Here is a 70,963-nt window from a genome sequence, read left to right as displayed (position 1 = left end):
TCTGCCACAAAACCATCCAGGAAGACAGACGGCCTGGTCTGCCTTTGAGTCTCTTGTGCCCTGCTTCAGTGTCTGCCTCCAAAGAAAATCTTAGACACGAAGTGAAGTGTAGAGGGGTAGAGCCAAGGGAGCAGAGGTTCAAGTTCTTACTGTCCATCTAGTGAACACGCGATCAACTGACACCAACAAGTCAATATTGTCTCGTAGAGTATATTAAAGAAAGAAAGAAAGAAAGAAAGAAAGAGAGAGAGAGAGAGAGAGAGAGAGAGAGAGAGAAAGAAAGAAAGAAAGAAAGAAAGAAAGAAAGAAAGAAAGAAAGAAAGAAAGAAAGGAGAAAGCACTGTCTCATGTGTCCTGGAGCCTCCCCTCCCCAGAGCCCTGCCCCACGAGGGACAGACAGACACAGGCTGGGGTGTGGAGCCACCTGCCAACACCCATGTCCAGTGGAGAAGCAATGACAGAAGCCAGAACTCCCACCTTCTGCTCCCCATAGAGAATCTGGGTCCAGGCTCCCAGAGGGATAAAGAGCAGGGAAGCTTCCAGTGGAGGGGAGGGGACACGGGAATCTAGTGGTGGGAGCTGTGTGGGATTGTGCCCTCTTATCCCACAATCTTGTCAGTCATTATTAAATCACAGATATTTTTTATTATTTTCTGTTATTACTAACGATCATCTTTAAAAGCATTGTTTCGAAGAACAGAGACACGGCTTCCACTTGCTGGCCTTGCACAGCTGCTGTCGTGACGCTGTCCCTGTGCTTCTCTGACCATCGCCTCCTGGCCGGAGCGGACCCTGGTCAGACTCATGGCGGGTTCTAGAGCCTGTGAAACAGTCAGAGTGAGAGCCTGGGCAGTGCCCAGATGATGCCTTTATCTCTGCATCTGCGCCAGAACTCTCTGTCTCTCTGTCTGTCTCTACCTCTCTCTCCCCCTCTCCCTCCCTCCCTCCTCGTTCTCCTCTCTCTCTCTTAATCTCTATCTCTCTCAATTTCTCTCTTGATCTCTCTCTCTCCTCTCTCTCTCTCTCCCTCTGTCCCTCTCTCTCCATCCTTCCCTCTCTCCTCTCTCTCCTCTCTATCTCTCCTCTCTCTCTCCCTCCCTCCCTCTCTTCTCTCTCTCTTTCTCTCTCTTCTCTCTCTCCCTCCCTCTCTCTTCTCTCTCACTCCCTTCTCTCTCTCCTCTTTCTCTCTCTCCTTTATCTCTCTCTTAATCTCCCTCTCCCTCCCTCTCTCTGTCCTCTCTCTCCTTCCCTCTCTCTCCTCTCTCTCTCTCCCTCTCTCCTCTCTTTCTCCTTCCCTCTCTCTCTCCTCTCTCTCCTCTCTCTACCTCTCTCCCTCACTCCCTCTCTCCTCTCTCCCTCCCTCTCTTTCTTTCTCCCTTCCTCCCTCTCTCTCTCCTCTCTCTTTCTCTCTCTCTCCTCTCTCTACCTCTTTATCTCTCTTAATCTCTATGTCTCTCAATTTTCTCTCTCGATCTCTCTTTCATTTATCTTGGATGGGGAAGCCCAAATATTTTTGTGCAGAGATAGGGGAATGTTCTTTTTTATTTTATTTATTTTCCTTCTTGTTGCTCTTGTAGTTTTTTATTGTTGTTGTAGTTATTATTATTGTTGTTATTATTGCTGTCATTGTTGGACAAGACAGAGAGAAATGGAGGAGGAGAGACTGAGAGGGGGAGAGAAAGACAGACACCTGCAGACCTGCTTCACCGCCTGTGAAGCGACTCCTGTGCAGGTGGGGAGCCGGGGGCTCGAACCGGGATCCTTAACGCCGGTCCTTGCGCTGAATGCCACATGCGCTTAACCCGCTGTGCTACCGCCCGACTCCCAGGAAAGCTCTAAAGATCTTCAATTCACTTCAAAATACCCTGGAATGTCTTGCAGTTGTGTATAAACTAATAGCCAGTTTAAATTTCAGTTTCAGATGCAGAGAGATTTCCTTTTTTATAATTTTTTATTAGTGATCTAATATTGATTTGCGAATCACAAGATAACAGGTGCACTGCTCCCACCCCCAGAGTTCCGTGTCCCCACCCTCCGCTGGAAGCCACAGCTGTCCTCCCAAGGCTGCAGACATGGGCTGACTGTCATTTCTACAACTATCTGTCTATATCTGTATAGATTAGCCCTTTTTTAAAAAAATGTCTTTATTGGGGGAATAACTTTTTACAGTTGACAGTAAATACAGTAGTTTATACATATGTAACATTTCTCAGTTTTCCACACAACAATACAATCCCCACTAGGTCCTCTGCCATCATGTTCCAGGACCTGAACACCACACACACACACACACACACACACACACACACACACACACCAGAGTCTTTTACTTTGGTGCAATACACCAATTCTAGTTCAGGTTCTACTTGTGTTTTCTCTTCTGATCTTGTTTTTCAACTTCTGCCTGAGAGTGAGATCATCCCATATTCATCCTTCTCTTTCTGACTTATTTCACTTCACAGGATTTCTTGAAGCTCCATCCAAGATCGGCTGAAAATGGTAAAGTCACCATTTTTTATAGCTGAGTAGTATTCCATTGTGTATCCAGACCACAACTTGCTCAGCCACTCATCTGTTGGTGGACACCTGGGTTGCTTCCAGGTTTTTGGCTATTACACATTGTGCTGTTATGAACACAGATGCACACAGATCTTTTTGGATGGCTGTGTTTATTTCCTGAGGATCTATCCCCAGGAGAGGAATTGCAGGGTCACAGGGCAGGTCCACTTCTACTTGCCCCTATTTTTTTTGCCTCCAGAATTATTGCTGGGGCTCAGAGCATGTACCATGAATCCACTGCTTCTGGACGCCATTTTTCCCCCTTTGCTGCCCTTATTGTTGTAGCCTTGTTGAGGTTATTGTTATTGTTGTTGATGATGTTGTTCGTTGTTGGATAGGACAGAGAGAAATGGAGAGAGGAGGGGAAGACAGAGAGGGGGAGAGAAAGACAGACACCTGCAGACCTGCTTCACCACCTGTGAACTGACTCCCCTGCAGGTGGGGAGCTGGGGTCTCAAACCAGAATCTTTACCCCAGTCCTTGTGCTTTGCATCACATGCGCTTAACCCGCTACGCTACCGCCTTGCCCTTTCTTTTTAAGGTCCCATCCTCTTCCTTTCCAAGTCACAACTACACCTGTTACTACATCCAAATGTCCCTCCTTTTTTCCTCTTCTCTCTCCGGGTCCTGATGGAGTTGGGGCTCAGAGCCCTCTGGGCATCTTCCCCTGACATTTCTCCCCTCTGGGAGTCTGGACCCAGATTCTCTATGGGGAGCAGAAGGTGGGAGTTCTGGCTTCTGTCATTGCTTCTCCTCTGGACATGGATGTTGGCAGGTGGCTCCACACCCCCAGCCTGTGTCTGTCTGTCTCTAGTGGAGCAGGGCTCTGGGGAGGGGAGGCTCCAGGACACACGGGCGAGGCATCTACCCAGGGAGGTAATTGTGGAACCATGGTAGTGGCAGGCAGATTTCCCTATCTCCATTCTAAGGCATTCCAGCAGCTACACCTCTCTTAATAGCTGATATTTTATGAGTGTCTTGATTTCCTTGTGAAATGAGCAAATTACTAATGAGTTTGGTCGATGCCATGAATCATCTCACTGTTGCATGTCTATGTATTGTGATTACAGAGAGAGAGATCTGCACAAAGAATACGCCAGGTTGAAGAAGCTCTCAAGAAATGTGGGTTTGCCTCTCTACAGAGCAGCAGTCTTTATTCCCATAGGCCCCTGCGCCTGTTGCAGATAATTCTAGTTACCTAATAACTCTTGAAGGGTAACAACTTCCTGTCTGTGGTTTCTGACATTTGCCTCTAGAAAAGTTTTTCTGGAAGTTGGTGAGAAGTGTACTAGCAGGAGAGAAAGTGTAGGTGCGCTGATTTTCATGACAGACCCTGAGGAATGCATTTATGCCTTCTTGGTAACCCGTGCTCACCTGACACGGGTTTCTGTGCATGTGGAAGCAGGGGATCTGAGACTGATTTTTAAAAGCTTTTTAATCTTTGTTTATTGGATAGACACAGACAGAAATTGAGAGGGAAGGGGGTGATAGAAATGGAGCGAGACAGACAGACAAGACTGCTTTCACTATAGCATAGCAGAAAGTGTCTGTCTATCAAAAAAGAAGCTGAAAACTGTGTATGATGAGGTTGTCCAGAGACAGTTTGTATCATTCTTACTCTGTGGCAAACGTATCGTTATTATTATATTGATGGTTTATAATAAATCAGTTGCTGACACATGTGCGACATTTCTCAGTTTTCTACAAAACACTCTCCCACAGCCCAGGGCCTCCTCCACCATCAGCACCAGATTTGAGAATGCCCCCCCACCCCCAGAGTCCTTGACTTTGGGGCAAGACACCAAACCCAGTCCACGTCCTGTCTGGCGTTTCCCCTTCTCTCCCTCCGGAGTAGGCCATCCTCACAGGGATCAGGTGGTGTCTCATTGCTGTCTTGATTGACATTTCTCTGATGTTCAATCAGTGACCGTGAGCATTTTTTCACGTGTCTTTCGGTCATCTGAATGTCAAGACACCTGTTCAGATTCCCTCCCCAGATTTTAATAAGATTCCTGGTTGGTCTGTGTGTGTATGTGTTGGTGAAGTCTGTGAGTTCTTTATATGGAGGGGATGTTCCAGAAAAGATAGCTTAGCATGCAGAGGCCTGTATTCAGCCCATGGCCTCATTATTCTGCGTGGCCAGCAGATAGCTCCTCAGACAGCTGTGGATGGGGCCAGAGCTCAGGCCACAGCCGGTCTGACATCTGATGTGACTAAGGTGACACTGCAGCCATGGGTCTGCTGAGCTTCCTCGGGTGCTGCTTGGAGAGAACTCACAAGCAAAGAGTGTCTGCTGGAAGAGAGCTATCAGGGGTCAGGAGGAGATAGCACAATGGTTATGCAAAGAGACTCTCGTGCCTGAGACTCCAAGGTCCCAGGTTCAGCACCCTGCACCATCAGCCACAGCTGAGAAGATAGATATCCAAGTTGCTGTATGCAGCAGATATTTCTGTTCCATGAGCTCCCCTCCAGCACCATCACCATTCATCCTCTTGAACAAACCATTGTACCTTCTGCTAATTTCAATTCCTTTGATGTGCCTTGTAGCTAACTAATGAAAGACGAGAGACCCCGTGGCCAGGCTGCACCACACAGGGCTTCTTCAGGCTGTGGGTCAGCTTAAGCTTCTCCGGACTCCTCAAGACCATACGTCTTAAGTCATTGTCTCTTAAGTCATTATCTCTTGTCCCTGCACTTACACGTGTGTGTATTTCAGTCATTCTCCCTTCACCTGATCTGTGGCGTGTAAATATCTTCTCCCACTCCATAGGATGGCTTTCTGTTTTGGCGATGGGATGGCCTTCTGTTCTTTTTCACTGTGCAAAGCTGTAAAATCCGATGCAGTTCCACCGACTTCTCTGTCCACTTTGCTTGTGACGCTGTGCCAGGGACTTGCACTCGTGCGATGCCAGTGGGCAGCTCCCTGCCCCAGTCTTCATTCTGTGAACGAGAGAGAGAGAGACATCACAGCACCACTCCAACACCCACAGACCCCAGCATAGTCCGTGGTGCTCCATTGTGGTACCAGGCCTCGAACCCAGGACACAGAGGACAAGTGCTCTACCACTCAGCCACAAACAGGGACCAGACTTCTCCCTCCTAAACCAGGAGTTTTTGTTCATTTGTTTTGTTTCTTGAGATATTTCACCGTTATGGGGAGAAGCCGCCTCAGCAGCCACCATGGTCTGAGGTGGTGAGCCCAGAGAGCACCCTGGGGGGGGGGGGTGCAGCTTTCTCTCCTTTTTTTAATTCTATATGTGAATTTTAATTTAGTAATCAAAAGGAAAAAAAGAACAAGACTGAACGTATTACATTTCACCATTATTTAAGCAAAGTTATTTTAATAACTTCTTTAGATAAATTTTTACCTTCTCTTGTATGAATAACTGGTCTGGAGAAGCATGGTGACTATCTTGTCCAGGAAGATAAACCACAACTATTTGTGTCTGTGATGATGTGTGTTTCCCTCTTGCTGATAACCTGTGAGTCTTTGTGTCCGCAGAATAAGGTGCTCTTTTCATTTTTTTTGGAAACCAGTCAGTGTTTATTTATTTACTGTTCAGATGATTACTCAACCAGCCCATATCTGTGACCTTAGGAGAACCACTGCAGTTGCCAGTGGAGACGATGGGAACACAGACCTCTGGTGGCGGGAACGGGGGTGATCGTATACCCCTGGGGTCCGGGTGGTCACACACCTGGCTGAAAGCACATGTCACAATGTGCAAGGACCTGGGTTTGGGCCTCCACTCCCCACCTCCAGGGGTAAAACTTCATGAAGCAGGGCTGCAGGTGTTTCTCTGTTTCTCTCCCTTTCTATCTCCCCCTTTCCTCTTGATTTCTGGCTGTCTCTATTCAATCAATAAATAAAAATAATTTAAAATTTTTCTCTTAAAAATAATTATACCCCAGCTATCCTACAATTTTGTGAATCAATATTAAACCACTAATAAAAAGTTAATTAAAAAATAAAATAAATGTTTAATTAATCAATTAATAAAAACTGTTTTCTTAGTAATTCTGGGAGAGGAGCTGGAGGAGGTTGGTGCTGTGTTGGTGAGGGGCAGACAGCGTTTTCTCTGTTTCTCTGCACATCCTTGAAACAGCGGGCCCAGGTGTGTAAGTAATTGCACCTGTGAGAGGTTATTTCAGGAAAGAAAAAAAAAAAAAAAAACATCTGTTCTATCTGGGGTCAATGTACAGACAAAAAGTTGATTAACATCCTGGTGTTAATACGAAGCAGGGAGTGAGAACTCTTAAGGCAAGAGAAGTAACACAGTACTGGTGTGGCAGACATGTGTCACTAAAAATCTCAGAGGGCCCACGTTCAATCCCCAACACCAACCCAGATATCTCTCCTCTCTCTTCTCTCTCTCTCTCTGTCCCTCGCTCTCTCTCTCTCATAAATAAATAGATAAATATTTTTCTAATATATTTATTTTGATGCAGACAGAGAAGTTGAGAGCGAAGGGAGAGACAGAGAGGGGGAGAGACAGACACCTGCAGCCCTGCTTCACTAGTTGTGAAGCTTCCCCCACTGCAGATGGGGAGTGGGGCTTGAACCTGGGTCCTTGTGCACTGTGATAGGTGAGTTCTACAGGATGCACCACACACACCCCCAGTCCCAGACAAATATTCTTCAGTGACTGGAGTACTAACTTTTTTATTGGGGAATTAATGTTTTACAGTCAACAGTAAATACAATAGTTTGTACACGCATAACATTCCCCAGTTTCCCACATAACAATACAACCCCCACTAGGTCCTCTGTTATCCTTCTTGGACCTGAATTCTCCCCACCCACCCACCTACCCCAGAGTCTTTTACTTTGGTGCAATACGCCAATTCCAGTTCAGGTTCTACTTGTGTTTTCTTTCCTGATCTTGTTTTTCAACTTCTGCCTCTGAGAGTGAGATCATCCCATATTCATCCTTCTGTTTCTGACTTATTTCACTTCACATGATTTTTTCAAGGTCCATCCAAGATTGGCTGAAAACGGTGAAGTCACCATTGTTTATAGCTGAGTAGTATTCCATTGTGTATATATACCGCAACTTGCTCAGCCACTCATCTGTTGTTGGACACCTGGGTTGCTTCCAGGTTTTGGCTTTTACAAATTGTGCTGCCAAGGAGAACTACCTTTTTAAAGTACCCTTTTCAAAAATAATGTATAGCCGAAATATTTCATTGATCATCAATTCTTTCTCGCTGTAGTTTTTCAAATTAATCAGTCTTGCTCCTACTTATGATGGAGAAACTGAGGCTTGGAGCCTGCTCAAAGTCTTGCAGACAAGGACTTCTCTGCCTCTCTGAAAGAAAAGGTGAACTTAACTGAGAAAATGTGAAAGAAAATATAAATAAATGGAAAATCATTTTCATGGGCTGTCAGTGTTTTAAATCTGCCATTTTCACAAAATGAAACAATGGATTCCATAAATCCCAATCAATACCCTAGAAGAATTTCAATGAAATGTGTTTAGCTGATTCTAAAAGGGTTTTTAAGTGGAGGAAATATGCAAGATGCTATTGAATTTGAAATGACCAATAAGGAAAACTATAATAAAAAATAATAATAATAATAAAAGCAACAGATAATAAAAAAGACAGATAATAAAAAAGCAACAGAGAGCTAAGTAACTGAAAAAATATCGGGATAACAGTGGTAGGTTGGGGCCCCAACGGAGACACTCTAGCTGAAGCCCTGAAATGCAACATCAATGTATTTGAAATTAATAGGGAAGGATGAACTGCTCAGTGAATGACTAGAACAATTGACTGTTGTCATAGGGCCAAATCAGATTATGCCTCACTGTAGTTACGGCAGAAAATCAAGACGGCCTTTCTATATAAATGTGGAATGAAAAAGATAAAGCACTCTAAGAAAACATGGTATTTCGATAGTTCCAGCTGGGGTGTTTTAAATAAATTGAGAGATCATGAGGAAAAAGACTATAAAGGGTTGTATTGGTTTGTTTGGTTTCATGGAGGAAGGACATCCAGAATCAACTAGGTCACTTACATTTGTCTGTGTGAGCCTGAAGGTACCCAGAAACGGGATGATTTTGTGAAAATCATAAATAAAAAGGCAAATCACCGATAAAAACAAGCAGAATAAAAGCAGATGCCGGACCCTGAGGGAAAAATAATGGTGAGAAAAGAAAATGTGTGTGCGCCAAAGACAAAGACCCACTTCAGATCCATGTGAGTGTTATGGTAGAAGGTCATGAGCATAAATACATTTTCCACAATGCAAAGGGCACAGATCTTATGAAAATGTGCTCAATCCCGAAAGAGAATCAAATACCAGACAAAATGAGGGCACTTCCGGGAGGCGTGTCCATGGAGTAACCTTAACAGACCACAGCTGCAGACTGGCCTCCCCGGGGACACGGAGCCTCCTCAGGTCACCTGCAGCCTCGGGCCTGACAGGTGGGTGTCACTGGGCCCCGCAGGGTCTACGGCTATGCGATTAATAGGGCCCTGAGACACCATGAAGCTGGTCGGAGCAGGTGTGCTGTGGGAAATTCTAAACCCTGGCTTCTCAAAGGGAAATAAGAGTCTATCCGCCGTGACTACAATAAGAACTAACTAGCGTCATTTCACACTCCTTAAAAGACTTCAAGGAACCATTCCCATCTTTTATTTTTAAATCCCTATTTCTCCTTGACCTGGAATCGCTAAGACTTTGTATTCCCTGATGTCTCTCCCCCCGGACCTCTTCCCCCATTCTACTGCCACTGCTGGTTTCAAAACGCAGGACTGGCTGCCCCTGCCATGTCCCTAGAGTCCTGCCCGCCACCCCTTTCTGCAGAGCTGGCTAAGCCATGGGGCTCCGGGGCAGAGGGTGTGGCCCAGGTCTGCGGTCACTCCTCTTGCTACGTCCTCCCTCAAGTCCAAGGCCTGAGCCCACGCCCTGAGTCACCATGGGTCCCCTGCCTTTGGGACAGGCTGACCTCTCTGTTTCCGAGGTGCAAGAAGTCCCCATCTGGGGCAGGTCACACAAGCCTGCATCCCCTGATCAAAGACAGCTGTTCTCAGCCAACCGCCGCTTTACCACCAAACCCCTTTAACTCTGAGCACCGCGGGAGCCGGGCCGGAAAGCCGTCCTGCCTCTCTGAATGGAATCAGCGTTCCCCCTGATGCTGGGGTATCCTGAGTAAGATGCTAATGGCCAGACGCGTGGCCACTGAGCAAGCTGTGCTGCATTTTGCACATGTGATAGAGAGACGGAGAGCGTCCAGTCTCACTGGATCCAGACACGATTCTGAGGGAGGGAAGGCTTAGGGCAAGCATGTATCTCAGACATCTACTGTCTTCAGTTACTAATTTCATCCTAAGAAAATAAATCACATGAATGTGTTTCTTATGGAAGAATAAGGGAAACCCAGTAAAACAAATATCAACAGAGGAGGATAAATAGATTATTTGAGTGGGATAATGTCAAATTCCTCATGCAAAAAGAATTCACCACACCCATATATTGGATCAATTCATGGATTCTGCAAATAGTTAGGCAGATGTGTGCGCAGAGGCCCAAATTATTTGCGCTAAGATTGTGTCAGGCTGACTCTGCAGTACATTGGCATCAGCCTTCAGTCTGGCTCAGGCTCTGGTGAAGCCAGCTCCCTCTATCATGACAAAAAAGCCCTTGACGATGCCAAACACCACAGCTCAGGCTGACAGAAATAGGGGGCCTGAGACAGTCTACTCACAAGCAGGTAAAATCCTGACCCAGTTTCTTTTCTTTTCTCTGCTTGTCTTTTCATTTTATCAATTTTTTAATTACCTTTATTTATTGGGTAGAGAGCCAGACTGAAAGGGGAGGGGGTGACGGAGAGGGAGAGAGACTGAGAGGCGCCTGCAGTCCTGCTGCACCACTTGCAAAGCTCCCCCTGCAGGTGGGGACTAGGGGCTCGAACCCGGGTCTTTGTGCATTGTAATATGTGCCCTCAACCAGGTGCACCCCCACCCAGGCCCCTCCCCCAATTTCTTTTTCTTTATTTTTTTAAATATTTTATTTTGCCTTTTGTTGCCCTTTTTATTGTTGTTATTGATGTTGTTGTTGGATAGGACAGAGAGAAATGGAGAGACGAGGGGAAGACAGAGAGGGGGAGAGAAAGACAGACACCTGCAGACCTGCTTCACCGCCTGGGAAGTGACTCCCCTGCAGGTGGGGAGCCGGGGGCTCGAACCGGGATCCTGACGCGGGTCCTTGCGCTTCGCACCATGTGTGCTTAACCCGCCAATTTCTTTTCTAACAAAAACTCTCACATTGAGCGGTGTCTTGGAATGTTAGAATATGAAGGGGGGTCATCACCTTGCTCTTCTTCCAGTTAATTCATGGAAATTGGAACAAACCATGTAACAGTGTGTCCGGGGAGATAGCTCAGCCAGTGGAGTGCACAACTTGTGTGCCTGTGGTCCTCAGCTCAGTCTCTGCTGACACAAACACTAAAGTGGGGCTCTGCCTTCTCCCTCTCTTTCATGTCATGCTTTCTGTTTCTTGTGTAAAAGGGATAAAATAAACCTTTTTTAATTTAAAAAATATATTTATTTATTTATTAGATAGAGACAGAGAAATTGAGAGAGGATGAGGATAGAGAGAGACTCCTGCAGCCCTGCTTCACCACTCATAAGGCTTCCCCCTGCAGGTGGGAACCGGGGGCTTGAACCCGGGACTTTGTCAACTGTGATGTGTGTGTTCAACCAAGTGCACCAGCACCTAGGCTCTAAAATAAACCTTAAGATAATAAAAATTGGGGTAGAACAAATGACGTCCAAGTTCACTCACATGTGAAGAATGAAGGCATGGGAACCAGGAGGTAGTGCAGCAGGTTAAGCACAGGTGGCACAAAGCACAAGGACCAGCATAAGGATCCCAGTTCGAGCCCCTGGCTCCCCACCTACAGGGGAGTCACTTCACAGGCGGTGAGGCAGGTCTGCAGGTGTCTGTCTTTCTCTCCCCCGTCTGTCTTCCCCTCCTCTCTCCACTTCTCTCTGTCCTATCCAAAAACAAAGACATTAATAACAACAACAATAACTACAACAACAATTTAAAAAACAAAGGCAACAAAAGGGAAAATAAACAAATATTTAAAAATTTTAAAGGAAAAAAAAGGCAGTCAGCGTGTGGAGAGGTACTCAGCGTGATGAGGGCCGGGGGCTGTTTCTCTCCTCTCTCGGTCCCAGGCGCAGAAGCCAGTCCACCGCCACACCTGCACAGAGCCTGGCCTGCAGCCAGCAGGGCTGAAATCACTCCATCAGGGCCTTGAGTCAAAGCACAGCTCAGATGCAGTGTTCTGAGCCTGCACAGAAGACCAGGACCCCATGTCCCCACAGGACAGGGATTGTGAAGGCTGGGAGGCAGTGTGGACAGGGGTCTTCACCCAAATATGACAGACAAGACCTACATACGGCTGGGAGGTGGTGCACTGGTTGAGCGCACATGTTATCATGCTCATGTACCTGGATTTGAGCCCCTGGTCCTCACCTGCAGGGGGGAAGCTTTTTGAATAGTGAAGTAGGCGGGAATGTGTGGTGGGAGCCTTTCCATGTTGTTCTCCTGATGAGAACATGGTGAATAAATTCCCCATAACATACAGACTATAAACGTGAGTTGTTTAGAAACTCACAGGACCCAGCAGTGCTGCCCAGTTTGATAGAGAAGCTGACTTGAACCCAGAGCTTTGGATCCTAGGGGAGTTAGAGTCTCTTTGCATAACCACTGTGCTATCTCTTCCCTAACCTGCTTAATCTCTTGGTCAGGAGTCAGTGATTAAGCTAAGAAGCCTACTTATAATTTAAAAAACCCTCAGGCTCCCATAGCCTACAGGGAAGAAAAAGAACAAAAGAGGCTTTAACAGCCTCAGTGCTCCAACTCAAGGATTGAAATAATATTGAAACAACTGTCAATTTACACAACTGTGAACTCTTTAAATACCTTACATAGACACAAGTCAATCCAGGCAAGAGTGATCAGTAATTTGAAAATTACTGAGACAGGAACATCATAACATACTATATAGAATGGTTAAACCAACAAGAAGAAATATTGGAGAAATGAACCAGGACAAAAGTCCAGCTAAAATCCCCCCAAATGTTGAAGCACAGAATAATGAGGTCCACAACCAAACACTACTTAAGGAAATAGTAACAGGAGTGACTAAAGAGTTTGAAATAATTGTCATCAGAAATGCAGAAACAACAAATGAGAATTTGGAAAAAAAAACACTAATTATCTCAAGGTCATTATAGAGCTAAAAGCTGAAATAGCTGAGCTAAGAACAAACTAGCTGAACAAGCTAAAACAGTATCAGAACAGGATAACAAATCGATGGACTACAGAAAACAGTAGAGGGGAAAGAGAACAGAATAAAGGAGGCAGAAAACAGAATTATTAGCAATATTGAGGACAAATTAAAGACAAAAAAGAAGAGATCTCAAAGGGATATTAAGAGATACTGAAAACAACAACAGAGATATATGGGATGACTTCAGGATAAATAATATACGCATTATTGGCTTACCAGAGGAAGAAAGAGAGGGAGGGGAAGAAAGCATTCTTCAGGCCATAATAGCTGAGAACTTCTCTAGTCTAGACAAGACAAGTCTATAAAAGACATAAAGGTTGAAGAAGCCCAGAGAGTCCCAAACAGAATTAACCCAGACTTAAAGACACCAAGACATATCATATTTAGAATGGAAAGGAATAAGGATAAAGAACAGCTCATGAAGGCTGCAAGAGAAAAACAAGGAGTCACCTACAGAGGAGAGACCATCAGATTAGCAGAAGACTTATCCACACAAACACTACAGGCCAGAAAATAATGGCAAGATATCTATCGAGTACTCAATGAGAAAGGCTTTCAATCAAGACTACGGTGTCCTGCTAGACTATCATTCAGACTAGATGGAGGCATCAAAACCTTCTCAGACAAGCAACAGTTGAAAGAATCAACTATCACCAAGCCTGCCCTGAAAGAAGTTCTGAAAGGTCTGCTATAAACAGTCAGACCACCATAAATGGGCCATATATCAGAACACTCTAAAACTCTAGAATTATGTTAAAATATCTTCAATCTTTGATATCAGTAGATGTCAATGGCCTGAATTCACCTATTAAAAGGCACAGAGTTGGAAGATGGATCAAAAAACACAACCAACAATATGCTGTCTACAAGAAACACACCTAACTCAACAAGACAAACACAGACTCAAAGTGAAAGCATGGAAAACTATCATACAAGCTAATGAGCCACAAGAAAAGTCAGGAGCAGCTATTCTCATGTCTGACCCAATAGACTTGAAAATCAAAAAAATTAAAAAGGATAAGGATGGGCATTACCTAATGCTCAGAGGATCAGTCTATCAAGAGGACTTAACAATCATTAATATCTACACACCCAATGAGAAGCCATCTAAATACATCAAACATCTACTGAAAGAGCCACAGCAATATATTAACAGCAACACAGTCAGAGTAGGGGACTTCAACACCCCACTCTCTCAACTTGACAGAGCATCCAGGCAGAAAATCAATAAACACATGAGGGAGCTAAATGAGAAGATAGATAAACTACAACTATTGGACATTTTCAAAGTCATTCACCTCAAGAAACTGTAATACACATTTTATTCAAGTTCACATGAGTCATTCTCAAGGATACACCATATGTTAGCCACAAAGACAGCATCAGCAAATTCAAAAGCATTGCAATCATCCCAAGCATCTTCTCAGATCACAGTGGAATTGAACTAACACTTAACAATACACAAATGATTAGTAATAGTCCCAAAATGAGGAAGCTCAACAGTACACTACTTAACAACTACTAAATCAAAGAGGAAATAAAGGAAGAAATCAAAATATTTCAAGAGTTCAGTGAAAATGAAGACACAAGCTATCAAAATATTTGGGACACAGCTAAGGCAGTACTGAGAGGGAAGTTCATAGCCACACAAACACATTAGGAAACAAGAAAAAGCACAGAAAAACAGCCTGATTGCACATCTTAAAGACCTAGAGGAAAAAGAACAAAGGAATCCTAAAGCAACCAGAAGGACAGAAATCACTAAAGTTAGGGCAGAAATCAATAACATTGAAAATAAGACAACCATACAAAAGATCAATGAAAGTAAATGTTGGTTCTTCGAAAGGGTGAACAAGGGAGTCAGGCGGTAGCGCAGCGGGTTAAGTGCACGTGGCTCAAAGCACAAGGACCGGAGTAAGGATCCCAGTTCGAGCCCCCGGCTCCCCACCTGCAGGAGAGTCACTTCACAGGTGGTGCAGCAGGTGTGCAGGTGTCTGTCTTTCTCTCCCCCCTCTGTCTTTCCCTTCTCTCTCCATTTCTCTCTGTCCTATCCAATAGCGACAACAATAACAACAACAGTAATAACTACAACAACAGTAAAAACAAGGGCAGCAAAAAGGAAATAAATGTTTACAAAAAAGAAAGCGTGAACAAAATCTACAAACCTTTAGCCAGACTCATAAATAAATCGGATCATAAAGGAAGTAGGACATATCACAACAGACACTACAAAAATTCAACATATCATGCAAGACTTCTATGAACCTGGAAGCTAGAGAAGCTAGAGAACCTGGAAGAAATGGATGGTTTCCTAGATACCTACAAACTTCCAAAATTAAATAAAGAGGAACTAGGTAATATGAACAGGCCCATCACAGCTAACAAAATTGGAACAGTTATCAAAATCCTTCCTGAGAATAAAAGTCCTGGACCAGATGGTTTTACAAATGAATTCTTCAAAACCTCTAAGGAAGAACTAATACCTCTGCTTTTAAAAGTCTTCCAGAAGATTGAAGACACTGGAATACTCCCTGCCAGCTTCTATGAAGCCAACATCACTCTGATACCAAAAGCAGACAGGGACACAACCACAAAAGAAGACTACAGACCAATATCTCTGATGAACATAGATGCTAAAATATTGAACAAAAGTCTAGCCAACTGGATACAGCAGTATATTAAAAAGATTGTTCATCATGACCAAGTGGGGTTTATCCCAGGCATGCAAGGTCAGTCTAATATATGTAAATCAATCAATGTGATCCACCACATCAACAAAAGCAAGACCAAAAACCACATGGTCATATCAATAGATGCAGAGAAAGCCTTTGACAAAATACAACATCCCTTTATGATCAAAACACTACAAAAAAATGGGAACAGATGGAAAATTCCTGAAGATAGTGGAGTCTCTATATAGCAAACCTACAGCCAACATCATACTCAATGGGGAAAAACTGGAAGCATTTCCCCTCAGATCAGGTACTAGATAGGGATGCCCACTATCACCATTACTATTCAACATAGTGTTGGAAGTTCTTGCCATAGCAATCAGGCAGGAGCAAGGAATTAAAGGCATACAGATTGGAAGAGAAGAAGTCAAACTCTCCTTATTTGCAGATGACATGATAGTATACATAGAAAAACCTAAGGAATCCAGCAAGAAGCTTTTGGAAATCATCAGGCAATACAGTAAGGTGTCAGGCTACAGAATTAACATTCAAAATTCAGTGGCATTCCTCTATGCAAACACCAAGTTAGAAGAAGCTGAAATCCAGAAATCAATTCATTTTACTATAGCAACAAAAACAATAAAATATCTAGGAATAAACCTAACCAAAGAAGTGAAAGGCTTATATACTGAAAATTATGAGTCACTACTCAAGGAAATTGAAAAAGACACAAAGAAGTGGAAAGATATTCCATGTTCATGGGTTGGAAGAATTAACATCATCAAAATGAATATATTACCCAGAGCCATATACAAATTTAAAGCTATCCCATCAAGATCCCAACCATATTTTTAGGAGAATAGAACAAATGCTACAAATGTTTATCTGAAGCCAGAAAAGACCTAGAATTGCCAAAACAATCTTGAGAAAAAAGAACAGACCTGGGGAGTTGGGCTATAGCGCAGTGGGTTAAACGCACGTGGCGCAAAGCACAAGGACCAGCATAAGGATCCGGGCTCTAGCCCCTGGCTCCCCACCTGCAGGGGAGTCGCTTCACAAGCGGTGAAGCAAATCTGCAGGTGTCTGTCTTTCTCTCCCCCTCTCTATCTTCCCCTCCTCTCTCCATTTCTCTCTGTCCTATCCAACAACAACGACATCAATAACAACAACAATAATAACTACAACAATAAAATAACAAGGGCAACAAAAGGGAATAAATAAATAAATATTAAAAAAAGAAAGAAAAAACAGAACTAGAGGCATCACACTCCCAGATCTCAAACTGTATTATAGGGCCATTGTCATCAAAACTGCTTGGTACTTGAACATGAACAGACACACTGACCAGTGGAATAGAATTGAGAGCCCAGAAGTGAGCCCCCACACCTATGGACATCTAATCTTTGACAAAGGGGCCCAGACTATTCAATGGGGAAAGCAGAGTCTCTTCAACAAATAGTGTTGGAAACAATGGATTGAAACATGCAGAAGAATGAAACTGAACCACTGTATTTCACCAAATACAAAAGTAAATTCCAAGTGGATCAAGGACTTGGATGTTAGACCACAAACTATCAGATACTTAGAGGAAAATATTGGCAGAACTCTTTTCCGCATAAATTTTAAAGACATCTTCAATTAAACAAATCCAATTACAAAGAAGACTAAAGCAAGCATAAACCTATGGGGCTACATCAAATTAAAAAGCTTCTGCACAGCAAAAGAAACCACGACCCAAACCAAGAGACCCCTCACAGAATGGGAGAAGATCTTTACATGCCATACATCAGACAAGAGGCTAATAACCAGAATATATAAAGAGCTTGCCTAACTCAACAACAAGAAAACAAATGTACAAACTATTGTATTTACTGTCAAATGTAAAACATTAATCCCTCAATAAAAAAAAAATTAAGAAAAAGAAAGAAATTGAGATGGGGAGATAGAGGAGAGAGACAGACAGACACCTGCAGCCCTGCTTTGCCACTCACAAAGTTTTCCACTGCAGGTGGGGACTGGGGGTTTGAACCCAGGTCCTTGTGCACTGTAACATGTGCTCTCAACCAGGTGCCCACCACCCGGCCCCTCCCTGAATACTCCTCCGACCCAGCTGGGTTGTCAGGCCTCAGCCTGAGGGCAGCCAAAGCTCCGGGATGTCTGATGTTCTGGCCTTTGTCGTGGAAGGGGCTGCAGTGAGACGCCCTCCCAGGGAAAGCAGTATTCAGAAAACGGAACGCCCATTGTAACAACTCCGCAGGTGTTTGTATTTCTTTCCTTTTCATTTGGAGCCATCCTTAAGCCCCCACACCTGAGAAAAAGGAAGGAAAGGAAAGGAAAAAAGGAAGGAAGGGAGGGAAAGAGAGAGGGAGGGAGGGAGGGAGGGAGGGGGGAGGAAGAAAGAAAGAGAAAAAAAAAGAGAGAAGGAAAGGGAAAGGAAGGGAGGTAGAGAGAGAAAGAGAGGGGAGGAAGGGGAAAAGAGAAGAAATGGAAGGAAGGAAGGAAGGAAGGAAGGAAGGAAGGAAGGAAGGAAGGAAGGAAGGAAGGGAGGGAGGGAGGGAAGAAGGACTGTGATGCATTTTCTCTTCCTCCTTTGGAGTGGAAGGAAGCCAGCTTGCAGAGCAGACTCTCATCTCCGTGGGTCTAAATCGCACGGCTGTGTCAAGCTCGGCCCCTCTCGTCACTGTCACATCTGAAAAGGAATAAGCAGGGGTCATTCATCAGTGGCCGCTGTTCACCCAGATCACCCCGCGCTGGCTGTCCCTCACAGCCGTCCACACCCACCTCCGCATTAGCAGGGCAGAGGGTCAGGGCCTTCTGGCATTTGGAATCCCAGAACCTCTGATTAGCACGATATTTGCATGTCCCTCTGTTCAAGGGTCGCCCCAGAGGCAGGAGGTGCTGTACAGTGCTTGGCCTGTGGTCTAGATGGTGACCCCTGAATTCAGAGCAGGGTGCATTGCGTCCCTGCTCTGCCTGGTGCTGATGCAGGGTCTCTTCAGTGACTCGGGCGAGCGCACTAACCCTTTGGAGAAGGGAAGCCTTTGACACAGGAGCACCATCCAGAGAGTTCTCTCCAGGAGATGAACAGTGGCCACTGAGACAGACACAGGCTGGGGGTGTGGATCCACCTGCCAACACCCATGTCCAGCGGAGAAGCCATGACAGAAGCCAGAACTCCCACCTTCTGCTCCCCATAGAGAATCTGGGTCCAGGCTCCCAGAGGGGGAGAAATGTCAGGGGAAGGTGACCAGAGGGCTCTGAACCCCAATTCCACCAGGACCCAGAGAGAGAAGAGGAAAAAAGGGAGGGACACTCAGAAGTAGTAACAGGTGTAGGGGTGACTTAGGAAGAGAAGGGGAGTCCAGCAGTAGCGCAGCAGGTTAAGCGCAGGTGGCGCAAAGCACAAGGACCGGCATAAGGATCCCGGTTTGAGCCCCCAGCTCCCCACCTGCAGGGAAGTGGCTTCACAGGCAGTGAAGCAGGTCTGCAGGTGTCTGTCTTTCTCTCCCCTTCTCTGTCTCCCCTCCTCTCTCCATTTCTCTCTGTCCTATCCAACAATGACATCAACAACAATAATAATAATCACAACAAGGCTACAACAACAAGGGCAACAAAAGGGGGGGAAATAGCCTCCAGGAGCAGTGGACTCATGATGCAGGCACTGAGCCCCAGCAATAACCCTGGAGGCAAAAAAAAAAAAAAGGAAGAGAAGGCAGGACCTTAGAAAAAATGGGCAAAATAGATATGAATACAGACAGTTACAGAAACAGTGCTCAAATAGTCACCCTGTATCCGTGCCCTTGGGAGAACCATTGTAGTCTCCAGTGGAGGGAAAGGGGGCCCAGAACTCTGGGGGTGGGAACGGTGTGGAGTTAGACTCATTTCTCTTTGTTTTCAAGTTTTATTTATGAAATGGAGATATTGAGAAGACCATAGGATAAGAGGGGTACAGTTCCCCACAATTCCCACCACCAGAGCTCCGCATCCCATCCCTCCCCTGATAGCTTTCCTATTCTTTATCCCTCTGGGAGCATGGACCCAGGGTCACTGTGGGATGCAGAAGGTGGAAGGTCTGGCTTCTGTCATTGCTTCCCCCGCTGAACATGGGTGTTGACAGGTGGATCCACACTCCCAGTCTGCCTCTCTCTTTCCCTAGTGGGGAAGGGCTCTGGGGAAGCGGGGTCCCAGGATATGTGGTGGGGTCGTCTGCCCAGGGAAGTCCAGTTGGCATCATAGTCACATCTGAAACCTGGTGGCTGAAAAGAGTTAAGATATAAAGCAGAATAAATTGTTGACTAGTCATAAACATAAAGGCAAGAATATTGCAGATGAAGACTTTGGGTCTCTGTTTTGGAAAAAGCTAGTAGATCTATTTTAGGTCTATTCCAAGGCGCCCATGACTTTACTAGTTTTTGCCTGAGCCTGACATCTGATATGCAGGTGACCTATGCTATTGTCTGGGGGAATGGTGTCATATTTGGAAAAAGGACTAGAGAGCTGGATCAGGGAAGACAGTAGCTCCCAAATTTAGGAAAAGTATATAAATATTGTTAACTGTAAACCACATCGATTTGATCTGGGGCCCATAGTCAGCACAGGAGCCTGTGTAACCTCTGCATCCCTGTAGAGCTGGGCTCACAGTCTGTGTTCACAGCTGGGAACATTCCAGGCTGAACTCATTTCAGGACCCATCTTCCTCGGGTGGTAGGTAGAGTATGTTGTCCAACCTCCCTTCAGAGAGTGGAACATTCCCTATCACTATTGATCCACATAGGGGCCCACAAAGGGGTCCATTATGTTGTTCCTGATGGAGGTGACCAGTGACAGTGGATAGAGTATCTGTTAGAGGTCTAGGCCCATCATGTCTGTGTGGGAATCCCAGGATCCCCTGACCAGGGCCCCAGGTGATAAGGTGGCCTGGTAGTGACCAAGGAGTCATTGTTAAAGTATGCCAGTCTCTGGCCCTTACTCAACTTTTATAGTCCTTACTTTGTCTGACACGGTGAGTTTTGGAGTGAGTGAGGGATGTGGAATCGGAGGTAGGTGAGGAGGGTGTCTAGGTCTACGTAGAAACTATTTTACTAGGTACTTTATGGTGTCTTCTTAGGTCTTTCTACTTGCTTGCTGCATTTACTGATTCACTGCAAAGTATTGTGCACATTTGCTTTAAGGTATATGTTTTCCCCTAACTTATGGACACATGTGCATATGCCCTGTCTCATGGGCCCTGGTCTATATCTGGTTTTTGAGGTTTGTTAAGAGGTGCACCACCCAAAATGGAATTAAGGGGTCCTATGAGCTAGGAAAGGTCTCACCAGAGTAATGAGCTGAAGGGTTGACATTCCACGCCTGACATCTCTGAACACAGTCCAAAGCGAAGCATGCCGAGGTGGTACTGGCTGCATTGATTAGGTTGGGATCAGCAGATGCAGTGTCAGTTGGTGTGACTTGAGAGAAGCACGCAGGATAGTGAGCCCCACACTAGAGGTTCCAGGACTGGGAGACAGATGGGCTTTATAGAGAAAGGAGAAGTTTCATGTTGTCTTGGGTTTAAGAAGGCAATAGATAGATATTTCTATAACCAAATTATTTGTCAAGTGGGTTAATTTTGGAAATCCAATTGTTGGGATTTGCTGTATCATGCAAGACCTCACCATATTTTATGTCCTTTTATGCTATTTATATATAGCTGTATCTTATAAAGCACCAGTTGCTTCTGTTCTCGCTAGTCTAAGCTTTTAAGAGATTTAATATTTCAAAGAACAAGTCATTACTAGAAATGTATTAAAAATTTGAGCCCACTGTAAAAATTCAATCTGATTACCAATTTGACGTTTTAAGTGTGTAGATTGAAAGAACATATACTCAGAGCAATGGTCTGTGCATCAAAAACTTTGAAACACTTGCTCCATTTTCCCCTCTCATGTTAATTAGTGATTTGTGAGACTATAACTTAAGAGGAGTGTATATTAACACCATTCCCACCTCCAAAGATCTGTGTCCCTCTCTCCCCCCAACCCGCAGTGAAGTTGAACACCCACCCTCACCCTCCACCCAGAGATGCTTACTTTGCTGCCCTACTCCAAACTCAGTCAGATCCTGCCTGGAGTTTCCCTTTCTGTTCTTCTTTCTCAACTTCTGTTGATGAGTGGGACCATCCCATACTCGTCTTTGTCTTTCTGACTTAGCTCACTTAACATAACTCCTTCTAGCTCTGTCCAAGACGGGTCAGAGAAGGTGGGTTCATTGTTCTTGATAGTTGCATAGTATTCCACTGTGTATCTAGACCACAGCTTTCTCAGCCACTCATCTGTTGTTGGGCACCTGGGTTGCTTCCAGATTTTGGCTGTTACAAATTGTGCTGCTGTGAACACAGGTGCACACAGACCTTTTTGGTTGGGTGTTATGGAGTCCTTGCGATATATCCCCAGGAGAGAAATTACTGGGTCTTAGGGCAGGTCCATTTCTAGCCTTCTGAGAGTTCTCCAGACTGTTCTCCACAGAGGTTGGACCAATTTACATTCCCACCAGCAGTGCAGGAGGGTTCCTTTGTCCCCACACCCTCTCCAGCATTTGCTGCTGTTACCTTTTCTGATGACTGACATTCTCACAGGAGTGAAGTGATATCTCAATGTTGTCTTTATTTGCATTTCTCTGACAATCAGTGACTTAGAGCATTTTTTCATGTGTTTCTCAGCCTTTTGGATCTCTTCTGTAGTGAATACTCTGTTCATATCCTCTACCTATTTTGGGGTGGGATCATTTGCTTTTTATTGCTAAGTTTGGTGAGTTCTTTATATATGTTCGTTATTAGCCTCTAGCCTGATGTGTGGCATGTGAGGGGTCTCTTTGTTTGTGTGATAATTTCTTTGGCTGTGCAGAAGCTTTTCAATTTAATGTAGTCCCATTGATTTGTTTCTGCTTTAGTCTTCCTTGCAGTTGGGTTTGTTTCATCAAAGATGTCCTTGAGGTTTAGGTGGGAAAGTATTTCACCAATGATCTCCTCTAAGTATTTGATAGTTTCTGGTCAAACATCCAGGTCCCTGATCCATGCAGAGTTGACTTTTGTTTCTGGTGAGATAAAGTGGTTCAGTTTCATTCTTCTGTATGTTTCAACCCAGTTTTTTCAGCACCATTTATTGAAAAGAGCCTCCTTCCTTCATTTAATACTTTGGGCCCCTTTATCAAAAATTAGATGTTCATAGGTGTGGGGGTTAGTTCTGGGCTTTCATTTCTGTTCCACTGGTCTGTGTGCCTATTTTTATTCCAGTACCAGGCTGTTTTGATGATGATGGCCTTATAATATAGTTTGAGATCTGGGAGTGTGATGCCTCTACTTCTGTTTCTCTTCCTCAAGATTGTTTTGGTGATTCTAAGTGTTTTCTGGTTTCACATAAATGATTGTAATTTTTGTTCTATTCTCTTAAAGGAACTTGGTGGGACTTTGATGGGTATCACATTGAATTTGTATATGGCTCTGGGTAGAATATTTATATTGATGATATTAATTCTTCCAATCCATGAGCATGAGATATGTTTCCATTTCTTGGTATAATTTTCTATTTCTTTGAATAGTGACTCATAGTTTTCGGTATACAAGTCTTTCACTTCTTTGGTCTGGTTTATTCCTAGGCATTCTGTTGATTTTGCTACAATATTAATGGGAGTGATTTCTGGATATCCTCTTCTTTAGACTTACTTTTTGCATAAAGAAATGCCACTGATTTTTGTACATTGATTTTGTAGCCTGACATCTTGCTATATTGCCTAATAACTTCCAATAGTTTTCTGCTGGATTCTTTAGGTTTTTCTATGTATACTATCACATCATCTGCAAATAGTGAGACTCTGACTTCTTTCCTTCCAGTCTGTATTTCTTTGATTCCTTTCTCTTGCCTGATCGCTATGACAAGAACTTCCAGCACTGTGTTGCAGAGTAATGGTGACAGTGGGCAACCCTGTCTAGTCCCCAATCTGAGGAGGAATGCTTTCATTCTGTCCATTGAGTAGGATGTTGGCTGTAGGTTTGCTGTTTCTTTAGATGGACAGATTTATTATCTTGAGGAATTCCCCATCTATTCACATTTTTGTAGTGTTTTGAGCATGAATTTGTGTTGGGTTTTGTCAAAAGATTTCTCTGCATCTATTGAGATAATCATGTGGTTTTTGGTTTTTCTTTTATTGATGTGGTGAATAACATTGATTAGCTTACGTATATTGAACCAGCTTTGCATTCCTAGGATAAATCCTACTTGGTTGTGATGAACAATCTTTTTGATATGCTACTGTATCCAGTTGGCCAGAATCTTGTTCAATATTTTGGCATCTAGGCTCTTCAGAGATATTGGTCTGTAGTTTTCCTTTTTTGTTGTGCCCCTATCTGCTTTTGGTATCAGGGTGATGTTGGCTTCATAGAAGGTGGAAGAGAGTATTCCTGTTTCTTTGAAGAGCTTTAGAAGTACAGGTGTTGGGGGAGTTGGGCGGTAGCACAGCAGGTTAAGCACAGGTGGCGCGAAAGACAAGGACTGGCGGATCCAGTTTGAGCCCCCAGCTCCCCACCTGCAGGGGAGTCGCTTCACAAGCGATGAAGCAGGTCTGCAGGTGTCTGTCTTTCTCTCCCCCTCTCTGTCTTCCGCTCCTCTCTCCATTTCTCTCTGTCCTATCCAACAATGGTGACATCAATTATTACAACAACAATAAAAAAAACAACAAAGGCAACAAAAGGAAAAATAAATAAAATTTTTAAAAAGAAGTATAGGTGTTGACTGTTTCCTGAAGGTTTTGTAGAATTCATTTGTAAAGCCATCTGGTCCTGGACTTTTGTTGTTGGAAAGATTCTTAATAACTGTTTCAATTTCTTTGTCTGTGATTGGTGCATTTAGGTTTTGTAGTTCTTCCTTGTTCAGTTTTGAAAGGGCATATGTTTCTAGGAATTCTCCCATTTCTTCCAGATTCTCTAGCTTGGTGGCATGTAGTTGTTCGTAGAAACTTTGAATGATTTCTTGGATTTCTGTGGTGTCTGTTGTGACATCTCCTCTATCATTTATAATTCTATTTATTTGAGTCTTCTCCCGTTTTTTTTAGTGAGTCTGGCTAAGGGTTTATCAATTTTGTGTAATTTTTCAAAGAACCAACATTTGGCTTCACTGCCCTTTTGTATGGTTCTGTTATTTTTTTATGTTGTTTATTTCTGCTCTAATTTTAGTGATTTCTGTCCTTCTGGTTGCTTTAGCGTCCCTTTGTTCCTCTTCCTCTAAGTCCTTGAGGTGTGCAGTAAGATCCTTTATTTGAGCTTTTTCTTGTTCTCTAATGTGTGTGACTTTATGGCTATGAGTTTCCCTCTCAGTACTGCTTTAGCTGTGTCCCAAATATTGTGATAGCTTGTGTCTTCATTTTCATTTGTTTCCAGGAACATTCGAATTTCTTGCTTGAGTGTCTCTCTGACCCAGAGGTTCTTAAGAAGTATATTGTTGAGTTTCCAATTTTTGTGACTTTTAGTAATTTTCTGTTTGTTGTTGGATGTTAGCTTTACTCCACTGTGGACAGAGAAGATGCCTGGGATTATTTCAATGCTCTTGAGTTTGTTGATACTGTCTTTGTGGCCTAACATGTGGTCTATCTTTGAGGATGTGCTGTGTGGATTTGAAAAGCGTGTGTATTCCAGTTTCTTGGGGTGAAGAACTCTGAAAATGTCCAGGAGGTCTAGTCTGTCCATCTCTTTGGTAAATTCTCCTGTTTTTTTTTGTTGACTCTCTGCTTAGTTGATCTAAGTGTGAGAGTGGCGTGTTGAAGTCTCCTACTGTTACCATATTATTATTGATGTATTTTGTAGCTTTTTCAGTAAGTGTTTGATATATTTAGATGGGCCCTCATTGAGTGCATAGATGTTAATAATCGCTAATTCTCCCTAATTGATACTCTGATCAGAGGGGGTGGGGATGGTGCCAAGGAGGGACTGGAACTCACGGCTTTGCAGCTCAGCATCTGCTAAGTGCTCTGTCCTTTCTGTCCCCCTTCCAGCTTACTTGTTGCACTTTCCTCCTTGGCTCAGCTCTGATCCTTCTCTTCCTCAAGCACTGACCTGGAAATCCTGCCCTCACTCTGTACCCCCAGCATGTAAGCAGCTGCTCTGCAGATAGAAGCTCAGGTGTTGGGAGTTAGGCGGTAGCAAGTTAAGAGCAGGGGGCACCTGGCGCAAAGCACAAGGACCGGCGTGAGGATCCCAGTACAAGCCCCCGGCTCCCCACCTGCAGGGGAGTCACTTCACAGGTAGTGAAGCAGGTCTGCAGGTGTCTGTCTTTCTCTCCCCCTCTCTGTCTTCCCCTCCTTTCTCCATGTCTCTCTGTCCTGTCCAACAATGACGACATCAATAACTACAATAATAAAACAAGAAGTGCAACAAAAGGAAATAAATAAATATAAGAAATATTTTTTAAAAAAGAAAGTCTAAAAGAAAATCAGATGTTGTCATGCCTCCATCTTGGCTCCACCCCCTAGACCCATTTTTTATCATTTTATAAATAAGTGTTAAATCACTAATTTAAAAAAAATTTTAATGGGGCCAGGCAGTGGCACACCTGATTAAGCTTCACATTACACTCTGCAAGAACCCAGGCTCAAGCCCCAGGCCCTTCACCTTCACAAGTGGTGAAGCAGGGCTGCAGGTGTCTCTCTGTCTCTCTCGTCTCTATCTCCTCCTCCCCTCTCAATTTCTCTGTTTCTGTCCAATAGTGAGTAAATGATAATAAAATAAAAAATAAACAGCACAGTATGACAGCCCTCTCCCCACCGTGAACCGTCTGAGTGAAATATTCCGTGAGTGCTGCTGAGGGAGGAGGGCGGAGACTTCCAGAGGAATGTCTCCCCTCCATCCATACCCCGTGAGGGAACCCAAGCCTCCTCTGTCCTCTGTATTGACCCAGTCACCACAGGCAGGTGACACTCGGAGCTGGTGACACTCGGAGCTGGGGACACTCAGAGATGGTGACACTCAGAGATGGTGACATTCGGAGATGGTGACACTCGGAGATGGTGACACTCAGAGATGGTGAAACTCGCAGATGGTGACACCCGGAGATGGTGACACTCGGAACTGGGGACACTCGGAGCTGGTGACACTCGGAGCTAGTGACACTCAGAGATGGTGACACTTGGAGCTGGGGACACTCAGAGCTGGGGACACTCGGAGATGGGGACACTCAGAGATGGTGACGCTCAGAGCTGGTGACGATCAGAGATGGTGATGCTCGGAGCTGGTGACACTCGGAGCTGGTGACACTCAGAGCTGGTGACACTCAGAGATGGTGGCACTCTGAGGTGGGAACACTCGGAGCTGGGGACACTCAGAGCTGGTGACACTCAAAGCTGGGGACACTCAGAGCTGGGGACACTCAGAGCTGGGGACACTCAGAGCTGGTGACACTTGGAGCTGGTGACACTCAGAGCTGGTGACACTCGGAGCTGGGGACACTCGGAGATGGTGACACTCAGAGCTGGGGACACTCAGAGCTGGTGACACTCAGAACTGGGGACACTCGGAGATGGTGACACTCGGAGCTGGGGACACTCGGAGATGGTGACACTCAGAGCTGGTGACACTCGGAGATGGTGATACTCGGAGCTGGTGACACTCGGAGCTAGTGACACTCGGAGATGGTGACACTCGGAGCTGGGGACACTCGAAAATGGTGACACTCAGAGATGGTGACACTCGGAGCTGGTGACACTCAGAGATGGTGATGCTCGGAGCTGGTGACACTCGGAGGGCCAGGCTGCATCCCTTTGATTCCCGGCTCCTGCCTGATAGCTGTGGCGAGAGCTCCCAGCACTGTGTTGACAGTCACGGTGGCAGCCTTTCAAGCACCTGACCTGAGGGGAACTGCTCCCAGTTTCTCCCCCTTGAGCCTGAGCTTGGCTGAGTTTGGCTCAGAAGGACTCCATTAGGTCCAGGAAGACGCTTCTGCCTGGCAGTGCCCTGGAGACCCCATCTGGCAAACCGAGGACAGATCCTATGTCCCGAGACTCCCACAGTCCTCCCCCATCTCACCTGGGGAGAACAGGAAGGGACCCCCGCCCCCGGGAAGCCCCCCAGGCCCAGGCTGAGCAGAGCGGCCAAACAGCCGTGACCACACAGCCCACCCACACCAAGCCCTCCTGGGCAAGGGCAAGTGTGTACTCACTCCTGCTCCCGGCCCAGAAAAACTGAGCTGCCTAACAGAGACCGTGGTCGGGCTGGCTGCAAGCGTCCCCTTTCCTCTTCACGGGGGCTGAGGGGCGCAAAGCGAGTGGGGTGATGTGAGTGCAGTCTCCACTGTCTGCAGACACAGGCCCGGGGCCAGCTCCCGGCAGGCAGGGCCAGAGGACAGCAAGCCCCCAGAGGCTGTGGCCGCGGCCTGTGCTCCTGTGCCCGCCCGTGCTCCCGTGCTCGACTGTGCTCCCGTGCCCGCCTGTGCTCCCGTGCCCACCTGTGCTCCCGTGCCCATCTGTGCTCCCATGCCCGCCTGCGCTCTCGTGCCCATCTGTGCTCCTGTGCCCGCCTGTGCTCCCGTGCCCGCCTGTGCTCCCGTGCCCACCTGTGCTCCCGTGCCCATCTGTGCTCCCATGCCCGCCTGTGCTCCCGTGCCCGCCTGCGCTCCAGTGCCCATCTGTGCTCCCGTGCCCGCCTGTGCTCCCGTGCCCATCTGTGCTCCTGTGCCCACCCGTGCTCCCGTGCCCACCTGTGCTCCCGTGCCCGCCTGCGCTCCCGTGCCCACCTGTGCTCCTGTGCCCACCTGTGCTCCCGTGTCCACCTGTGCTCCCGTGTCCACCTGTGCTCCCGTGTCCACCTGTGCTCCCGTGCCCGCCTGCGCTCCCGTGTCCACCTATGCTCCCATGCCCACCTGTGCTCCCGTGCCCACCTGTGCTCCCGTGCCCGTCTGTGCTCCCGTGCCCGTCTGCGCTCCCGTGTCCACCTGTGCTCCTGTGTCCACCTGTGCTCCCGTGTCCATCTGCGCTCCCGTGCCCGTCTGTGCTCCCGTGCCCGTCTGTGCTCCCGTGCCCGCCTGTGCTCCCATGCCCGCCTGTGCTCCCGTGTCCGTCTGCGCTCCCGTGTTCATCTGCACTCCCGTGCCCGTCTGTGCTCCCGTGTCCATCTGTGCTCCTGTGCCCACCTGTGCTCCCATGCCCTCCTGTGCTCCTGTGTCCATCTGTGCTCCTGTGAACACCTGTGCTCCCGTGTCCATTTGCACTCCCGTGCCCGCCTGTGCTCCCGTGTCCGTCTGCGCTCCCGTGTCCATCTGTGCTCCCGTGCCCGCCTGTGCTCCCGTGTCCGTCTGCGCTCCCGTGTCCATCTGTGCTCCCGTGCCCGCCTGTGCTCCCGTGTCCGTCTGCGCTCCCGTGTCCATCTGTGCTCCCGTGCCCGCCTGTGCTCCCGTGTCCGTCTGCGCTCCCGTGTCCATCTGTGCTCCCATGCCCGCCTGTGCTCCCGTGCCCGCCTGTGCTCCCATGCCCGCCTGCGCCCGCAGCCCACCAGGCAGGCCGCTTTGCATTTACCAAGACCACACGAGGGCCCAGGGTGGGGGGGCTGCCCTGCCGTCTGCGTGTCCCAGGTTCAAGCCCCAGCCCAGCCGAGAGGACTAAGTGGGCGCAGTGGAAAGTGTGTGCTTGAGGTGAGGAGAACCGAGCAAAACTGAGACAAGGAACCGTCGTGATGAAAGCGCCAGTCAGGTCTGGACATCCTCAGTCCAGGTGCTCTGTTTCTCTTTTATTTTAGAAGGATTTGTCAAGGGGCTGATTTGTACAGGAAAGCTGAAGAAAGACTGGCACGTGGCTGAGTAAACCAAACTCCTAGGAAGAGTAGGAGCAATGAGCTTTGATGACCGCGTGTCAGCAGATAAAAACAAGACTTCGCAGCTGAGAAAACAACTTGCAAAGCGGTTAATCTGTGTGTCCACCTGCCCTGGACATTGCGCAGGAGAAGTGCGGACGCTCCTCCTTCTTTCCTTGTTTTTAGTTTGTTACTGCTATTCATGTGGCGCGTCTGCCACCTGGTGGCCTGACAGCACAGCTGCAGGGGTGTCCTGGGCACAAGGAGGGGGGGGTCTTCAGCTCACGGCCAGTCCTGGCAGGTGTGGCCTCTGGGCCTTGGGGCTCAGCCCTGCCCCTCTGAGGGGGAGAAACCTGCAGCAGGTGAGGCCCAGGCACTGGTGCTCTGCGTTCTTGCTCTCTCTCCTTTTTCTTTCTTAAAAAAACAATGCTAAATGGGAATCTGGGGAATGTTATGCATGTAAAAAAAAAAGAAGTAGAAACACAAAGCAGAAATTGACTGAGTTTGGAGTATGGCACCAAAGTAAGAAAGCAGAAGTACACTAGAGTTTGCAGTGAGTACCTCCCTAATACTTCCTCTCCACTTTTCCAAGCTTTGGGTCCATGATTGCTCAACAATTTGTTTGGCTTTGTATGTTAACTCTCTTTTTAGTCACCAGGTTCCAGGTGTCATCAGGATGCCGGCCAGACTTCCCTGGATTGAAGACACCACCAATGTGTCCTGGAGCTCAGCTTCCCAGAGACCCATCCTACTAGGGAAAGAGAGAGGCAGACTGGGAGTATGGACCGACCAGTCAACGCCCATGTTCAGCGAGGAAGCAATTACAGAAGCCAGACCTTCTACCTTCTGCAACCCTCAATGACCCTGGGTCCATGCTCCCAGAGGGATAGAGAATGGGAAAGCTATCGGGGGAGGGGGTGGGATATGGAGATTGGGCGGTGGGAATTGTGTGGAGTTGTACCCCTCCTACCCTATGGTTTTGTTAATTAATCCTTTCTTAAATAAAAAAAAATAAATTAATTAAAAAAAAAAAAAACAATGAGGGCTGGGGCTGGGGGAACTGCACAGTTCTGCAAGGACTTTCCTGCCTGAGGCCCTGACGTCTCCGGTTCAGTTCCCAGCACCACCATCAGCCAGAGCTGAGCAGGGCTCTGGTCTGTCTCCGTGTGTGTGTGTGTGTGTGTGTGTGTGTGTGTGTGTGTGTGTGTGTGTGTGTGTGTTTAAAATAAAAATAAATAACCTGGGGCCGGGTGGTGGCGCACCTGGCTGAGTACATGTCACAGTGCACAAGGACCTGAGTTCAAGCCCCTGATCTCCACCTGCAAGAGGAAAGCTTTGCAAGTGGTGAAGTAGGGCTGCGGGTATCTCTCTGTCTCTCTCCCGTTTTGTTTCCCCTTCTGTCTCAATTTCTGGTTATCTCTACCTAATTAAAAATAAAGGTAATAAATGTTTTTAAATAAAAACTAAATTAAATTAATACCCATCCAACACCTGTGTTCATAGTAGCACAATGTGTAACAGCCAAAACCTGGAAGAAACCCTGGTGTCCAACATTACATGAGTGGCTGAGACAGCTGTGGTCTAGATACACCATGGAATACTACTCAGCTGTGAAGAAGGATGAAGTCACCTTCTTCCCCTCCTCTTGGATGGAGCCTGGAGGAATCCTGGGAAGTGAGATCAGCCAGAGAGAGGAGGATGAAGATGGGATGGTCTCACTCAGGGGCAGAAGTGGAGACATGAGAATAGAAGGGGAAACACCAAGCAGGACATTTGGCGTTTGGTGTCTTGCCCCAAAGTCAAGGACTCTGGGGGTGGGTATTGAGATCCTGGTGCTGATGGTGGAGGAGGCCCTGGGCTGGGGGAGAGTGTTTGGCAGGAAACTGAGAAACGTCACACACGGACCAACAGCTATATTTACAGCTGTAAGCCATTTCCTTCCAACAGGATTTTTAAAGTGGGCCACGTGGTGGTGCGCCTGGCTAACTGCTCATAGTACAGTGAGCAAGGACTCAGGTTCAAGCCCCTAGTCCCCACCTGCAGGGGGAAAGCTTCATGAAGGTGAAGCAGGGCTGCAGGTATCTGCCTCTCTTCCTGTCTTCCCCTCCTCTCTCGATTTCTCTCTGTCCTATCCAATAACAACATCAAGGGCAACAAAAAGGGAAAAATAGCCTCCAGGAGCAGTGGATTCATAGTGAAGGCACCAAGCCCCAGTGATAACCCTGGAGGCAAAAAAAAACCAAAAATAATAAAATAAATAAAATAAAATTATAAGTACTAATATAAGGGCTGGAGAGATAACTGGCCAGGAAGGCCACGTGTCTTGTCATGCACACACGGCCCAGTCAGGAGCCCAGCCGCCCTGGGAGCCCTCCCACCCCAACATGGCAGGAATCTCTGGTGCTGCCCGCCCCCACCCCATTTCTGTCTCTCTGTCTGAATGAAAAGGTTGGCCAGGAGTGGTCAAAGCACACAGGGGCAAAGTCCCGAGGCTGGCAATAAAAAGCTGACTGTCTGCAAGATTGTGAGGCTTCTGCTGGAGGTCGTAGGGAGGTGGGAAAGTGGAGACAGTTGGTGGTTGGTGTGGTGTGGGACGCTCCCCAGTTATCACAATCATACAGCCTATTTTATTTATTTTTAATTGTTATAATATTTATTTCCCCTTTGTTGCCCTTGTTTATTGTTGTTGTGGTTATTATTGTTGTTATTATTGTCCTTGTTGTTGGATAGGACAGAGAGAAATGGAGAGGGGGGAAAGACAGAGAGGGGGAGAGAAAGACAGACACCTGCAGACCTGTTTCACCGCCTACAGGTGGGGAGCCGGGGGTTCAAACCGAGATCCTTACACTGGTCCTTGTGCTTCGCACCAAGTATGTTTAACCCACTGCACTACGACCCAACTCCCTTTATTATTTTTAATTAGAGATAGATGATAGATGATAGATAGATAGATAGATAGATAGATAGATAGATAGATAGATAGATAGACAGCCCTGCTGAGCTCTGGCTGATGCTGGTGCTGGGGCTTGAACCTGGGGCCTCAAAGCCTCTGGCAGAAGAGTCTCGGGCAGAACCACCGTGCTGTCTGCCAGCCCTAGGAAACCTGCTTAGCCCCCAGCCCCTGATCACAGTGGGCAGGACGCCGAGTGGGGGCTGCCCCCTGGACGTCACGCCCTTCTCTCCGTGGCCCGCCCCTCTCCCACTGGCGCGAGCGGTGAGGCCTGGTGTCAGTGTGACAGGGTGTTGAGTGACAGGCTTCGCATCCCCGAGGGCGTTGATTCCCGAAGGACAAGCCCAGAGCAGCCTGTGGGCAGTGGAGGCAGGGAGGTCCAGCGTGTGTCCAGGTGGGTGCGGGGACTCCCCACGGCCTGGGCCTCTGCTGTCACCGTCTCTCCTGTCTACCTGGGCCTTCTGTCTCAGTGGGAGGCAGGACGGTCCCCTGAGGCCTCGTCCCAGACCCCCTCGTCCCAGACCCCACAGCCCAGGACAGACCACGAAGACGGCCACCAGCACAGCCGGCCTCGGCACACGGGCAGGTGTGGACAGACCACCGTCCTGCTCCGGAGCTCAGGCCAGCATGACTGGAGGCAGTGCGGCTGGGAGGGGTCAGTGCCCGGCCCCTGAGCCTCTCCCCCTGCCTCCGAGACCCCAGCCGGGCGGCTCCCACACGGGCGGGCTCTGCCCCCACGCGGAGCCCGTCAGGAAAGGCCACGTCCAGCTGTGGTGCCTGCTTAGCCGCCCAGCTCTGGCCCGTGCTGTTCACAGGGCTGCGGTCAGCCGGGGTCCTGGCCACGGTCACCCCTGCACAGCCCCGAGCCAGAGCAGCAGGGCTCACAGCAGGGAGGGTCCCAGCAGCTACAACACGGGTAATGGCTTCCGGATCAATTCCCAGCGCCACCTCAGCTCCCAGAACCATGGTCTGATTCATCCCCTCCCCTTTCATCAGATGAATAAATGCAGGAGCTGGCACCTGCAGGTAAAGCTCTGGGCTCTGGAGCACGGGGCCAGGAGCCTGGTTCCCAGCGTGGCACGGGCCAGGGTGACGTCCTGGTTCACTCTCCCATTTGTCACCACCTCCAGGGTTATCACTACAACTCAATGTCTGAGCGACAAATCCACAGTTCCTGGTGGTAACTTTTTCCTTTCCTTTTTTTTTTCTTTTATTTGATGACAGAGAGAAATTGAGAGGGAAGGGGAGATAGAGAGGGAGAGAGACAGAGAGACACCTGCAGCCCTGCTTCACTGCTTGTGAAGCTTTCCCCCTTGCAGGTGGGGACTAGGGGCTCGAACCCAGGTCCTTATGCATAGGAACATGTGAGTTCAACTGGGTGCACCCCACCCAGCCCCCAGTACCTGCTTTTTAAACTCTGGGTCTGGGGGCAGGGAGCACTGGGCAGAGTCCCCAGCTCAGCATCAGAAAGAGGGGTCTGGTCTGCGAGGTAGCCCACTGGGCAGAGTGCCTGTCTGCTGATGCACACGGCTCAGGGTCAGACACCAGCGCCACAGGCAGCTGCTATGGCACCAGAGGAGACTCCAGGACTGCGGGGTCGGCTCTGTTGAAAGGCAGAGAGAGTGTGCGTGGTGTCCAGCTCTGCCACCAGGGGCCAGGGGGCGGTCACCTGGCTGGGCAGCCCAGGGCCTGACACACCCAGCTCAGTCACCTGGCACCAAGGCAAAGTCACCTGCACAATTCACCCATTGGGATGAGAGAGAGAGGGAGGGAGAACAAGACAGGAGAGAATAGAGAGAGAGGAGAGGAAACAGAGAAAGGAGAGGAGAGAGTGGAGACAGAAGAGACACAGAGAGGAGAGAGACAGAGAAAGCAAGAGGAAACACAAAGAGGACACATCAAGAGTGAAGACAGAGAGAGAGAAAAGATAGAGGAGAAGGGAGAGAGAGAGAGGGAAGAGAGGAGAGAGGGAGAGAGAGGGAGAGAGAGATTGCAGGCCCTGGGCCCAAACCCCAGCGCCACCTGTGAAGGAGCAGGGCTCTGGCCTCTCGCTCATGAGAAATGGAGGTTGAAACCCGGTCTTGGCCCCTCGAGCCCTCAGGGTGAGGGCTCCTCAGCCTGTGAGGCAGCCAGGCCTGGGACCCTCGCCGCGCTCGCTGCACAGGGCCTGTCCCCACCTGACAGAGCGGAGTGTCTGGCAGGAGAGCCAGCTGTGCTAGGTCTGTGCACTCCCAGTAAAAGGAAAGAAAACAGTCACCAACTCCAGCAAATGAAAAGATAAGGGAGGCAGTCGGCTGCAGGCACCCTCGGTTAAGCACACATAATACAAAGCACAAGGACCCAGGTTTGAGCCTTCAGTCCCCACCTGCAGAGGGGAAGCTTCACAAGCGGTAAAGCAGGGCTGTAGGTGTCTCTCTCTCTCTCTTTCTCTCTCTCTCCCTATCTTCCCCTCCTCTCTCAATTTCTTTCTGTCCTATCCAATAAAATGGAAAAAACAGCCTCCAGGAACAGTGGATTTGTAGTGTGGGCACGGAACCCCAGTGACCCTGGAGAAAAAAAAACAAACAGGTGGGCCAGGTGGGCCAGGTGGGATTGTGAGCTGGGTGGTGTTAAAAAGCAATAACTCTAGAATTGCTTTAAGTAAAATTTTAAGCATGAGTTATAAGTATAGTTGCTTTTCTGCCTGCAGTGGAAAAGTCCTGTACCTCTCATTTATGAAAAAAGGGGCTAGACAAAACCCACAAACCAAGATGTAAGCCACCTGTTGTTTGTCTTAAAGAGAATAGCTCGCCTAACCAAGTCCTTGAAACCCAACCACTTGCTCAAGGTCGAGGGAGCTGATAGCCCGGTGGTCTTAGCTGACAACGAGAAAGTGTGGTGACCCTATTTTGCATCAAGGCTTGAAATTAGACAATTCTTATAGGCTGGTTAGGGTATTGCAATGTCTGAAATGATTGGATCCTGTGTTTTCTGTAAAATGCTATTGAGTGTGTGATAGAATTCTAGTTTTGCATATTCCCCACCCAGAATGTACTCTGGAATCCTATAACTTGTGTGGTTTGAGCCTTGTTCAGGGTTGAGCTGGTGGACTGCTGTCAGTCACCTCTCGGCCCGGATTCAAATTCGTGAATAAACATCTTTTGCTTCCTTGCAGTGGATGGTGGTTTGATTTTGCTCGCTAACAGGTGGGGTATGGGCCTCACAGGTGAGGGAGCCAGGACAGAGCCCCTGGTTCCACACAGGACCCCTACAGTGCCGGGGGGGAGACTGACTGGGGAGGAGGCAGCTCTTCTCTCCTGCCATCTGTATCTTTTTTTAAAAAAGGGGCTGTTACACATCGTGCTGCTGTGAACACAGGTGCACACAGATGTCTCTGGATGGGTGTGTTGGGTTCCTCAGGGTCTGTCCCCAGTAGAGGAATTGCAGGGTCACAGGGCAGGTCCCCTTCCAGCCTTCTGAGAGTCTCCAGGCTGCTCTCCACAGGGGCTGGACCCAGTGACATTCCCACCAGCAGTGAGGAGGCTCCTCTGTCCCCACAGCCTCTCCAGCCTGTGTTGTCACTGTCCTTTCTGATGTGTGACCTTCTCTCATGAATGAAGTGGTGTCTCGTTGTCTTTATTTGTATTTCTCTGACCGCCAGTGACTTGGAGCATTTTGTTATGTCTGTTGGCCTTTTGGAACTCTTCTTTGTCAACTCAGGTGTCCAACAACAGATGAGTGGCTGAGAAAGCTGTGGTCTAGATACACCATGGAATACTACTCAGCTGTGAAGAAGGATGGAGGCACCTTCTTCACCGCCTCTTGGATGGAGCCTGAAGGAATCCTGGGAAGTGAGATCAGCCAGAAAGAGGAGGATGAAGATGGGCTGGTCTCACTCAGGGGCAGAAGTGGAGACATGAGAAGGGGAAACTCCAAGCAGAACGTGGACTGGGTTTGGTGTCTTGCCCCAAAGTCAAGGACTCTGGGGGTGGGGGGCTTTCAGGTCCTGGTGCTGATGGAGGAGGAGGCCCTGGGCTGGGGGAGAGTGTTTGGCAGATGCCTGACTTGGTGAGATGAGAAACGGTGCCTAGGTGCCAACCACTGGGCTGAAAACCATTAACCCCACAATAACAAAATAAAGAAAGAAGTTGCCCTGAAGCAGTCACACTGCAGACACATGAGACCCCAGAGGCAGAAATAATTTCAGGGTCCTGGTGTCCACAACAGACTTGAAAACAATCGGCCACCAACCCCCCATCTGTGGAGCCCAGCTGGACTTTGCTCAAGAGCCACACCAAGCTCCCAATGGCTCGAGAAATTCCAAGATGCCTTTTATTTCCAATTCCAACAGAATGAATATGCTTTATCTAAATATCTTCACACCACTGAAACATTATTTTTTCCAGAAATAGAGTTAAATACATTGATCTAGTTACAAATTCTAATATAAAGAGTACAAAATATAATGTTATAAATTGTATTTTTAAAAAAAAAAAAAAAAGAAATACAAATTCTATGGTCTTTTGCATTTTACGGCCTCAAAGCATAGTCAGCAAAGGAGTCGGTAAGGAATGGACCTGCACTCGGCCCCCACCCGGGAGACGCCCGCTCACGGGGCCAATGCAGTGGAACCCAGGCCCGCTCTCGCCATGCAGGGAAGCAGTGAGTGAGAAAGGGCCCGTGCGGCCCTCCTGAGTCCATCCAGGGCTGACCATCAGGGCTGACCCTCCAGGGCGGGGAACAGCCACTTGTCAGGAATGTCGGAGAAGTGGCAGGAGTTCCCGTAGCATAGCTACTCTGTGACCAGAGACAGGCCGCCGCCCACAGGCAGTGGGCAGAGGCCCAAGGAAGGTTCTAGAAAGACAAAGCCAGTCCCCTGCCGCGGTTCCCCCAGGCCACTGCACCCTACGGGGACACTGGCTCTGGCCACCCCGGGACCCATCCCTGCACCCATCTGTAAACCACAGCCATTCTTGGTTTAAAAAAATAAGCATCATCCGTACAAGGCTCCGGGGACAAAGCAGCAGGGCGCAGGGGGCTTAAAGCATTGGCTACGTTCCTAGACCCCAAAGATAAAAGGCACCGAGCTGGGCACCTGTGCCCCACCCCCCCAGCCTCCTTCACCTGAGACACAGTCTGGCCTCCCTGGGACTGGCCGCCAGCAGAGGACAGACAGACGGCCAGCAGGCACCCGCCCCAGGGGTGGGCAGAGTGCAGTGCTGAGTTGAGGAGTAGGAGTGCAGAACCTGAAGGAGCCTGAGGACCCTCAGGACCTCGGGGACGCAGGCTGGGGGGCTGGGGCAGGGCAGGGCAGACAGAAGTGGTGGTGCCTGTGTGGACAGGCCCTTCCCAGTCAGCAGACGGCAGGTGGCAGAGGTAGTAAGTAGAGTCTGACAGTGGGGGGGGGGGGTCATGCACAAGTGACCCCCCCAAAGCTGAGGGAAACCATCTGACAGGGGCAGGGGCAGGGGGGACGTATCAGCTAAATAAATAAGAGAACACTCATCTCGTTAAATACTAGGGTCAAAGCGGTGTGGAGCCACAAAGGAAGCCGGACAATACCGCATCCTGTCAGGCCGGGGAGCCGCAGGGCTGGGGGGTGGTGTTCCCAGGGGCCCGGGGAGCAGGGTCCACCAAGCTCACAAGAGGGTGGGCCGGACGTTGGTGGACAGGTGCCTCTGCAAGCCCGTGCACAGGCAATGTGGCTCAGGTGACTTTGTCCTTCAGGACAGTAAAGCAGAGTCCCGGCCACAGGCCCCAAACAGAGCACGTCTGGCTTCAGGGTCTCAGGAAACGTGCGTGAGAGGTGGCACCAACATCCCCGCTCACGTATGCGTTCTCACAGCACACGCGTGACACGGGAGCCTACGGAGTCACCAACTGCAAGTGCTACAAAGTGCCTGGACCCCTCGAGTAATTCAGCCCAGTCACAGGAAGCCAGAATAGACATGAACTAAAAGTTACAACAGCAACGGGGACCATGCAGCCTATCACGGCCACAGGAGAAGCACACTGGGGTGTGTGTGCGTGTGCGTGTGTGCGTGTGTGCGTGTCTGTGTGTACTCCCACACCCGCCTTGATATCAGAAGCCCCTGGTGTAGTAAATGGCACGAAGCCATCGGGGTCTCACGTAAACTGTGCTCTCACAAGGACAAAAGGTTAGGACGTTGTCTGTCTGTGTAAGATTATTGCTTTCTCTCTCTCCCTCTCAGAAAAAATACGCAGCATGCCCCTCTCTATCCCTTGCCCACCTTTATGAAAGTGTCACCCTCCCCCAAAAAAATAATAAAACAAGAGGGGCTGGGCGGTGGCGCAGCGGGTTAAGCACACACAGTACGAAGCACAAGGACCCACACCAGGATCCTTGTTCGAGCCCCCGGCTCCCCACCTGCAGGCGGAAAGCTTCAGAAGCAGTGAAGCAGGGCTGCAGGTGTCTCTCTCTTTCTCTCTCCCTCTCTGTCTCCCCCTCCTCGCTCAACTTCTCTCTGTCCTGTCCAATAAAATGGAAAAAATGGCTGCTGTGCCAGCACTGAGTCCCAGGGATGACCCTGGAGACAAAAGAAAAGAAAGAAAGAAAGGAAGGAAGAAGGAAGGAAGGAAGAAGGAAGGAAGGAAGGAAAGAAGGAAGGAAGGAAGCCTAGTAAAGCTTTTAAAAGCAGAAACTTCCACAGAATGTTTTCCATTCTCGCAGCAGTTCACGGTGGACAACGCATGAATCACGTGCAAACATCTGGAACGCTCTGAGAGATCCTCGCACAGTGTCCCGGTGGGTGGCAGAGACGGGGAGGAAGGACGCGGCTCCCGTAGGTGGGGGCTGGGGTGGGGGCACGAGAGCCTTCTCTGAGGACACTGCGCAGGGTAAGGGCTCTTGTCCCGGCCTCTCCCCGTCGCCAAAGAGGTATATCAGGCACCCACTCACAGCCCTGGGGAGCCCAGGACCCAAGGCATCCCCCACCTCGGGAACACCAGGCCCCGGAAGAGAAAGAAGCACCTCCTTTCTGGGGGTGGGGAACACGGGAGCAGGAACCCCGAGCACCAGTGCCCAGTGCCCGGCTGGCCTGGGCCCCTCACGCCTGCTCCGGAGTGCTTTCTGCTCTCTAACCCGGGTCCGCGCGGCGAGGGGCCATGGCTAGATGGGTGTCAAGATGGGCCCGGGGTGCAGCCGGTACAGAAAGGTCCTGAGAATCCGCAAGGAAACTGCTTAGTGTTCAGCCACCGGGGGGCTGGGCCCCGCTCCCACAGCCCCTTTACAGAGGTGGGAGAGAGGATGCGGGGGGGGGGGCCTAGGGAGACCCCAGAATGGAGCACCCTCAAAACACAGACTCTCCGGCTCTGGTCCCTGGCCCCCGCCCCACCCCTGGGCCTCAAGCACCCGCCCCCACCCACCCACACTCTGAGACACCCAAGGAGCCAGGGGCTTATAGGGTGTCATGGTCGGGTCCTCTGCCATGTGACTTTGCTCATGGTGGGGCCGGGGCCCGGCACCTCCCCGGACGAGGAGCTTGTCCAGTGTCTGAACCCACTTTGCACACAGCGGGCACGGGGTGGGGGCACCGGGCCAGACGCCAGCAGGCGTCTGCTCCAGGAGGCAGGGAGTGAGCCCGCCAGGCTCCGGGGTCCTTCCTCGGGTGGCCGGCCAGCGAGCAGGCAGGGACATCCGTGAGGAGACGGCAGGGTCGCAGGGCTCCGGGCGTCCGGGCGCAAGGCTCTGGCTCCCTTCACAAGCGGCACGGGCTGGGTGCCACCTGCTCAGAATGGTCTCTCCCCTGCAGGAGACAAGAGACAGAGAGGAGGGCTTACTTCAGCCCCCTGGGCTCTGCTGCCTCCTTGCCCTGGCCCACTGTGTCCCGCCCGCTGGGAGGAAGGGGCACTCTGAACCAGTGACGTCACTCCCCTGGGTGGTGAGCCTCTCTGCCCTGTGTGACCGGCTTGCACTGGCCTGTCAGGCTGTAAGGTCTTGGGTCCCCCCTCTGCCAGTCTGTACATATCTAAAAATAAATCAAATGGCTAAATAAATGCATAAGTAGCAGATGAAAGCGAACTGCAGGGCTGGAGGCCCGGGAGAAGGCGCAGTAGATAAAACTGTGGACTCCCCAGCATGAGGCACTGAGTTCTATTCCCAGAACCCCACAAGCCAGAGTGATGCTCTGGCCCTCCCCCTCCTCCTCCTCCTCTCCCCCACCTCTCATCAATTATGTTCAAAAAAACACCTGAACATTCTTTACAAACACCTTTAAGAAGGACTGAGATGTCTCAGTACCCAGCAGTTCAGCTGTCGCATAGCCAGTGCAAGTGCAGAAACAGACACGCCATGTTCTCTCTGGCTGGAGGACTGCTTCCAAGTGGGGCCTCGTTCTACAAAAGCGCCCTTCTGACTGGTCGGTTCATGGGGACCAGCAGCTCGTTATTTATTACAGCAACTCCACAAGGGGGTTGGAATGAACACAACCCATCTGAGAGGTCTGAGGGCAGGGGCAGCACCCAGCAAAGTGTGGGGGTCCAGTGGGCCGCAGCACAGGAGCTGGTGGCAGGGAGGGTGAGGGTGATGATACATTTTAGAGAGAGGTACACAGCCACAGTCTTGCAAAACAACATTTCCTCCCAGTAAGAAAGAGAAAGACAGTAGCCCTCAAAGAGAGAGAAAAACTTCTGTCTTGTGGCCCAGCAGCACCACTCTCGGCACTTATCCAGTGGACACTCAGACTCTCACTAGAAGGGACACTGTCCCCCGTGTCCACAGCCACTCTGTCCACAGCAGCCCGAGAGGGGACGCAGCCCAGACGCCATCCACAGATGACGGGATGGAGGAGTCACGGGATCCAGACTCCGTGGAATACTACTCTGCCGTCAAAACAGATGAGAGTGTGTCCTTGGGGACAAGCTGGATGGGACTGGAGGTGATGCTGCTTAGGGACATAAGTAAAGATGGAAGACGGCTGCCAGACGGTTTCACTCGTGTGTGGACTCTAGAGACCTGAGACACAGGAACTTGAAAGAAAAAATAAATAACTGAAGGAAGTGAACTGTTCCTAAGACTTGCACACAGTGCCCAGGGACATGGGTTCAAGCCTCCGGTCCCCACCTACAGGGGGGAAGCTTCACAAGTGGTGAAGCAGGTCTGCAGGTGTCTCTCTGTCTCTCTTCCTATCTCCCCTCCCCTCTCAATGTCTGCCCGTCTCTATAGAGTAAATAAATGAATAAAATAAAGCCTTGTGGGAAGCCTGCTGGCTCTCTGGGAGGGGAGGGTGGGGACACAGAGCTCTGGTGGGGCTGTGGTGTGGAGCTGGTCCCTGCCAGCTGACCGTCTTGTCACCCACTGTTAGTCACAAATGAAAAATGGGAAAATGAAAATAAATTAGAACTCCCTCTGAAAGCGCTGGGAATCCACTGTGGGAGTTTAGGCTGTGATACAAGCTATAAGCCGTTTCTGTCTCTGAAGAGACAGGCAGGAAGCCTCAACAGGAGCTGGAGATTGTTGTTCCAAAAAAGTAATAAACACAATAACAGGGCATCACGAGCAGGTCACAGCAGCCACAGAGGCTCAGAGCAGAACTCTGGACTCGCAAGCAGGACCCCAAGTCCCGCCCGGCACCACTGCACGGAGGGGAGTTGCGTGTCCTCGCCTCCATCTACCTGGGAAACGAATAAAAGGGCTTTTTTTGCCATTGATTTTCTTTTAATTTTATTACTGAGTCAATATGTATTAACAAAATGACAAGACAGCTGTCCCCACGCCCAGAGTTCTGTGTCTCCAGTCCCTCCACTGGGAGCCCCAGCAGTCCCCCAAGGTTGTAGCTATGGATAGGCTCACTGTCGTGTCTACAGCTGTCTGTCTGTATCTGTACATATTCACCCCCCTTCTTTTTCTGCAAGGGGGAAAACTTCAAGCCAGTGAAGTTGTTCTCCTGAGATGTTCAGGTCTCTCTTTCGCTCTTAATATTTTGTTTTTTATTTTAATGAGATAGAGAGGGATATACAGAGAGACCAGAGCCCTGGAGATTAAACCTGAGACCTAGGAGCCTCAGGCATGAGAGCTTCTTACAAAGCCATTATGCTATCTGCCCAGGCCCCCCCATTTTTCCTAAGGCCCCATCTCTCTTCCTTGCCAAGTCACACGTACACCTGTTACTACTTCTGAATGTCCTCCCTTTTTTCCTCGTTTCCTGGGTCCTGATGGAGTTGGAGCTCAGAGCCCTCTGGTCACCTTCCCCTGACATTTCTCCCCCCTCTGGGAGCCTGGACCCAAATTCTCTATGGGGAGCAGAAGGTGGGAGCTCTGGCTTCTGTCATTGCTTCTCCGCTGGACATGGGCGCTGTATTTCTTACAGAAGAATTGTGTCGGGGCCTGCATGATCCCTGCACCTTCTGTACACAGCCGCCCCCCTGACGAACGAGGCAGCTTGGTCCGCCATTCATTCCCTCCTCTCCTTTTCTTTAGATTAATGGAACTACTGCTCCAGCTTAACTGCTGGAAAACAACTCTCAGGAGGAGAACATCCATCATCGCCGGTCATTGTTGGCAAGCAACCCGGACAAGCCCAGACCCCGGAGCCAGTACTTCAGAGAAAAGTCCGTCTGGTCTTTAAAATCCCGAAGTTGGTGAACGGGAGGCTTCCTGGCTTTGCAACCACATACAGCAGGGACAAAGGCAATACCTTCACACACCCCCAGCTGGGTTCCCCAAGGGTCCCCTGTGGAGAGCAGCCTGGAGACTCTCAGAAGGCTGGAAGGGGACCTGCCCTGTGACCCTGCAAGTCCTCTCCTGGGGACAGACCCTGAGGAACCCAACACACCCATCCAGAGACATCTGTGTGTACCTGTGTTCACAGCAGCACAATGTGTAACAGCCAAAACCTGGGAGCAACCCAGGCGTCCAACAGCAGGTGAGTGGCTGAGACAGCTGTGGTCTAGAGACACGTCTCTGCTGGCAGGACCTTCCCAAACTCTGAACTATCTCCCTACAACATGCTTCCACCTCCCTGGATTTGGGGAGCAGAGGCCCAAGGCTCCCCGGAATGTCACCCGCAGGAAGAGACAGAAGTGAGAGGCACCTCTGCACAGATCGGCCAGCTGATGTCCTGCATGGAAATGCACCTGCGCGGAAATGCACCTGCGCCTGCCATGTGTGTGAGAGGCAGACCTGAAGGCACGAGACAGCACAGCAGTGGAGCGCAGGACTTGCCAGCCTCAGACCAGGGGAGTCACCCTGGTACCAAGGATGCCAGAGCTGAGTGGACTCCGTGCACGTCATAAAAACTTCAGGGGGCTGGGCGGTAGCGCAGCGGGTTAAGCGCATGTGGCACAAAGCGCAAGGACCGGCGTCAGGATCCGGGTTCGAGCCCCCGGCTCCCCACCTGCAGGGGAGTCGCTTCACAGGTGGTGAAGCAGGTCTGCAGGTGTCTGTCTTTCTCTCCCCCTCTCTGTCTTCCCCTCCTCTCTCCATTCCTCTCTGTCCTATCAAACAACGAAGAGCAATAACAATAATAACCAGGGCAACAAAAATCGGGGAAATAGCCTCCAGGAGCAGTGGGTTTGAAGTGCCGGCACTGAGCCCCAGTGACAACCCTGGAGGCAAAATAAAGAAATAATAAATAAATAAACATCAGGGCCAGGCGGTGGGGCACCTGGCAGAACACGCCGGGCAGACGTGCAAGGACCTGAGTTCGAGCCCCCATCCCCGCCTGCAAGGGGAGCTCCATGAGCAGTGGAGCAGGGCCGCAGGTGTCTCTGTCTCTCTCCTTCTCTCTCTCCCCCTCTCTTGATTCCTCTCTCTATAGACGCAATAAAATTAAAAGAAAAATGGTTTTTACCAAAGAGGGACCAGTGGTGGTGTAGCCAGGAGAGCGCAGGTGTTAACTTGTGCAAGACCTGGGGTTCGAGCCCCCGGCCCCCACCTACAGGAGAGAACCCACACGCGGTGGAGGAGGGCTGCAGCCGTCTCTCTGTCTGTCTCCCTCTCTGTGTCCTCCTCCCCTCCTGAATTTTCCCTACAGTTATCCAATAACATTAAATGAATTTTTTTCAGAAACAGGGCCCGGCAGTGACACAGCCAGGTGACTGCACAGGTCGCCATGTGCAGGGACCCGGGGAAGCCCGACAAGCAGTGCAGCGGGGCTGCGGGGTCTCTCTCGGCCTCTGGCCTCTGTCTCCGCCTTCCCTCTCAGTGTCTCTGTCCCAACAAATAAACGAAGGCATTCTAGACCGAGCACACGCATTCTGGTGTGCAAGGACCTGGGTTCAAGCACCCCCTCCCCTACTGCAGGGGGAAGCTTCAAGAGTGATGGAGCAGGTCCGCAGGCCTCACCCCAACCCCCAATCTCTCTCTCCCTCCCCCTCAACTTCTCTCTATCTCTGTCCTAAAGAAAGAAGACAAGACATTAAGAATAAACACTTCCAGGGATCAGGCGGTGGTGCACCCAGTTAAGCGCACACGTCACCATGTGCAAGGACCTGGGTTCAAGCCCCCGGTCGCCACCCACAGGAGGGAAACTCCGCAAGCGGTGGAGCAGGGCTGCAGATGTGTCTGTCTCCTTCTCTATCTCCCCTTCCCCTCTCACTTTCTCTCTGTCCTATCCAATTTAAAAGAAAAAGTAATAAAGTTTTTAAGAAGTAATAAAGTTTTTTTAAAAGTTTTAAAGTTTTTATTACTTCCTATTAAGATATAAGTAAAATAAACTGCAAGGAAGTACAGGAGCTGCCTTGAGCGGCCACTGTCACTGTCTCAGATCTCGTCGTGTTTCCTGGGGCAGAGGGGGTCGTGGGCCAGCCAGACGCTGGACGCTGGACGCTGGACGCTGGGTGGGGTGGGCGGGGTCAGGGCAGAGCGGGCAGGCAGGACGCCCTGACCGGGGGGGCGTCCACTCACCTGTGTGTTCCAGGGCGGGCCCGCTGGGTCCCCAGCTCTGGTAGAGGGACGCCAGGTCCTTGGGAATGTAGGTCTTGAAGATGCTGAGGATGTCCAGCCGTTTCTCGGGCCCCTCATCTGCGGGCTCAGGGGTCAGGCTGTGTAGCACCGGAGGGGGGCCCAGCTTGGCCCTGGGGGTCCCGGGGGACCGCGGCTCCTGGCCCGCCTTGCAGGGAGGCTCAAGGGGAGGTAGAGGGGGGGGCCCTTTCGCGAGCGGCGGGCCCTGAGGCTGGGGGCTGCCTTTGGCTTTGGGGGCGTCCGGGGCACTGTGCTTGTTGGGGGGCCCGGGGCCGCCTGCCCCGGAGGTGGGGGGCCCAGCAGACTTCTCAGGAGGCGCCGGGGGCTGGGCGCCCAGGCGGGCAACAAGGGGGGGAGTGGGGGTGCCGCTCACGGGCCTGGCCTCGGCCTTAGCCTTGGGGGGCTCGGGGCCGGCCGTCCAGGGCCCCCCAGCAGGCGCCTCCCGGGCCTTGGGCTGCCCCGAGGCCTTGCTGGACATGCCTGCCTTGGGCCCCGGGGCCCCGGCGGGCAGCTGTGTGCGGCAGAAGCGGGCAAGGGGCAGCGGCGGGCAGTCCTTACCGCCCAGCGCGGGCGGGGGGCCGGTGCGGCCACTGCGAGCCAGGACGACGGGCTGGGAGCGCAGCGCCCGGGGGCCCAGGGGCGGCGTCCAGGGAGGGGCGCGGCCGTGCCCGCTGACCCTGTGCCCCACGCACTGGTGAATCCACAGAACCTCGGGGTACAGCGTCTGGTGCGGACAGTAGGGGCAGCGGTGCACGGCCGGCCCGGCCTGCGGAGTGGACGCTGGCTCCCCACGGCCCCGGGGCTCTGGGCTCGACCGCTCACTGAGGTCCAGCGGGGCCGGCTCCGGGGCCGGTGCCCGCCGTCCACTGACCGAGGGCTCTGGTTGTGAATCCGGCGGCTTCCCTCCTGGAGCCTGGGCCGGGCTCTCTGTGGGATGCTGAGGCGGGGATGCACCTTCCAGAAAAGTCGGTCCTTCTGGGGCCCCCGGATAGCTGGGTGTCTCCAGTCTGGGGTGTGAGGCGGGCGGCTGGGGGTCCCCGGACCTCCTGGGGTCACCGGGGGCGTAGCCGGTGAGAGTAGAGGCGGCGAGCGGGGGCCTGGGCTCCGGGGGAGGCTTCTCGGGCGGGCTGGGTCCCCGGGGGCGGCTGTGGGTCCCGTTGGACAGCTGGGCCGGACCCTGGTCTGGAGCCAGGCAGCGGAGTGGGCATCCCCCTGTGGGCACAAAGGACACAGATGAGCCGCTGGCCACACAGGAGGACGATGGGGGCACGCTAGCTACGGACGGCCCCTGAAACAACACAGCCCCCCTCATGTCACAGGACCCCAAGACTGAGGAACCTCCCCAGGGTCAGGCCCCAGGCAGAAGAGCCCCCCTCTGGACAGCGCAGCACCTCAGACAGGACAGCCCCTCACATCACACCCCCCAGGTAGGTCAGCCACCCCAGGGACAGAACCGCCCTGCCAACAGAGGAAGCCCCCGGAAACAGGACAAGCACCCAGGAAGGAAAGGCACCCAGACACCACAGGGCCACAAACAGGCCACCCCATCCTGGGGACACAGCAGTCCCACAGCCTGACAGGGGCTGGGGCTGTCCTCCCCGGAGCACAGGACAGGTGCAGGGGGAGCTCAGACAAGGGTGCAGACAAGCCGCATAGCAGGAGCTGGCCCCGCCAGCACCCAAGGAGACTGGAGGATGGTGGGAGGGGAGTGTGTCCTTGGTGGGTGTTGCTGCTGGTGGGCGTGGCTGATGGTGGGCGTGTCCTTGGTGGGTGGGGTTGCTGGTGGGCGTGGTTGGCGGTGGGCGTGTCTTTGGTGGTCATGACTGTTGGTGGGCGTGTCCTTGGTGGGTGTGGCTGATGGTGAGCGTGTCTTTGGTGGGCGTGGCTGATGGTGGGCACGGCTGTTGGTGGGTGTGGCCAGTGGTGGGCCTGTTCTTGGCGGTGGGCTTGTCTTTGTGGGAGGGGCTGGAAGTGGGCGTGTCCTTGGTGGGAAGGGTGGCAGTCCCCTTGGTGGGAGGGGCAATAGGTGGGCGTGTCTGTCATGGTGGGAGGGGTGCGTGGGCGTGTCCTTGGTGGGAGGGTGGCAGTGGGCGTGTCCTTGGTGGGAGGGTGGCAGAGTCACAGAAGCAGGAGGCAGCCACAGGAGGTGCCCCTGAACAGGGCCGCCCGCCACAAGCCGCGCAGTCCCTCTCCCGGGCTCCAATCCAGAGGCCACAGACACGCCTCCCCAGAGGACACCTCTGTGTGCCAACGTCCTCGTCGTCGGCAGCAGAAAGACCAGGAGCAGCCCCCCCACCACAGATGGCTGGATAGAAAAGTGATGGGATAAGCACTCCATGGAATACTACTCTGCCATCAAAAAAGATGAGATTGTGTCCTTGGGAACAAAATGGATGGAAGCGGAAGTGACAATGCTTAGGGAAGTAAGAGCGCTGGCTGCCAGGTGGTTTCACTCATGTGTGGCCTCAGAGACCTGACACGCAGGAACTTGAAAAACAAAACAGAAGCCAGCCAACTGCCTCTGCCTTGTGAGGACTCCCGTGGCTTCTCTGGGAAGTGGGGTGGGGACACAGAGATCTGCCGGTCCCCTGAGAGCTGGAGGGGCAGGAGGGTGACAGGTGTTACCTGGAGTCCCAGGCTCAGCGAGCTGCCCGCGTCTGCAGAAAAGCCAGTGCTGGCTGGGGAGGACAGGCTGCCCCCTGACGTGCCCAGACCAGACGCTCCCACGTTCAGGCTGCCCCCCCCTCCCTCAGGTGGGTGCATGCGCTCATCCAGCCCCCGGCCCCGGGTTCTGCCCCAGAAACCTGACTCCAGGCAGAGACCCGGGGAGCTGAGTCAGGCCAGCGACGGGGAGGTGAGACTGGACAGAGGGAGCTGGGACAGACGGTCAGAGCAGAGGAAGCTGGGACAGACGGTCAGAGCAGAGGGAGCTGGGACAGATGGTCAGAGCAGAGGGAGCTGGGACAGACGGTCAGAGCAGAGGAAGCTGGGACAGATGGTCAGAGCAGAGGGAGCTGGGACAGACGGTCAGAGCAGAGGGAGCTGGGACAGACGGTCAGAGCAGAGGGAGCTGGGACAGACGGTCAGAGCAGAGCAGGTGGGACAGACGGTCAGAGCAGAGGGAGCTGGGACAGAGGGTCAGAACAGAGGGAGCTGGGACAGACGGTCAGAGCAGAGGGATCTGGGACAGAGGGTCAGAGCAGAGGGGGCTGGGACAGACGGTCAGAGCAGAGCGGGTGGGACAGACGGTCAGAGCAGAGGGAGCTGGGACAGACGGTCAGAGCAGAGGGAGCTGGGACAGACGGTCAGAGCAGAGGGGGCTGGGACAGATGGTCAGAGCAGAGGGAGCTGGGACAGACGGTCAGAGCAGAGGGAGCTGGGACAGACGGTCAGAGCAGAGGGGGCTGGGACAGATGGTCAGAGCAGAGGGAGCTGGGACAGATGGTCAGAGCAGAGAAGGTGGGATAGACGGTCAGAGCAGAGGGGGCTGGGACAAACGGTCAGAGCAGAGGGGGCTGAGACAGATGGTCAGAGCAGAGGGGGTGGGGGCAGGTCTCTGCAAGCACCTCCCAGGTTCAGTCCCCAGCACAACCATGAGCCAGAAGAGAGCAGTCTCTGGGGGAAACAATAACAACAGTAATAATAATGTGGGGAGCCGGCACAGGGGTTCTGCCAGACTCTCCTGCCTGAGGCTCAGGCCCCAGGTTCAATCCCCAGCACCACCATCAGCCAGAGCTCACCAGGGCTCTAGGGAAAAAATGATTAATGACAATTAAGTCTAAAACCAACTTATTTTACAACAACATTAAAAAGAATAAAAATACTTAAGAGAATTTTTAAGGAGGGCTGTGGAGGCAACATCATAGTTCTGCAAAGGCAGGACTCTGGTGGGTGTCATCTATCTATCTACCTACTACCACCTATCAGCTAGCTATCATCTGTCTACCTACTATCACCTATCTACATCTATCTATCTATTATCATCTATCTCCATCTATCTATCATCTATCTATCTATTATCACCTATCATCTATCTATCACCTATCTACATCTATCATCTAGCTATCTATTATCACCTATCACCTATCTACATCTATTATCACCTATCTACATCTATCTATCTATTATCACCTATCACCTATCTATCATCTATTATCACCTATCTATATCTATCTATTATCACCTATCTATTATCTATCATCTATCTATTATCACCTATCTATCATCACCTATCTATTATCACCTATCTATCATCTATCTATTATCACCTATCTATCATCTATCACCTATATACATCTTTATCTGTCTACCTACTATCACCTGTCACCTAGCTATCACCTATCTATTACCACCTATCTACATCTATCATCTATTATCACCTATCACCTATCTACATCTATCTATCTATTATCACCTATCTATCATCTATCACCTATCTACATCTATCATCTATCTATTATCACCTATCACCTATCTACATCTATCTATGTATTATCACCTATCTACATCTATCTATCATCTATTATCACCTATCACCTATCTACATCTATCATCTATCTATTATCACCTATCACCTATCTATCATCTATCTATTATCACCTATCTACATCTATCTATCATCTATCTATTATCACCTATCTACATCTATCTATCATCTATCTATTATCACCTATCTACATCTATCATCTATCTACCTACTCTCACCTATCACCTGGCTATCATCTATCTATCTATCATCACCTATCTATCATCTATCTATCTATTATCACCTATCATCTATCTATCACCTATCTACATCTATCATCTATCTATCTACCTACTCTCACCTATCACCTATCTATCACCTATCTATCTATTATCACCTATCTATCACCTATCTACATCTATCTACCTACTATCACCTAGCTATCATCTATCTATCTGTGTTATCACCTATCTATCACCTATCATCTGTCTATCTATTTTCACCTATTACCACCTGTCTATCATCTATCTATCCCCTATCTCCATCTATCTATTATCACCTATCATCTCTATCCCCTATCTCCATCTATCACCATCTATCTGTCTACCTGTCCCCTGTCACCTGTCACCTGTCCCGTCCCCTGTCACCTGTCCCCTGTCCCGTCACCTGTCTCCTGTCCCCTGCCCCTGTCACCTGTCCCCTATCCCGTCACCTGTCCCCTGTCCCCTGTCCTTAGTATCTCTCATTAAGCTGATGTCTATCCCCTGTCCCGTCACCTGTCCCCTGTCCCGTCACCTGTCCCCTGTCCCGTCACCTGTCCCCTGTCCCTGTCACCTGTCCCCTATCCTGTCACCTGTCCCCTGTCCCCTGTCCCCTGTCTGTCCTTAGTGTCTCTCATTAAGCTGATGTCTATCCCCTGTCCCCTGTCACCTGTCTGCCCTTGGTGTCTCTCATTAAGCTAATGTCTGTCCTCAGGAGGAACCAGGAGTCCCGAGATGGGCAGTGACTCAGGTCCCTGTGCACAGGGTCCCCACGACTTCCGGGCTCTGCCTCATGTGTCTGAGCAAAGTGTCCTGACTCTGACTCACGCTCTGCCAGAACACGCCCCGTCAGAAAAGCCACGGACCGCTCCGGCACTGAAGAAAGTTACACGGTGGCATTCCGACAGCTGGTGCTCACATCGCTGCCCCAGCCCGTCACAGCACCCGGACCTCTGTGGGCAGCGTCGTCGGGGTAGGCAGGCTGCCACGCAGACAAACGATTTCTTTCTGGACTCTGCTGTCTCTTACCTTCTGACTTTTTTCCAGTTTGTAGGTTCTTGTGATCTCTTGTGCTCTGTTGCTTCCTGACCTGACCTTGGACTATCTTATTTAAATAAAATAATAAAAGGGCCGGGTGGTGGCGCACCTGGTTATGTGCTCATGTTACAGTGTGCAAGGACCCTGGTTCAAGCCTCCGGTCCCCACCTGCAGGGGGAAAGCTTTGCAAATGATAAGTCAGGTCTGTAGGTGTCTCTCTGTCTCTCTCCCTACCCTATCTTCCCTTTACCTCTCTGTTTCTCTCTGTCCCCGTATATATAATATACACGGTTCAGGACCCGAGACCTCCAGACCCATTGGGGAAAACAGAAAAATAATTTTGCCAGCTTAGAATTTTCTTCAAATTGTTGTTACTGAAAGCTGAGAAGAAACCTTTTGCTTTTTGTAGGGGGCAGGGTGGGGGTATTAGAGGCTCAAGGACAGGTGCTTATCAGTCTCCCTGCCTCACAAAGTGCCCCACACTCCTGATACTATGGCAAAAAGTTAAAAAGAAAGGGGGAGATGTTGGGTAGTTGCCATCTCCCCCTGGCTTCTTCTTATCCATATGCCTATATAGGGATTTACTGATCCAAAGGTTTGGTCTATTTACATAAATCACTTTTACATAAAGCACTCCAGGGCATTGGTGGTTCAGTTATAGGATTCTCGCCTGTTCCACCCCCTCCTTGTCACACTCTGATTTTCACCAGTCACTTTTCTCTCCACCCTCTCTATATCACATCCTGTTTCCACCCTACTTGGATAGTATAAAAACAGCTGCTCTTCTGATTAAAGACACTTGGAAATTGCTTTCCGGCTCCGAGAGTTCCAGAGTGTATCTCCTGCGGAAGTTGGTGCAGCACGCGTTCCTGATCCCTCTCCCACACAGCAGCCTAGATCAGCTCCAGTTGAGTTCTCTCCAACCCAGAGAGCACTAGCTCGGGAAGAAGTACCCTCAGGCTATCCCGGCAAAGACTGAGGGAAGAAGGGCACCGTGCAGGACCACACAGCGCAGCACCTCCACACCCTAACAATTCTCTTTATTTGTCGACCGCCAGAAACCCAGAGGAAGTGGTGAGACCCTGAGGGAGAGACACCTGCAGACCCTGCCTCACCACTCGTGAAGCATGTTCGAACCCGAGTCCTCGTGCACTGTAATGGGAGCACTTCAGCTGCTGCCCCACAGCCTGGCCCCCTTGGACAGGAAAATCTAGAGGCATACAAATGCCTCCGTGAGGACAAAGGGACCTGGGAGCTGGGGCAGCAGCAGCACACCAGACTTGCATGCCAGAGGCCCCAGGTTCCATGCCAGCAACCACCACTGCCCACAGTGAGTGCTGGGCCCTTCAGTCCTAAAAGCAATTTGAAATAAAGGAGGGGTGGGTGGTGTACCTGGCAGAGTGCACGCTTCAGCATCTGCACGGGCCTGGGCTTAAGGCCTCGGTCCCCACTTGCAGGGGGAAGCCTCACACGTGGTGAAGCAGAGCTGCAGGTGTCTGTCTCCCCCATGACTTTTAATCTCTCTCTGTCCTAGCAGATAAATAAAAATAAAATAAGCTGGGAGTCGGGCAGTAGCGCAGCGGGGTAAGCGCAGGTGGCGCAAAGCGCAAGGACTGTCCTAAGGATCCTGGTTTGAGCCCTCGGCTCCCCACCTGCAGGGGAGTCGCTTCACAGGAGGTGCAGGTGTCTGTCTTTCTCTCCCCCTCTCTGTCTTCCCCTCCTCTCTCCATTTCTCTCTGTCCTATTCAACAACAACGACATCAGTAACAACAACAACAATAACCACAACAATAAAACAACAAGGGCATCAATGGGAATAAATATTTTAAAAAACAAAAAAATAAAATAAGGCTGCCGGGAGTAGTGGATTTGTAGTGTAGGCACCAAGCCCCAGTAATACTTCAGGTGGGCAAAAAGAAAGAAAGAAAGAAAGAAAGAAAGAAAGAAAGAAAGAAAGAAAGAAAGAGAAAAGCAAAAGCAGGAATTAATCTTTAAATCGCCACCCAGTGCCTGCAGCTGAGCTCACCAGCTTTCTTCAGCAAACTTCTAGCAGAAGCACAAGCCTCCTGAACGAGCAGGTGCTTTAAGGAGTCGGCTCCCCTCCCCCAAGCCAAGGTCAGGGACAATGACCCAGGTGGAGACTGGACTGAGAAGCGACACTGGTCTCCCCCGGGAGCTCCTGGGCTGTGTGACGGGCCCAATACAGGCCTCCTCTCCCCCTCGGGACTCAGTCCTCCACCCCGTGCGCTGACTCTCTCCAGTGAGCCGATCCCTCCCTCCCACCCTCTGCCAGGGGAGCGGGCACATCCACATAGGCTACACTCCCAGGGAGGCTCTACCCAGAGGCTCGGCTGCACCGCTCGTGACGGGGAGAGGCCAGGTGTGCGCAGCAGACGCTGGGGCGGCGTCCCTGGTGAGGACAGACACACAGCCCTCCGCACCTGAACCTCTGGGCAGCAGAGCTCTCACTAGACACAGACTGGCGCAAACACAGCTGGCCAGTGGAGTCTCTAAGCATTGGCAGAGACACTGCCTGGAGAAGGCTCTGCTCCAATTAGCTGCCTCCCCCAGGGCCCAGGCTCCCAGGGGGCCAATCAGCGCACACCAACCCCAAGCCACCCTTTCACTAGAGAGCCGGGCTGGGGCGGAGAGTGTGTGTGTGTGTGTGTGTGTGTGTGTGTGTGTGTGTGTGTGTGTGTGTGTGAGTGTGTGTGTGAGTGTGTGTGTGAGTGTGTGTGTGAGTGTGTGTGTGTGTGTATATATGTGTGTATGTGTGTGTGAGTGTGTGTGTGTGAGTGTGTGTATATGTGTGTGTGAGTGTGTGTGAGTGTATGTGTAATTGTGTGTGAATGTGTGTATAATTGTGAGTGTGTGTGTGTAATTGTGCATGTGTGTGTAACTGTGTGTGAGTGTGTGTATAATTGTGTGTGTGTGTGTAATTGTGCATGTGTGTGTGTGTGTAATTGTGTGTGTGTGTGTAGGTGTGAGGGCCCACTGTCCTCTGTGCATGTCCCTGTGTGCAGCAGGCTTCTTTATTTTGCTTATTTTGTTCATTTATTTATTTTTACCACCAGGGTTCATGCTTGGGCTTGGTGAGCTGCAGATACTACGAATCCACTGCTCCCAGTGGCTTTGTTCTACCCCCTTTTTTTTCTGTTTTACTCAATAGAGCAGAAACAAATTGAGAGACACAGCCCTGCTTCACCGCTCGTAAAGCGACCCCTACAGGTGGGGAGCGGAGGCTGGAACCAGGGTGCTGGCACTTGGTAGCAGGTGCCTTCAGTCAAGTGCACCACCACCAAGCCCTTGCAGTGTGTGTGTGTGTGTGTAATTATGTGTGTGTGCATGTGTGTGTGATTGTGTGTGTGTGTGTGTGTGAGTGTGTGTGTGTAATTGTGCGAGTGTATGTGTGAGTGTGTGTGAGTGTGCATGTGATTGTGTGTGGGCATACATGTGTGTCTGTGAGTGTGTGTGCATGTGTGTGTGCAAGTGAATGTGTGAGTGTGCATGTGTGATTATGTGCGTGTGCATGTAAATGTGTGTGAGTGTGTGTGCATGTGAATGTGTGTGTGCATGTGTGTGCGTGTGCATGTGAGTGTGTGAATGTGTGTGAGTGTGTGCATGTGTGAGTGTGTGCATGTGTGTGAGTGTGCATGTATGATTGTGTGCATGTGTATGCATGTGTGTGTGCGTGTGTCCGCAGGGCAAGGAGAGAGATCTGGGCACATCTAAGGAGCGGCCTGCCACGCAGCCTTGCACACAGTGCCTGCCCATTACAGGCCGCCGTCCCCACCAGAACCTGGATGCTGGGTCTGCAAACACACATCTGGACACAAGCCCAGCAGGGCTTACCTGAGCACACCGGGGGCTGAGACCTCGCTGCAGGCCCACCTGAGCCCACCGAGCCCACCAGCCCACAGACACCTTGGGTGGCTACCTGGGCGTGAGGCTCCCTGCCGAGCCTGGCCACTGGCACGGGGTTACCGGGCACAGGCACTCAAGCCCCTGGGCCTGCGAGCGCTCTGACACGGGCTCACCTGAGCACATGACCAGGGCTCGGACCACCTGGCTGCACCGGGCCCTCTGGGCCTGGGACGCAGGGGTGCAGGGCTGCCCCATCTCAGAGCCAGCCAGCAGGGGCACTGGTCACCCGCTCACCACATGGCCGGAGCCCAACCCCACCTGGGCACAGAGCTCCCGGGGTGTGGGTCTGCCCAGGCCTGGTACCTGGACCCTGGCTGCGCAGGTGCGGGTGGGGTGTGGGGCCCAGGCCACGGGGTCGGCCGGGCACGGGGCTGCCTGGCTGCCTGGGGCCCTGGGCTGGAGCTCCGTGGGTGTGCGCCCTCCGGGCGCGGGCTGGAGGCCTGGCCAGCCGCCGCAGCTCACCTGGTGCAGACGTGGCCGGGTGCTGCTCCGCGCCCTCGTCGGCACTGTCGTCGGCGGCCTCGTCGGCCAGGCCCGAGCCCGGGGAGTCGGCGGCGTTGCAGGCCGAGCCGGGGCTGCTGGGCTGCGAGTCCCCGTCGCTGAGCGAGCCGGAGTGCGAGCCGCCTGGGTGCGCGGGGTCCCGCGGGCGCTGCAGGTGGCGGCGCGCGCGGCGGTGCACGCGGGAGTGCAGGACCATCTGGTGGTAGGTGCGGAAGATCTTGCCGCACTCGAAGCACTCGGACGACTTGCCGTGGCCGGCGGGGGCGGCGGGGGCGCGGCGGCCAGGGCGCGGGGGCGGCCGGGCGTCCGCCGGGACCCCAGCCCAGGGCTCCCCGTTGGCCCCCGCCCGCTTGCGCGCCGGCCCCTGCGCGCCCGGCTCGGCCTCCCGCTTGCGCCGGTCCTGCGCGGCCTGCGAGTCCTCGCGGTCCGGGCCCCCGTCTGCCGCCTGCGCCTCGTCCCCCGCTCCCGGCCGGAGGCCCTCGGCGGGCTCCGCCACCCTCCCGCGCGTGGCCAGCTGCCAGGCCTGGTAGCTGCTGACCGGGTCCAGCTCGGCCACCCTGCGGCCGTGGGGGCCGGGGGCCGGGGGCAGCCCCGCGGGGCGCAGCTGCAGCAGCTGCAGGAAGCGGCGCTGGGCCTCCTCCTCCGGGGGTGCCCCCTGAGTGCCCCGCGGCCGGGCGCCCCGGTGGATGGCGTGGTGGGCGTTCAGGCTGTCCAGCGTGGCGAAGAGGTTGCCGCACTGGCCGCAGACCTCGTAGAGGGCCAGGCCGGCCACCACGGCCTCCTCCTGCACCACGTCGTTGATGGTGGCCACGGGGCCCGGCTCGCTGCGGGTTCGGTTCCTGCCGGCCGGCCGCGGCCCGTGCGCCTTCATGTGGTTCTTGAGGAACCAGGGCTCCCGGAAACGCCGCCCGCAGATGTGGCAGCCGTGGTCGAAGGAGCCGCGGTGCTTCTTCATGTGCGCCTTGAGGAACCACGTCTGGCTGAAGACCTGGCCGCACACCTCGCACGGGAAGTCGCCGCCCCCGCCGGGGCCGGGGGGCGGCTCGGACCCGGGGCCGGGGGCGCCCAGGTGCGCGCGCTCCACGTGGCTGAGCAGGGCCTCGTGGCGCTGGGTGGCGAAGCGGCACAGGCGACACCTGAGCGGCTTGTGCACCTGTCGCAGGTGCAGCTCCAGCTCGGGCCGGTGCGCGAAGGCCGCCCCGCACAGGCTGCAGAGCTGCAGCTCGCCGGGGCCCGCGGGGTTGGGAGGCTCGCTGGAGCCGTGCAGGCCCTCAGGCTCGGCCTCGGGGCCCGGGCCGGGCAGCAGCTGGCCAGAGCGGTGGGCGCGCATGTGGATCTTGAGGTTACCTTTCTGGGACGCGCGGTGGTCGCAGTGCGGACACTGGTAGGGCTTCTCGCCCGTGTGCTTGCGCATGTGCTGCGACAAGGAGCTCTGGAAGGCGAAGCTCTTCCCGCAGATGCAGCAGCTGTGGCTGGACGGCCTGTCCCCCGCCGGGTCCGTCTCGGGGCCCCCGCCCGGCCTGGGGGGGCTGGGGCCCCCGCGAGGCTCCGGCTCCATCGTGGGGCGCGGTCACCGGGCGGCCCGCCTAGCTGCTCTCCATGGCCGGGGGCCCACGCTCAGCCCCCGGTCGCCCCGGTGCTCCTGCCACAGCCAGAGGGGCGCGCATGGCCGGGGGGAAGACAGCACCTGCAACAGAGAAGAACCTGGGCTCAGGGGGCTGCCTGCCGGGAGCCCCTGCGTGCAGCACCCGCAGCCCCCAAAGCGGTTGCCCCGTCCAGCTGAGAGAAGCCCCCTCCACGCAGCGGAAGCCTTCTTTCTACTTTTATTATTTTATGGTTTCCGGAGTTATCCCTGGGGCTCGGTGCCGGCACTGGGAACCCACTGCTCCTGGCGGCCATGTTCCCACTTTATTGGACAGGACAGAGAGGAGTTGAGAGAGGAGGGGAAGATAGAGAGGGAGAGAGAGACACGTGCGGACCTGCTTCACCACGAATGAAGTGTCCTCCCCCCTTCAGGTGAGGAGCAGGGGTTTGAACCCAGGTCCTTGCGGTTAGTACTACTACGTGCGTTTAAACGCATGTGCCACCGTGTGGGCCCCTTACTTTCCCTTTCATTGACAGGATAGAGCCAGAGAGACACAAGAGACACACCTGCAGACCCGTTTCGCCACGTGTGAAGCTTCCTCCCTGCAGGGAGAACTGAGGCTCCAAGCCACGTGGTGATGAGTGCGTCACGCGGCTGGCCCCACCTCTCTCCTCCCCACGTGGCCGCGACACGGCCATCCGCACAGCACAACCGGCTATCCAGCCTTCCCCCACTTTTACTTTATTCTTCCTTTCTTTCTTCTCTGTTTAATTGGATAGGACAGAGGAAAGTTGAGAGGGAAGAGAGAGGTAGAGCAGGAGAGACAGGGAGACCCCTGCAGCCCTGCCCCACCCCTCCTGAAGCTGCCCCCCTGCAGGTGGGAGCAGGGGCTTGAGCCTGAGTCTCTGTGTGTGGTCAAGCGTGCCCTCTACGGGGTACACCACCGCCTGGCCCCCACCTTCTCCTTTCCAAAGCGCCGTTTCAGTCCTGACTTGGGGTCTGTGTGCTGAGGCAGGAGCCCCGAGGCGAAGGGCCCAGGTCACTTCTGTGTCCCTAACCCAGGAGCCACTGAGACCAGGCTGGGGACAGTAAGACCCAGAGTAGGGCCAGAGGGACAGGAAGGACCACGGAGGGACACGGCGTGTGTCCGCAGGTGCGCTGTGTGCTCAGGTATTCCTGAGGTCTGGCCAAAGAAGGTGGGTGGCGGACTGGCAGGGGCACAGCCTGCCCTCCCTGGACATGTGTCCCCAAGGCCACCCCTTCCACGTGACCATCCTCCCGGCTGTGGCCTCTTCCATGAGGCCCACACCGGCTGATACTGGTCATGCTCATGCCTCCGGGGCACCCTGATTTCTGGCACTGGGTCTGCTTCCCTGCCTAGGGGTCTCCCCACCTTTCAGAGAGGGGTCCCCCAGCCCAAGTGGGCTCCCTCAAGCCCCGAGTGTCCCGCAGCCTTTGGGGGACATGGTTATGGGTATGGGGGTGCCCGGCTTGGCTGCCCATGTGGGCAGCACTGCACACGGTAGGAAGTTGTGACGAGTCGGTTGATGTGAGCGGGACGGACACAGAGACCCAGAGTGGCCTGCAGGCCCAGGCACCGGTCAGCCCTTCAGCCGGCTCCAGAGAGAGGCCACAGTGACAGCGCGTGTCCGGCACAGGGGGTCAGGCCCAGAGGCTGCGCACAGAGTTCCAGAGCCTTTCTCCTCCCTGCAGACCTGCTGCTGAAGGCAGGCAGGACCCCACGCCTTTCCAAAAAAGGGCAAGAATGCGGACAGCCTGGCTCCCGACAGCAGGATGCAGCCCACAGCTGCTGGAGGAGGCCGCACGGCTGGGCGTCTGTCCTCCACAAATCCATCACATTCTGGGGGTGCTAGGCAGAGCCTCCTGATCTAGCAGGTGAGTGTGCTCAGAAAGTCCCAACCTTGGGGTGTGGAGCCACCTGCCAACACCCATGTCCAGCGGAGAAACAGTGACAGAAGCCACAACTCCCACCTTCTGCTCCCCATAGAGAATTTGGGTCCAGGCTCCCAGAGGGGGAGAAATGTCAGGAGAGGATGCCCAGAGGGCTCTGAACCCCAACTCCATCAGGACCCGGAGAGAGCAGAGGAAAAAAGGAGGGACATTTGGATGTAGTAAGAGAAGTAGGTGTGACGTAGAAAGGAAGAGAAGGCAGGACCATAGAAAAAAAAAATGAATAGATAGATAGACAGATGGATAGATAGTTCTAGAAATAATAGCCCCTCTCTGCGCCCTTGGGAGAAGCACTGCAGTTTCCAGTGGAGGGAATGGGGACACGGAGCTCTGGGGGTGGGCACAGTGTGACCTTGTAAGTTTGTAAATCAATATCAAATCAGTAGTTATACATATATGTGAGAAAAAACAAAGTCCCAGCCTCTGCCATCAGTATTATGAGGCTCCTCAGGGTCCGTCTGGGTCCCCTGGTAGGGAGAGGCTCCCCCCCACCTCATTTACGCCCCCACCTCGTGGTGGAGCCGCCTAGGCCCCCGCTGCCCAGCCCCAAGCGGCTTCATCTCACAAGCACACAGGTGTGGGGACTCACCGCTGGTCTCAGCAAGAGCCCACGCAGTGCAGACGACCCCCACGCCAGCAAGCAGAGCGGAGAAGCACCCTCCAGCCTCCTGCCAGCCAGGGGTGTCCGTGAGGCAGGTGCAAGACAGAGAGGGGCCTGGATACGGCACTGCCCGCACTGCCCGCACAGTGGCTCCCGCAGTGCTGACTGTCACAGACTTTCTCAGGCAGCAGTGGGAACGGCCCAGACTGTCGTTTATTTTTTTATTTTTATTTTTTTTATTATACAGAGACAGCCAGAAATGGAGAGGGAAGGGGGCAACAGAGGGGGAGAGAGACAGAGAGACACCTGCAGCCCTGCTTCACCACTCGTGAAGCTTTCCCCCTGCAGGTGGGGACCGGGGGCTCGAACCTGGGTCCTTGCTCACTGTAACGTGTGCACTCAACCAATTGTGCCACCACTCGGCCCCTCAGACTGTCGTTTATTTAGGCATAAAAGTGACACCGACTCAGGTGGTGGCGCACCTGGTTGAATGCACACGTTACAGTGAGCAAGGACCCAGGTTCGAGCCCCCGCTTCCCACCTGCAGGGGGGAAGCTTCTCGAGCGGCGAAGCAGGGCTGCAGGGGTCTCTCCTTCCGCTCCTTCTCCCTCTCATCTCTCGCTCTCCCTATTTCTCTGTCTCTATCTAGTAAAATAAATAAGAACATTAAAAAATAAAAATAAAGGGAGTCGGGCGGTAGTGCAACGGGTTAAGCGCACGTGACGCAAAGCGCAAGGACCAGCCTGAGGATCCCAGTTCGAGCCCCCGGCTCCCCACCTGCAGGGGAGTCTCTTCACAGGCGGTGAAGCAGGTCTGCAGGTGTCTGTCTTTCTCTCCCCCTCTCTGTCTTCCCCTCCTCTCTCCATTTCTCTCTGTCCTGTCCAACAACGAACGACATCAACATCAACAATAATAACTATAACAATAGGGAGTCAGGCGATAGCGCAGTGGGTTAAGCAGACATGGCGCGAAGCGTAAGGACCAGCAGAAGGATCCCGGTTTGAGCCCCCAGCTCCCCACCTGCAGGGGAGTCGCTTCACAGGCGGTGAAGCAGGTCTGCAGGTGTCTGTCTTTCTCTCCCCGTCTCTGTCTTCCCCTCCTCTCTCCATTTCTCTCTGTCCTATCCAACAACAGAGCAACGTCAACAATGGCAATAATAACCGCAACGAGGCTGCAACAACTAGGGCAACAAAAAGGGGGAAAAATGGCCTCCAGGAGCGGTGGATTCATGGTGCAGGCACCGAGCCCAGCAGTAACCCTGGAGGCAAAAATAAATGTTTAAAATAAAAATAGAAATAAAAGGGCTCTCTGGTGAGGGTTTAAAATACATCCCCAGAGAGCCGGGTGTTGGCTCAACCAGGTGAGTGGCTCACATGTCACTCTAAGTCAAGGCCCCGGGTTCAAGTCCCCCTCCCCGCCTGCAAGGGGGGAAGCTCACAAGCATCTCTCTCCCTCCCCTTTCAATTTCTGTCTGTATATCCGATAAAAATAGAGAGAAAAGAAAAGCAGGTGCTGGCAGCAGTGGATTCCTGGTGCCGGCACTGAGTCCCAGCAGTAAATAAATAAATTAGATTCAGGTGGACAGCATGCGTGTGCGTGTGTGTGTGTGTGTGTGTGTGTGTACACACGTCTCTGAACATGGGGAGAGCTGTGGGAAGCGCTTTAAAAGAAACGTGAGGTGGCTTTCAAAGCAGGAGCACTGCTGAGTGTTTGGAGAGGAAGCCCATCAGGGAGGCTGCACGTCTTCCGGGGGCGTGAGCCCTGACACCCCCCTGACAGGCACCACAGCGCTGGAGGAGGGTCCCATGCTGTGGTGTCTCTCACATTCTGTCTCCCTGTGTGAATGGAAATTCAGCTGGGAGGGGTGGGAGTGCATAAGACTGAGAGAGAGAGAGAGAGAGAGAGAGAGAGGAGGGAGGGAGGGGGGAGAATTACTCCAGACAAAGGAGGGCCGCGTGCCGTGTGGTGAGGGAGAAGGCCTGACCTCCCAGGAGCCCCTAGGGCTACGTGCACAGGTTCCCTGAGCAATGGAAACTGCTAGCTGACAACACAATCGATCCACTAATTAATTAATTAGAAAGCGATGGGGAGGGTGCTGAGCTCAGTCCTTGACGCTGCAGTGCTGAAGCCCTGGCCAGCTCTCTTAGAGCTCTTGCAAAACTAAGTCTTTTTCTTTTTTCTTTTTCCCTCCAGAGTTATCACTGGGGCTTGGTGCCAGCCCTACAAATCCACTGCTCCTGGAAGCTATTTTTTCCATGGGGGGGGGGGGTAAGACAGAGAGAAATTGAGAGAGGGGAGGGGAGATAGAGAGGGAGAGGGACAGAGAGATACCCGCAGACCTGTTTCAAGGTCTTCCCAAGACCTTCTTGGGAAGCTTCCTGCCTGCAGGTGGGGAGCTGGGGCTTGAACCTGGGTCCTTAAGCTTGATGATACATGCACTTGACCAGGCATGTGCCACTGCCTGGCCCCCGAGAACTAGGTCTTCTAACACACACACACCTAGGACCAAGAGCGTAATCTGATGGTAACTCTACGAAATTTTCATTTTAAAAACTAACATAAATGACACATCATGTTCAAAATACAAAAAAATAGCTCTCACTTGGGAAAAGTCAGGTCATGAAGGTACATACACGTACATGCACACGTGTACACACATGCACACATATGCACACACATGTGTATACACACGCATAAATATTTTGCTACTGCCTGGGTTGTCTCTGGGTCTCCGGCACTGTGAATCCATAGCTTCTGGTGGCCATTTTTGTCTTCTATTTTATTATAAGACAAAGAGGAGTCAAGGAGGTAGGGAGAGATAAAGAGGGAAAGAGACAGAGACACACTGCAGACCTGCTCCACCACTCATGAAGCTTCCCCCCTGCAGGGAGAGAGAGGGGACTCAAACCCAGGTCGTTGTGCACTGTCGTGTGTGTGCTCAGCCGCCGCACTGCCCAGAGGGTGCTCGGGGAGGGTCTGGAGCCTCGGGCTGCGAGGTGCACTCCACACCTGGACCGGGGCAGGCTGCTTCCGGAGCACTGCCCTCCAGAGGGCCTCCTGACCCTCCAGCCCCCACCCTGCCCGCCAGCTGTCCCTGCCCGTCTCTGTCCCGTCCCACAGGGGCCTCTGTAACCAGGGCCAAAAAGCAGTGGAGTCCTCAGGTGGGAAAGAGACCCCACAAGGGAAACACGTCCTTCCTCAGATGGAGGCTGAACAGGGCTATGGGGCAGCAGGAGGCCGGGCGGGCACCCTGCACACAGGGTGAGGGGCTGGGGGGGCTGGAAAAGTGACTGTGGACAGGAGCCCCCAGAGGTGAAGCCAACACCCCTCAGGTGACCCCAGAAACACTAGAAGAACACGAGACCCCTGCACTGAAACCCAGAGCCCCCAGAGGGGAGCCCAGCCCCCTGAGTTGGACCAGGACCCCCAGAGTTGAGTCGGGACCCCAGAGTTGTACCAGGATCCCCAGAGCTTGACCAGGACCCCCAGAGTTGGAGCAGGACCTCCAGAGTTGGACCAGGACCCCCAGAGTTGGAGCAGGACCTCCAGAGTTGGACCAGGACCCCCAGAGTTGGACCAAGTCCCCCAGAGTTGAGTCAGGACCCCAGAGTTGGACCAGGACCCCCAGAGTTGAGTCAGGACCCCAGAGTTGGACCAGGACCCCCAGAGTTGAGTCAGGACCCCAGAGTTGGACCAGGACCCCCAGAGTTGAGTCAGGACCCCAGAGTTGGACCAGGACCCCCAGAGTTGAGTCAGGACCCCAGAGTTGGACCAGGACCCCCAGAGTTGAGTCAGGACCCCCAGAGTTGGACCAGGACCCCCAGAGTTGGGCCAGGACCCCTGAAGATGACCCCAGGACTGAGTGCCTAGTGAGCTCGGCCCACCCCAGGGTGCAGTGACATTGCTCAGTCAGGCACACACCCCATCACACCCCCCCGGGCTGGACGAGGCACCCATTTTCCCCCAGACAGTGGGGTGAGGGTCCCCGGCGGACAATGACCCCCTGCCCCATGAACAATCCAGCCTCACAGCCCCACCATCAGAGCAACTCTCTCAAGTGGGACTGTCCGTCACAGCTGGGGACGGGGACAGGGAGGGGCCCTCCAGCTCAGACCCATCAATCACCCATTATAAGCTGCAGAGCCCCGAGCAAGATGGGTGGGTAGGGGCTGCAGTGGGGGCTCTCCGGGGAGGGACACAGCCATCCCCAGAGGGACACCCACTATTCCTGGGGAGGACCCGTCCCCAGGCTGCTTCCCCAAGCTCAGGACCCCACACCTGGTGGGGGGCACTCCTGCAGGGACATGAGGCCCAGCAGCCTCAAAGGGGCTTTGTCCAGAAGGGGACAGGACAGGATGAGGCCTCTACTGAGACAAAGGCCTCCTTTAAGTCACTGGATGCCCCCCAACCCCAGTAAATTCCAGCAGGACCAATGGGGTCCCTCCAAAGCAGCGAGCCTTCTGGGGTGGGTGTGCTGCACAGACCTGGCCCTGCAGGTACAGCCTGCACCGCCCCCCACGCCACACAGCCTCCACATCCAGAGGGGAGCCGTTTCCACAGCTCAAGACAGGTGGGTGGGTGCCCCTTCCACAGCTGCTGCCACAACCTGCTCCCCGAAACCCAACTGCACCCTGGTCAGAATAGGGGGCTCTGCCCGCACCCTAGCAGGAGGGAGGAACAGGGAGCTCTGAAGGATGGAGGCACCTGCTTCCCCTCCTCCCGGATGGAGCCTGAAGGAGTCCTGGGAAGTGAGATCAGCCAGAGAGAGGAGGATGAAGACGGGATGGTCTCACTCAGGGACAGAGGTGGAGACATGAGAACAGAAGGGGAAACACCAAGCAGGACGTGGACTGGGTTTGCTGTCTTGCCCCAAAGTCAAGGACTCTGGGGGTGGGGGGCTTTCAGGTCCTGGTGCTGATGGTGGAGGAGGCCCTGGGCTGGGGGAGAGTGTTTGGCAGAAACTGAGAAACGTCACACACGGACCAGCAACTATATTGACTGTGAACCATGAAGCCTCCCTAATAAAAAAAATCTAAAAAGAACATAAAAGAACAAAATCACTTTCTGACAACAAAGGCAATAAACTGACGTGCTTCCCTGCGCGGACAGCCGGCCGGTGGCAGGCCGAAAGTCAGCTCTGACCTCACGGGGCAGAAAGGGAAAAAAGAGGCCAATGAAACAATAGAAGTATTGATCACACTCAGAAAAACTCCCAAAATAGAGCAGAGAGGATGTAGGGATTTTTTTTTTCTCTCTCTCTCTCTCTCAGAGTCACTTAATCGCATCCGGAAAACCCTGGTGGTGAGAGGGTCATGAAAAGCCAGGCTGTGAGAGCGAGCGAGCGGGAGGGAGGAGGGTCCTCCCATTACACAGGGGAGGAGCGGGAAGGAGGTCAGGGGAGGAGGGAGAGGAGGAGGAGAGGAGGAGGGAGGGGAGAGGAGGGGGAGAGAAGAGGGAGGGGAGAGGAGAGAGAGGGGAAGGAGGAGGAGGAGCCCTTTAACTCTGCCCGCCCCTCAGCTCTGGCTCCCCAAGTCTGCGCCTCAAGTCTGCCCTTGACTGCAGTCCCCAGGCAGCACAGAGCAGAACGAAGGGCAGTGACCCACCCCAGAGGGTCAGCTCCAGCCTCTGCCTCACAGCCAGCCCAGCCAGGCCCAAGAGCTTGGGACACACGGAGGCATCCCAGGACATAAGGTTGTGATCTCTCGACCCCCTGCACCCAGGAAACAGAAGCCCACTTCTCAGACCACTCAGGACCAGAGGAAACTCACAGCACACTGGAGGAAATGATCACGCAGAAGGCTCTCCTTTTTTTAACTGCAAGCATGGAAAAACAGGAGGGGGCTGGGGAAGCAGCACCATGGTTCTGCAGAAAGCCATTCATGCCTGTGGCATCAAAGGTCCCAGGTTCAATCCCCAGCACCACCCTCAGCCAGAGCTGAGCAGGGCTCTGGGAACAAACAAAAAACTAAAAGCAGGCAGCACGACAGAAACCTGATTTTCAAGTGGCTTACATGGTTCTCCTGAGCCTGAACTCACAAGGAACAGAGCCTGCCAGTTCAGAGCCTCACGGGAAAATACTTGAAGTGTTTTTAGAAATAATTGGTGGCAAAGACAATGGAATCCTTCTTGCTAAGTAGGTAACATTCCCCTTGTCTGCTAGATAGACCTTAAAAATTTCCACAAGCTGTTGCCAAGTGTATAGGCCAAGTCAGATAGAACCCAGTCCGCACCAGCCTGGAAGTAAGTTGCTGGGCTGTTTTCTCTTCTGTCTCCGTCTCTCTGGAGAAGTCAGCCTGAGCAGTGAGGCCCAGTCCTCAACCATGTGTCTGACGTCAGCTGTCTTTCTACAGAGGGACTTTATGTATTCTACCTCAGTCAACACCAGGACTTGACATCACCTGTGCTATTCCTACTTTCTGGTCCCTGATTATTAAACACTTTGTTCTGCTTTCTATCTCACCGCCTGTCAGCCACCCAGTTGCAGATGCCGCCATGACGCCACCCTGACCTCCCTGGGCAGACGCCCTCACCCACGTGTCCTGGAGCCTCCCCTCCCCAGAGCCCTGCCCCACTAGGGACAGACAGACACAGGCTGAGGGTGTGGATCCACCTGCCAACACCCATGTCCAGCGGAGAAGCAATGACAGAAGCCAGAACTCCCACCTTCTGCTCCCCATAGAGAATTTGGGCCCAGGCTCCCAGAGGGGAGAAATGTCAGGGGAAGATGCCCAGAGGGTTCTTGAACCCCAATTCCACCAGGACCCAAAGCATTTGTCACCAGGAATCTTGTTTTTATACCATCACTGAGGAGAAAAGAAAAAAAAAAAAGAAAAGAAAAACATCTGGAAGTAGTAATAGGTGTAGGTATGACTTAGAAAGGAAGAGAAGGCAGGACTACTGAAAAAAAGATGAGAATAAACAGGTAGATAGATGGATAGAGATACATGTCTACACACAGATAGACACAGACACAGACAGACACAGACAGATACAGATACAGATACAGATACAGATACAGATACAGACACAGACACAGACAGATACAGACACAGACACAGACACGACAGACACAGACAGACACAGACACAGACAGACACAGACAGACACAAATAGTTACAGAATCAGACAGACACAGACAGATACAGACACAGACACAGACACAGACACAGACAGACACAGACAGACACAGACACAAATAGTTACAGAATCAGCCCCACATCTGTGACCTTGGGAGAACCACTGCAGTTTCCAACAGAAGGAATGGGGACACAGAGCTCTGGTGGTGGGGACGAGGAATTAGACCCGTTATCTCATAATTCTGTAAATCAGTATTAAACCACTAACACAAAATATCTGCTGTTAACACACATACCCACCGTCCTAATATCCAGCCTCTATCCCAGAAGAGAAGCAGAGCTGCACTCGCTCCCTGGCCGCCCCCATGCCCCCCATGCCCCCCAGCTCCCCTGAAGGCCTAGGGGTCCCCGGATGCAGGGAGCCCTGTGCAGTGGCCCAGACACACTCCACTGACATCACCTCCCAGCCAGGCCAGAGTCAGTGCCCAGGCCCTCGCCCACACCCGTGCCACGGAGCAGAGGATGCCACCCGTGGGGTTTTGACTCCACCTGAGGACTGCAGGCAGGTGCCTCCTCGTGACACCTGAAGCCCTGCCCCGCCTCTCGGGAAGCTTTCCCCCTGCAGGGGGGGACCAGGGGCCAGAACCCGCATCCTTACACACGGCAACATGTGCCTGCAACCAGGTGCGCCGCCACCCAGCGCCCACACAGATCTTTTTGAAGCGAAGATCAGCTGACTCTCAGCAGGCTGGGAGTGCAGCCTCTCACCGCAGCAGCTCCTGCCCTCTCACACTCAGCACAACCTCCCCCACGCCCCCCCGTGCCCTCCAGGGCCACCAGCATGGTCTCTGCAGAGGGTCCACCCCCACCCCAAAAAATGCTAAAAATCACAGGTGAGGCCCTTGTGCGAGGTGTGTCCATGGAGTAACAGCGGGCACAGAGACTGTCCCCCACACAGCAGGACTGACGGCTACTGACCTTAGCAAACCTCACCAACTACAGCTGGCACATCACAGAAGCACTGCACCCAAGTTGCAGGTGCCGCCATGACACCACCCTGACCTCCCTGGGCAGCCGCCCTCACCCGTGTGTCCTGGAGCCTCCCCTCCCCAGAGCTCCTGCCCCACTAGGGACAGACAGACACAGGCTGGGGGTGTGGATCCACCTGTCAACACCCATGTCCAGCGGAGAAGCAATGACAGAAGCCAGAACTCCCACCTTCTGCTCCCCATAGAGAATTTGGGTCCAGACTCCCAGAGGGGAGAAATGTCAGGGGAAGGTGACCAGAGGAAACTTGAAACACTGATCACCAGGAACGTTTATTTTTGTACCATCACTGAAAGGGAAGAGATTCCAGGGAACACCTGAAGAAGCCAGGTGCTGTTTTTCTTATCTGAGAGAGAAGAGGAAAAAGGAAGGCACCTGGGAGTTATAACAGGTGTAGGTGTGGCTTAGAAAGGAAGCGAAGGGGACCAGGCAGTGGTGGACCTGGCTGAGCGCACGTGTGACAGTGCACAAGGACCTGGGCTCGAGCCCCCAGTCCCCACCAGCAGGAGGAAAGCTTCATGAGTGGTGGAGCAGGGCTGTGGGTGTCTCTCTGTCTCTGTCTCCCTATCCCTCTCCTGTTTCCCTCTCAATTTCTGACTGCCTCTCTCCAATAAATAAATAAAGATAATAAAAAATAAAAATAGATAAATTCCTATAGTGTCTATGGTAATTAGATGAAGACTTTGGAATACAAAACAGAAAGGAAGTGAAGGCACAGCTATGCAACACTATACACCTGCAGGGGAGTCGCTTCCCCGGCGGTGAGGCAGGTCTGCAGGTGTCCGTCTTTCTCTCCCCCTCTCTGTCTTCCCCTCCTCTCTCCATTTCTCTCTGTCCTATCCAACAACGAACAACATCAACAATGGTAATAATAGTAACCACAACGAGGCTACAACAACAAGGGCAACAAAAGGAGGAAAAATGGCCTCCAGGAGCAGTGGATTCATGGTGCAGGCACCGAGCCCAGCAATCACCCTGGAGGGATAAAATAAATAAATAAATAAATAAATAAATAAATAAATAAATAAGAAAAAATAGATAGATAGCATAATGGTTATGCAAACAGGCATTTATGCCTGAGGCTCCAAAGTCCCAGGTTCAATCCCCCGCACCACCATAAGCCAGAGCTGATCTGTACTCTGGTAAAAAAAAAAAAAAAAAAAAAGAAAGAAAGAAAGAAAGAAAGAAAGAAAGAAAGAAAGAAAGAAAAAAGAAAAAGAATTGGTGCTGGGAAAATTGGACAGACCTACGTAGAAAAACAAAAGCAGAGCGTCACCCAACACTAAGCAGCAAAGTCAAACCAAATGAGTCAGTAATCTGGGAGACAGACCGGGATCTGTAAAATCTATAGAAGAAACATCAGTGAAAATTAGCAGGACCTTCACAGCAAGGTGTTTCTGGAGATTCACCCGCTCACCACCACCACCCCGGGCATGGGAAATGACAACAAGAGTAAACAAAGGGATTACACGAGACTAAACCGCTTCTACACATCAAAAGCAAACCCCACAAGGAGAACCAGGCGGCCCAGTAAGTGGGAGAAGATATTTGCACACTACACATCACACAAACAACTGATGCCAAACACAACCTGACGCTGTTGACTGGCTACGGAAGAAGGGCAAACGCTAGAAGAAGAAGAAGAAGAAGTACAGTGATACCAAACACTTACACAGAATTGGTACAGTGATAGCAAACATTTACACAATCAGTACAGATCGGGAGCCGGGCGGTGGCGCAGCGGGTTAAGCGCAGGTGGCGCGAAGCACAAGGACCGGTGTAAGGATCCCGGTTCGAGCCCCCGGCTGCCCACCTGCAGGGGAGTCGCTTCCCAGGTGGTGAAGCAGGTCTGCAGGTGTCTGTCTTTCTCTCCCCCTCTGTCTTCCCCTCCTCTCTCCATTTCTCTCTGTCCTGTCCAACAACAGCAGCAGCTATGACAACAATAACAACTACAACAAGCACAACAATAAGGGCAACAAAAGGGGAAAAAATGGCCTCCAGGAGCAGTAGATTTGTAGTGCAGGCGCCAAGCCCCCGCAATAACCCTGGAGGCCAAAATAAATTAATTAATTTAATTAAAAAAGAAAATAAATAAACGAAGACAAAGAAGGGTCAAGTCACGGTATCTCTGCCGGCTTCGCTCCTGGTCCTTGACTGTCAGTGCAGGCGCTGTCAAACACGGGGCTCAGACCCTCTGCTTCCAGAAAGATTTCTTCTCCCTCTTCCTCTCCTCCCACACCCCCAGCCAAATGTAAAATTAGCAGCAGCGGAGTGAAGTCATGCCCCCAAATTACACCCCAGCCAAGGATCCTGAAGGACCTGCTGTCCTTGCAGCAACATTCGCATCACTACGGAGGCTGCACTCATCATCTCTGTTCCCAGGGCTTCGGGGGCCATGCCGGAGAATGTCTGCACTGTGGAGCAGGCACAGAGGAGGAAGGCGACCGGCCGGCTCCCTCCTGCCAGAGGTCCAGGACCCCTCACGCTTCCCGCACTCAGAGCTGAGGGGCCGGCATCCAGAGAGGAAATTACCAGGCTGAGCCACCAGAGAAGGAAGAAGATTCACACGGCAGATAAGAGGAGTCTGTGGCAACTTGAGTCTCCAGACCGGAAAGCCTGACATTTTTAGAGCTGGGGAGAGGCCTGCTGGCAGTCAGCAGAGACCCTGTTTTATGTTCTCTCCTCTCCAAAAGCCCTGGGATTAAAGGCAGGCTCACAGACCGGTGACCCCGCCGCCCTCGCAGCTCTGACTCGCTAATGAGACAATGGAGGAGGCGGGCGCTTCAGACCTGCTGAGCTGGCAGGTTTTGTCCTGAGCCACAGGCCCAAACGCAAACTGAAGAACGGTCTGGATCCACCTGCCAGCACCCATGTCCAGCGGAGAAGCAGTGAGCCCACGAGGGACAGACAGACACAGGCTGGGGGTGTGGATCCACCTGCCAGCACCCATGTCCAGCGGAGAAGCAATGAGCCCACGAGGGACAGACAGACACAGGCTGGGGGTGTGGATCCACCTGCCAGCACCCATGTCCAGCGGAGAAGCAGTGAGCCCACGAGGGACAGACAGACACAGGCTGGGGGTGTGGATCCACCTGCCAGCACCCATGTCCAGCGGAGAAGCAGTGAGCCCACGAGGGACAGACAGACACAGGCTGGGGGTGTGGATCCACCTGCCAGCACCCATGTCCAGCGGAGAAGCAGTGAGCCCACGAGGGACAGACAGACACAGGCTGGGGGTGTGGATCCACCTGCCAGCACCCATGTCCAGCGGAGAAGCAGTGAGCCCACGAGGGACAGAC

The 70,963-nt window shown here is 52.0% G+C and overlaps 1 protein-coding gene across 1 annotated transcript; it reads right to left on the bottom strand.

Moving 5' to 3' along the window:
• Window positions 1-36,584: 36,584 nt before the first annotated feature.
• On the bottom strand, window positions 36,585-57,101 carry ZNF516 (zinc finger protein 516). Its single transcript, XM_060184003.1, has 3 exons — window positions 55,346-57,101; window positions 45,140-46,408; window positions 36,585-40,040 (listed from the first exon to the last, which is right to left on the bottom strand). Exons 1-3 carry the CDS (start codon window positions 56,940-56,942, stop codon window positions 40,024-40,026), a joined length of 2,883 nt encoding a protein of 960 aa, XP_060039986.1. The 5' UTR covers window positions 56,943-57,101; the 3' UTR covers window positions 36,585-40,023.
• Window positions 57,102-70,963: the final 13,862 nt, after the last annotated feature.

Source organism: Erinaceus europaeus, unplaced genomic scaffold (genome assembly GCF_950295315.1).
Source record: "Erinaceus europaeus unplaced genomic scaffold, mEriEur2.1 scaffold_608, whole genome shotgun sequence".
NCBI classification, from domain to species: domain Eukaryota; kingdom Metazoa; phylum Chordata; class Mammalia; order Eulipotyphla; family Erinaceidae; genus Erinaceus; species Erinaceus europaeus.
The sequence above is the reverse complement of the archived record's forward strand: the minus strand, read 5'-3'. Positions and strand labels throughout refer to the sequence as shown.

What these genes read in the sequence shown, in the direction of transcription:
- ZNF516 (XM_060184003.1), bottom strand. Translation starts at nt 56,942, where the DNA reads ATGGAGCCGGAGCCTCGCGGGGGCCCCAGCCCCCCCAGGCCGGGCGGG. An exon ending in CCCGGCCACGTCTGCACCAG is followed by an intron (nt 46,409 to 55,345) that starts GTGAGCTGCGGC and finishes TTGTGCCCACAG; the next exon opens with GGGGATGCCCACTCCGCTGC.